The 72,089-nt window shown below is 42.5% G+C and overlaps 1 protein-coding gene across 1 annotated transcript; it reads left to right on the top strand.

Annotated features, from left to right (window-relative positions):
* The first annotated feature begins 32,263 nt into the window (after nucleotides 1-32,263).
* tent2 (terminal nucleotidyltransferase 2) lies at nucleotides 32,264-69,879 on the top strand. The gene is made up of 15 exons (XM_084323373.1): nucleotides 32,264-32,374; nucleotides 33,981-34,160; nucleotides 35,637-35,750; nucleotides 35,860-36,106; nucleotides 37,964-38,078; nucleotides 50,494-50,582; nucleotides 51,176-51,239; nucleotides 53,248-53,314; nucleotides 53,477-53,553; nucleotides 53,745-53,873; nucleotides 55,386-55,429; nucleotides 58,419-58,555; nucleotides 65,663-65,754; nucleotides 65,892-65,971; nucleotides 66,097-69,879. The coding sequence occupies exons 2-15, from the start codon at nucleotides 34,012-34,014 to the stop codon at nucleotides 66,181-66,183; spliced, it is 1,491 nt and encodes a 496-aa protein (XP_084179499.1). The 5' UTR covers nucleotides 32,264-32,374; nucleotides 33,981-34,011; the 3' UTR covers nucleotides 66,184-69,879.
* Nucleotides 69,880-72,089: the final 2,210 nt, after the last annotated feature.

The following is a 72,089-nucleotide window of genomic DNA, read 5'->3' as shown; positions in this document are numbered from 1 at the left end:
ATGAAGAGAGAGGAGAGGATGGTGTTGGTGTTGTTTGTTTTACCCACCTATTCTCTATGAGAGAAGAGGACAAGAGAAGATGATATGCTTCAACTACAGCAGAGTGCAAGATGAGAACACACACAAACACATACATACATGCACACTTACGCATGTACACACACAGAAATACACACACACAAACACACATACATGATACATGCACACTTACGCATGTACACACACAGACATACACACACACACACATACATGCACACATACGCTCGCATGTACGCACAGAAATACACACACACACATAGACACATACATGCACACATACGCATGTACATGCACAGAAATACACACACACAAACACACATACGTAGTCGTACATGCACACATATGCATGTACACGCACAGAAATACATACAAACACACACATACAGCGGCTAGGTGGTGTAGTGGGCAAGGCACTCGCCACCAACGCAGGAGACGCTGGGTTCGTGCCCAGCTCTCGGCGTTGCTACCAGCTTGGCTGGTCGTTCATACTAACACAATTGGCAGTGTTAGGGGTGGGAAAGCTGGTGGGTGGGTCCTGGTCGCGTGAATACTTTCCCTAAGCCAGTTGTACTTCCGCGTTCGGTTTGCGCGATCTGATTGGCCACTGACATTTCTCTCAGCGCCCTCTCAGCGCGTTACTCCTAACAATCGCGCCTAGCTTTCAGTTCCACAGCCCAAGTCCTTCAGTCCGACATCACATCAATATAAATAACGTATTGCTTTCATCTCTCTATATTAACGTAACTAGCTATTCATATCAATCGAAATAACGTATTGTATTGTTTTCATCTCTCTATATTAACGTGATTCCATCAACACAACATAAATGTTCAAAACACGACTTCATTATTGCTTATCTCTGCTAACGCGACTTCATTATTGCTTATCTCTGCTCTGTTCAAAACACGACTTCATTATTGCTTATCTCTGCTCTGTTTACGTTGGGTGGACGAGCAGTGAATTTTAATATTGAGCACGGCATAAGAAGTAGGTAATATGCTCTTGCGTGTGACGCGACTTTTGGGCTTCATTATTCAGCCACAGGCAGGAGTTTTTAGATCACAGGCTGGTCATGCATAATCTCGCCCACCAGACTCTTCTACCGAATTGACTAGGTCGCGCAAGTCAATCAATAGATTACACTTTCTGTAGGCCTAACACTCACCTACTCATTCTGTTGTGACACAACATGACATGTTAGGGTTGTCACCTTCCGTGATCATGGTTGAACCAATGTGTAAAAAATCAGTTTTAGATTAGGCTGTAAAAATCTGTTCTATAGGCTATATTTAGTCTAGTTTATTAGACAAAGCAATTAAAAAATACTTTGATGAGTCTACATCAATAGCTTAGTCATACATTGTCAAGGTTGACAGAATAAAGTCTATATCAATTTATTGCCATCATGGACCAATAACAGAACAGATTGACAGGTGGTGACAAAGCACAAGACTGGGCATTTACAGGCGGTAGCAGTATATTGATGCACGGCGTATATTGATGCACGGCGGTAGCGCATTAGTTAGTATATTGATATGCTAGTTAGTTAGTATATTGATGCACGGCGGTAGCGAGTTAGTTGATAGTTAGTAGTATATTGATGCAGGTAGGTAGCTGGTATAGCAATGCACGGCGGTAGCAGTATATTGATGCACGGCGTATATTGATGCACGGCGGTAGCGCATTAGTTAGTATATTGATGTGCTAGTTAGTTAGTATATTGATGGACGGCGGTAGCGAGTTAGTTGATAGTTAGTAGTATATTGATGCAGGTAGGTAGCTGATGCAGGTAGGTAGCTGATGTGACGGACTTGTGGAACTGAAAGTTCTGAAAGTTAGGCCGCGATTGGGCGCTGAGAGAAACGTCAGTGGCCAATCAGATCGCGCAAACCGAACGCGGAAGTACAACTGGCTTAGGGAAAATATTCGCGCGTCCTGGTAGTTGTAAACAGCGACTCCTACAGTTCGGTCGGGGCGCCTGCTCAGCGAGGAAAGGATCTAAGGGGGGTAGTGTGATCCTTCCACACGTTACACCCTCTCAGTGAGAGTCCGCGCTGCCAGGTGAAAATAAGCGGTTGATTGGCTACACATGTGTCGGAGGAAGCATGTGATAGAATAGAATAGAAATAGAATAGAAATACTTCTATTATCCCGTGGGAAATTTGACACTGCAAATCGCTCAACATTTAAACATTTAGACAGAACAGGTCACGAATTAGAATAATAAAACAAATCAAATCAAGTTGCCTAGGATAAGAGTAGAGTAAAATAGAATAAAAATGGAATAAAATATACAGTAAATAAATACAGTAAAAGTATACTGAGGTCTACAGTAGGTGTAGTATTGCACAGTGCTGTTTCGAACTAAGTCCAGGAAGATGGTAACTGCCACTCTGTGCTCAGTGATGCAGTGAGGCACAGTGGACTTCCTGTGCCGTTCAGTGCTGCATTTGGGTAGTGTGAGCACTGAACATGCTCCTCCTGTCAGCCAAGTCTGTGTATAGCCTCCACTCTCCCAGACCGACTGTAGGGGGTAGGTGCGCAGCGACCAGGAAGGGGATTGGGAATTGGCATAACGACTAACATTGGGATGGGAGAAAAACGGAGGAAAAAGGAGGGGGGAAAAGATCAAAAAATTAAATAAAAACACACATACATGCACACACACACACACACACACACACACACACACACACACACACACACACACACACACACACACACATATATATACATGCACACACACAAATACACACACACACACACATAATTATTGGGATCAATTCTTTAAAGAATAAAAGAAAAAAACATAACTGGATGTTTTTGTATAGTTAGGATAGCATAGTGACATTGAGTATAACTGTATATTCTGTATAGTAGTGTACATAGGACCCATTACCTTTTGTATTTTATCTTAGTACTTTTATCATGTCTATTTAATTTCTATTCTATTTTATTCTATTATTATTTGTATTTTTTGCACAATCGAAGCGGGCATGGCCACCTTCATTTCACTATATGTCTTGTGTATGTATGTGATGAATAAACCTCTTGAATCTTGAATTCACTTTCAATTCGATGAATTCAGGAAGAGGATTTTATGTCAAATACAAATAGTTTTTTTTGGCATGAAAAGGTTTTACTCTTTCTACTTTACTATTCAACCTATTGACAAATATATGAAAATGAATACGATCAAAAAAGAGAGAGGTTAGACTTGTGCTTCGTGATCAATACGTCATGACCAGAAGATACCAAGGCACACTGCCTTGCAAAAGTAAAACAAAAACGCCTTTAATAAATGGGCTTAGCACCAATTTCTGCAAAGCAGTGTGCCTTGGTATTTTCTGGTCATGACTTATTGATCACAAAGTACAAGTCTGACCTCTCTCTCTTCTCCGGTCTTATGATGCCCTTGGATCCAATACCTGCATGTGTGAAGTAGCGCTCCTCAGCCACTCCGTTGGCGTTTGCATTCTCTATACATGAACATGAACGCTCCATCGGCAGCAAGTAAAAGGCTATTTCTATTTAAATTCTGAATGGATTTAATTGAAAGTGAATTGAACCCAACCGTGACACGCACACACATACATTATTTGAATCTGCATGGAAAAACCACACATGCTTAGGGTTGGACTGTTGCAGAGGATCAACCTGCTTTTCAGGACATGGATATAGAAAGCGCTTTACAATTTGTTCCTCACATTTTACCCATTCAGGGCAGAGGCAACCATGCAAGGTGCCGACCTGCTCATCCGGAGCAATTAGGGGTTAAGTGTCTCACTCAAGGACACTTTGACACACTGCCCGGGAGGAGCGGGAATGGAACCGGGAACCTCTGGATTACCAGAAGCCTGCTCTACCACTCGAGCCACTGTCGCCCCATGATACATGTGATACAGGTATAAGGACAGTATGGTAGTAGTCATGGATATAGCAAAGGACTATGTGCAGGTAAGTACAGACAGGTGTGCATAGGTATGTATGTGGATATATATATATTAGGGATGTCCGATATTAAAAAAAAATGTGATATCGGAAAATATCGGCATCGGTTTAAAAAAAGAAAAAAACAATAACAATATTTGTTATATATATATCCAGTGAAATTATTAGTTACCTGAAATTATTCAGTTTTTTGGGGGGGGGGGAAACCCTGCATATATCGGTATCGGTTGATATCGGTTGATATCGGTATCGGAAATTAAGGGGAGACACTGCAGGTGAATAGGGTAAAGAAATTAACTAATAGATATCACAATGAAACTTCCCCAGTTGATTACTTATATTAAGACAAGACTTTTTTGTATTACAAGTTTTCTGAAATTGTATGTTTAAATATGCAAATGAGGCATGATCTACTTAAATATGCACTAATTTGCATATAATTCCAGGACAGAAATCTGAACATTGGATAAAGCCATTTTCAAAATTATAGTTTCATTTTGTTGACATATTAGAGCCAAATGTTATTACAGAGGGGATTTTGGATATCTCTTTTTATCACTCCATAAATCAGAAAATACTCCATTCAGTCCATTTTTATGGTAAAATTCCATATTTCGCCATGTTTTTAGGAATAAAATGTGATATAAATCAGGGTATGAATGCGATATCAACAAACCCTTCTGTAAATACCTTCAGAACATAGATATGAATAGAACTGGAAGTTTTGGTGTATGTGAGTGCTACTGAAGTGGAGATTTCTGGCTCAGAGTATGAGGAAAAACGCTTAAAACTAATTTTTGGGAAAACGCCTTCAAAGTTCTGTATTGTAAAATGCCATACTTTTTTTTTTAAACAGATATTTACAAACACAATACCTAATCAAACCATTAGTAATAGACAACCTAAACACATGCCTGATAACTGAATAATAATAATAATAATAATGATATTGAACTGAACAGAACTACACACAGGCTACAAACAGTGTAGTATATTGTAGTACCCCCTAATAGGCAAAAAATATTTGAATAGATATCACTATGAAACTTTCCCAATTTGTTATGTACATATAAACTAAGAAAAAATATATTGAAAGTTTTCTGAAATGTATGTTTATATATGCAAATGAGGCACTTCCCCATTAAATATGTGCACATTTATGGATGCAATAAGGCAAAATGATGTAAAATAAACAACTAAATGTGTGTTATTGACGTTTTATTGTCACTAGTTTCATAGAAGACATGTTTAGGAAGCAAAATATAACAAAATCTCAAAATCAACAAAAAAAGTATATTTGACTATTCACCTGCAGTGTCTCGCCTTAAGAGTTGGACAATATCGGAATATCGGTATCGGTAAAAAAGCCAATATCGAATATCGGAATATCGGTATCGGTAAAAAAGCCAATATCGACCATTCAGGGCAGAGGCAACCATGCAAGGTGCCGACCTGCTCATCCGGAGCAATTAGGGGTTAAGTGTCTCACTCAAGGACACTTTGACACACTGCCCGGGAGGAGCGGGAATGGAACCGGGAACCTCTGGATTACCAGAAGCCTGCTCTACCACTCGAGCCACTGTCGCCCCATGATACATGTGATACAGGTATAAGGACAGTATGGTAGTAGTCATGGATATAGCAAAGGACTATGTGCAGGTAAGTACAGACAGGTGTGCATAGGTATGTATGTGGATATATATATATTAGGGATGTCCGATATTAAAAAAAAATGTGATATCGGAAAATATCGGCATCGGTTTAAAAAAAGAAAAAAACAATAACAATATTTGTTATATATATATCCAGTGAAATTATTAGTTACCTGAAATTATTCAGTTTTTTGGGGGGGGGGGGAAACCCTGCATATATCGGTATCGGTTGATATCGGTTGATATCGGTATCGGAAATTAAGGGGAGACACTGCAGGTGAATAGGGTAAAGAAATTAACTAATAGATATCACAATGAAACTTCCCCAGTTGATTACTTATATTAAGACAAGACTTTTTTGTATTACAAGTTTTCTGAAATTGTATGTTTAAATATGCAAATGAGGCATGATCTACTTAAATATGCACTAATTTGCATATAATTCCAGGACAGAAATCTGAACATTGGATAAAGCCATTTTCAAAATTATAGTTTCATTTTGTTGACATATTAGAGCCAAATGTTATTACAGAGGGGATTTTGGATATCTCTTTTTATCACTCCATAAATCAGAAAATACTCCATTCAGTCCATTTTTATGGTAAAATTCCATATTTCGCCATGTTTTTAGGAATAAAATGTGATATAAATCAGGGTATGAATGCGATATCAACAAACCCTTCTGTAAATACCTTCAGAACATAGATATGAATAGAACTGGAAGTTTTGGTGTATGTGAGTGCTACTGAAGTGGAGATTTCTGGCTCAGAGTATGAGGAAAAACGCTTAAAACTAATTTTTGGGAAAACGCCTTCAAAGTTCTGTATTGTAAAATGCCATACTTTTTTTTTTAAACAGATATTTACAAACACAATACCTAATCAAACCATTAGTAATAGACAACCTAAACACATGCCTGATAACTGAATAATAATAATAATAATAATGATATTGAACTGAACAGAACTACACACAGGCTACAAACAGTGTAGTATATTGTAGTACCCCCTAATAGGCAAAAAATATTTGAATAGATATCACTATGAAACTTTCCCAATTTGTTATGTACATATAAACTAAGAAAAAATATATTGAAAGTTTTCTGAAATGTATGTTTATATATGCAAATGAGGCACTTCCCCATTAAATATGTGCACATTTATGGATGCAATAAGGCAAAATGATGTAAAATAAACAACTAAATGTGTGTTATTGACGTTTTATTGTCACTAGTTTCATAGAAGACATGTTTAGGAAGCAAAATATAACAAAATCTCAAAATCAACAAAAAAAGTATATTTGACTATTCACCTGCAGTGTCTCGCCTTAAGAGTTGGACAATATCGGAATATCGGTATCGGTAAAAAAGCCAATATCGAGCATCCCTAATTTATATATATATATATATATACCTGTGTATATATATATGGTATATACAGCATTATTGTACATGCTATCATACAGAGCTATGTAGATCTTTGATTTTAGATTTTGACATTTACCGGGGCCAGTTTCTTATTGCAGCCACCCGTTGGTGCTCTTTGAGAGCGGTTTTGAAGGAGGGTAGGGATTCACATTCCTACTTGCATCTATCAGCAAGTTATTAATATGTCTGATACCGCTGATATAAAGATCATTAGCCTATACGGCAGTGTTTCCCCTACCATTGCCTTGGCGGGGCCCCCCGCCCCCCCTGAATTTTTTTATTAAAAAAAAATATATATATATATAAAGAAAAAATGTAATGGGGGGTCCGGGAGGGGGGGGGGTACGAGCTAGAGCATATGTGTGTAGGGTACTAGATAACAGGTATTAGGACATTTAACTAAATGGTGATTTAATTGGATATGCACTGTTAATTAATGCTTGTATATCTTATCGTGTGTTGTCATGTTTGTTTATATGTTTGTTTAAAAAATAATAAAAAAATAAAATACAGAAAAAAAAAATTTATCTATTTTTTTTATTTTTTTTTTAAGTTAGCTTTAATCACAGTAACATTGGCGAGCTAGCAAAATTATATAAAAACGAACTGGATAGTATAAGTTGATATATGAACTGGATCGTTCATATAAGCCATTCTCCCTTTCTTTTCTGTGTGTGTGTTTGTGTGTGCGCGCGTGGCCGTCCCAACTCTGGTCTTTGGACAGTTTTTACTGAGGATGGCCAGATAATGTTGATATTTAAACTTTACTGCGCGCATCTATGACGACACTGTTGACACCACGTATCCGTGAGACGCGCGCCCCGCGACAACACTAGTAGTTTTGGGGGGCCTACCACCCCCCCTGAAAAAGATCCTAGGGGAAACACTGCCTCCTAGACGGTGATGGCCCAGCTGCCCAGGCCTCTTGTGCATGCAGCCCAGGGTGGATATACAGGTCGACTGGACAACCCCGCGATCTCAACTCAAGCACTTGTGTCTGATCTCCATTGACAAAAAGGTGATTTCAGACGTATTTGGAATCAAAGGTATTAATAAACTATTCAGTTGTCACTTGTGGGTGTTAGTGCAAAAACATAGCCTACAGTACGTTACTTGGTAACAACCTCTCTGACAGCCGTACCAATCAGATCACACACTCAGAGACCACATGGGATGGGGTGAGAGAAAGAAATATGAATTTGAAGAGAAAGAAAGATGGGGCCCTTTAGGCCATTGGAGGGGAGGGGGGCGGGGCGGGTACTATGCATTCCTGAACTTTTAAGAGATTGACAGGGGTTATAATATATAACCCCATGTCTATGATGAGATTAAACTTTTTGTGTGTGGGGAGAAACGTGAAGCATGAGATCTCCTGATGTCTGGCCGGGGTCTCTGATAATTCCCACCATCACTCATTACCCGTACAGTGCAGCACTACTAGCTCACGGGCAGAGAATAAGGGTGTACATAAACAAAAGAAGTCATTGTGCGTGACGCCTCGATATGAATGTCGAAATCCAAGTGCATCTTTCTGTAAAATTAATAATCAACGTTAATAGAAATGCATGTGTGTTGTATTTTATTAAAAGGTACACACAATCCTGTCACCTGTAGCATCAGGTCTGAAAGGTAAATATTCCATTAGTGCTCATCACATTGCACTTTCAAAAAGTTTTATGAATAATCTAAATGTACGATTTCACAAGGCGTTTCGCTAAGGCATCTTAGCGTATACACAATCGGAAATTGAATGATTATTGGACTGAATCGCTATACCCCCCCCCCATGCACAGAGATACTCTATCTACTCCATCTCTCCCTGACTAGCTCTCCACGCTGACATGCTAATTACCAGAGTGCCTTGCTTTCCTGCAGTATACAGCAATGTGCTGCCTGGTCCATGTGATCCTGCTCTCCTCCGCATAGAACTTGAATCGATAGAACAGCCACTCCCATCACAAATCTATTAATTCTTGAATGATCACCTGGCTGGCGACACCTGGCTGGCGACACCTGCAACAGCTGCCGTGGAATGTTTGATGATCGCTGTAACAGCTTTGATGCGTGAGACTCACGAGAGTCGACTTGTTGATGCCTATCTCAAACCCTCGGAAGAAAGCAACCGTTGTGATTGGAGGATGGAGAAGAGAGGGCGGGGGCTTAAGATTGTCCATTGGGCTGAACATTCCAGATGTTTGAGGCTCATGTGCCGTCCTAGGAGTATGGCTCAAAGCCCCAACCTTCTCACAAAGGTCATTCAGCATTCAGCTACTTCTTACAATGTGATTTGTTTTTTTGTTTCTATGACATCACTGACCCATCAGTCAGTGTTCCGTTCTGTGGTACTGTTGTCCACTCATTAAACATTGGCCATTTCCATGACAACATTATCCAAATTCTATTGGAGGCCATGTTGCATACTAGGGGTGTAACGGTACACAAAAACCACGGTACGATACGTACCTCGGTTTTGAAGTCAAGGTTCGGTACGGGTTTTCGGTACAGTGGGGGAAAGTTTGGCTTTCCATGTTCCACTCAGGGGTGATGTAGTGTGCAGTAACTAATTGTACTTGTAGGGCTGTCAACGAATATTCTATATTGAAATTAATAATTGACTTGTAAAAAAAGAAAAATAATAATAATTATATTAGATTGTGAAAAAAAACAGCCCCCGGTGGGCGGTCGTTAGTGGTTAACATACCGTTGTATTCGTTCGGTACACTACACAGCCATTCGGTACGGTACGGTACACACTGAAACGGTTCGGTTCGGTACGGATACATGTACCTTTACACCCCTATTGCATACTGAAGGATATTATTAGCATGATATACTAGGATGCACCCTTTTCCATGAACTTCTCACTACATGACTGTGTATCTCTCTCTCTCTGTCTGTTTATCTCTCTCTCTGTCTGTATCTCTGGCTTCAACTGTCTAATGCTGTGGAAGTGGAAGCATTTGAACCGCAGTCCATTAAAAAAGACTGGCCTTTGCAAGAGTCAGTTTGAATGCACATGCGAGGCATACACAAATGCACACACACACACACACACACACACACACACACACACACACACACACACACACACACACACACACACACACACACACACACACACACACACATTGTGTGTTAAATTAGGATGAGCTGAATTACCAAGCTTTGGCTCCAGGTGACCTTTTCCCTATGTCTGAGAATGGATGGATGGATGGATGGATGGATGGATGGATGGATGGATGGATGGATGGATGGATGGATGGATGGATGGATGGATGGATGGATGGATGGATGGATGGATGGATGGATGGATGGATGGATGGATGGATGGATGGATGGGTGGATGGATGGATGGATGGACGGACAGATACAGATGAATGGATGAATGGATGGATGGATGGATGGATGGATGGATGGATGGATGGATGGATGGATGGATGGATGGACAGATACAGATGAATGGATGGATGGATGGATGGATGGATGGATGGATGGATGGATGGATGGATGGATGGATGGACAGATACAGATGAATGGATGGATGGATGGATGGATGGATGGATGGATGGATGGACAGATGAATGGATGAATGGATGGATGGATGGATGGATGGATGGATGGATGGATGGATGGATGGATGGACAGATACAGATGAATGGATGGATAGATGGATGGATGGATGGACAGATGATAGATATAGATGGATGTATTCAGATGGATGGATAGATGGATGGATGATAGATTAATGGATGGATGATAGATTGATTGAATTGATTGATTGAAAACTTTATTAACAGATTGCAGAATGGGTACAATACAGTACAGCTCAATACACACAATTGTTAAGGGGATGCAGACCAGAGAAAGACTTTCGTCTTGTTTACATCAGGGTCCCCCATTTTCAATTCATCAGGACATATATGACATACATGACATACAGATAGCCAGTACTGCTACATCTATACATTTATGACATACCAGATTTGCAAATACAGTACTGTTTGTGATACAAAAAGAGTCAAGAAAAGGGAGTATATACATTTGACGTAGAAACTGTACATTGGAGGAGGTTGGGTGGGGGGGGTTGGGTACATTGGGATATTGACAACCATACTGGGTAATTTACATTAGAGGTGGTTGGGGGGGGGGGGACACTGTATAAACAAACAAAACTGTACATTGGGGGGGGACACACACACTGTACAAACAAGCACAATTGTACGTTGGAATATTGACAAAACCATACTAGGTAAATTACTGTACATTGGAGGGGGTTGGGTTAGGACATTTACAGGGGCCAGTTTCGAATTGCAGTCTCCCGTAGGTGTCCCTTGAGAGTGGTTTTGAAAGTGGGTAGTGATTCACATTCCTTTACAGTTTTGGGTAGGGCGTTCCACATTGATGTGGCATAGTTGCGAAACGTGTTTAGTCCCTTGTTTGAGCCGAATCTGGGTTTAACATGATTTGTGGAGCTCCCTCTGGTGTTGTGATCGTGGTATTCACTGACCTTTGGGAAGTATTTTGACATGTACATGGGTACCTTGGTCGTGTAGTGTATCTTGTAGACCAGGCCCATTGCAAGTTGCTGTACTCTGTCGTCTACTCTAAGCCATCCTAGGTTTTCAAAGTGGGCAGGGGTGAGGTGGGTTCTAGGAGTAAGGTCAAGCAATAGTCTGACCAGTTTGTTTTGAGATGTTTGTAATTTTGTTTTTAGCGCCTTTGAGGTGCTTTGGTACCATGAGGTGCAAGCATAGTCGTAGTACCCTTGAATGAGTGCTCCTGCCAGAGTCTTCAGGGTATTCTTGTTTACCAGAGAGGCGATCCGGTACAAGAATCGAGTTCGTTGGTTGACTTTTTTTATTACATTGGATGCCATTTTGTCACAGGAGAGATTAGCCTCTAGGATGGAACCCAGGTAGGTAATTTCATCTTTCCTTGTGACAATATTGTCACCCACTGTAACTGAGAAGCCGTCGGTCTTGCTGAGTTTGTTATTTGAACCGAAGAGAATGGACTCTGTTTTGCCCATGTGTAATGATAGTTTGTTATCAGCGAGCCATATGCAGATTTTGCCTAGTTCCAAGCTGAGGGTTTTTTCAACCTGTAACTTGTTCTTGTCAGAGACCAGCAGGGCTGAGTCGTCCGCAAACAGGAACAAGTTGCAGTCACAAGCTGACGACATGTCATTTGCATAAATTAGGAACAGTAGCGGTCCTAGTATGCTTCCTTGTGGAACACCACAGCTCACTGTGAGGGGGGGGGATAGGGTACCGTTTACCTCCACCATCTGTTCCCTCCCCTCAAGGTAGGATTTCATCCAGCTCACTGATAGACTATCAAAACCAATTGCTTTTAGCTTGTCCATCAGAATGGAGTGATTGACAGTGTCGAAGGCCTTTTGTAGGTCCCCCGGCGCAGTCATGAGCAGTCGCATTACTGAGAGCTCTCGCCAAAGAACCAAAACAACAAGGTTTTGTGCACATTTTCTCCTCCTGCTAATATGGATTACGGACTCATACCTCAATTCATCAATGAAGAAACATCAAACAGAAGTGGAGAGAAGTGAAAAAGGATTAAACGAGACCCACAGTGACTTCTACCTTCTCAATGGCTCGGAAAAGAAACATCTAGACGTCGGAACGGCGGCTATACACACGTTACTAACAGCGAGCCCGGTACGTAAAAACTTACCCCCGACTGGCAGATTGGACCGTAGGACCATGATCATCCTGGTTCTGCTACTTTCGGGAGACATTCATTTAAACCCAGGCCCGGTTTTGACCAGAACTCAGGCTAGAAGACTTGGTCTGGCAACGCAAGAAGCGATGGAGGTTCCCATCGCGACCAACAGCAACAACAACTCAACCCGTGGCTACATCCACAGCGCGGACGGCGACTCTCCCCCAATGACGCCGCAGCAGACGAGCACACGTGAGGCAGAGACGAGAGGAGGTGAACCGAGGGTCGAAACCATGACGACCAACTCGACGCAGGATTTAAACATCTCGACGCCCGATAGCCGGCCAGCCAGCAGAGCTAACAGCGAAAACATCCATCTCTGGAACGAGTCCTTTGTTGTACCAGCACGGCGCGGGACCCGACCCCCCCCCCCTCCCCCCTTCCCACCCACGACAACAAAGCCCCCCCGCCCCACTCAGAGGAACAGATCACAAATGAACAATACTTCGAACCTGCCAACATCAATGAAATAACCAACTCCAATGGAATGAACATTTTTCACCTTAACATAAACAGCCTAAAAAATGTATTGGATGAAATCAAACAATTATTCATAAATGGTAAGGCAAATATACTGTGCTTCTCAGAAACTAAGCTTGACGATTCTGTAAAAGATCCAGAGATAGAGATTGAGAACTACTCAATAATCAGGAATGATAGGAACAAACATGGAGGTGGTGTCTGTATGTACATACACAAAGACACCAAATTCATCAACAGAAATGACCTGAATCATGCATCAATTGAAACTGTATGGGTGGAAATCCTATTCGAAAGGGCAAAATCCCTACTGGTTGGCTCAATCTACAGACCGCCAGATCATAGTGGCTTTTATGATACACTTGACGGGTGTTTAGCTGGAGTTGAGGATGTAGACAAAATTCTTATTGGAGACTGGAACACGGATATGCAACGAAAAGATGCACCCGTCTTCAAGTCATTCAGTAGGCTTTGTGATCTGCACGGCCTCAGCCAGCTAATCACCCAACCCACACGTGTATGTGAATCAACTCAGACTACCATTGACCTCATCCTGACCTCCGACAAGTCCAAGATCTCCAATAAAGGGGTTATAGCATGCGGGTTAAGTGATCATTATATGATATTCTGTACTCGCAAAAAGCTAAAACAAAAGGCTGGCTGCCACAAAACAGTCACATCTAGAGACCTCAAAACCTACTCTAGCGAGGCCTTTAACCTTGAACTGGAGAGTCTGGACTGGTCAGATGAACTCAATGGTACACTGGTTGAAGAAACATGGCTTGGTTTCAAACACACATTTTCAACAATACTAAACGACATGGCCCCCCTAAGAACCACCAGGGTAAAAAATTGCACTGAGCCGTGGATGCACTCCGAAATACTGGCCGCTATGAAAACCAGAGACAAAAAATGCTCTGAGTTTCGTAAAAGTCAGTCAAAGCTTACCAAAAGCACGAGCACTGAACTCCAAGCCCACGTGACTGAACTCAAACTAGAAAGAAACAGACTAAGAAACGACGTAAACTCCATGATCAAAACTGCAAAAAAGAATTTCATCAATGACAAAACTGAGGAAAACAAAAACAAACCACGTGAACTTTGGAAATTACTCAATAATCAACTAGGATGCAGTAAAAAACTTAAAACCAGATTCTCAAACATAAACATAAAAACGGACAACACGCTCATCACAGACAAGCTGGATGTAGCCAATTACTTAAACATTTTCTTCACAAACATAGCCACAACACTGGTAAACAAACTACCCTCCCACTCAGGGCTTTATGGGGTATAACACATAGTAGCTTACTACAAAAACCTAGGGGTCCGCAAGGACGACTTCAAGCTGGAAATGGTAACAACAGATGAGGTACTCAAAAAACTGAGCGCCCTCCAACCTAACAAGGCCACTGGCCATGACAACATCCCCTCCAAATTCCTCAGAGACTCAGATGAATTGATGGATGGATGATTGATGGATGGATGATAGATATATGGATGGATGGATGGATGGACGGATAGATACAGATGGATGGATAGATGGATGGATGGACGGAGGGATGATAGATATAGATGGATGGATGGATGGATATATACAGATGGATGGATAGATGGATAGATACAGATGGATGGATAGATACAGATGGATAGATGGATGGATAGATACAGATGGATAGATGGATGGATAGATACAGATGGATGGATAGATGGATGGATGGATGGATAGATACAGATGGATGGATAGATGGATGGATAGATACAGATGGACTAAAGGATGGATGATTTTGGAGAGATGTTTTTCAATGAGGCAGCACACCTTACATCTACTGTACGTCACAAACCCTCAGCTGTACATGTTAACATGTATTGATCACAGTGTGCTGCTCTGAGTCTGCGTGTCATAGTGCCTAAGTGCCTGAAGGGCCATTGCACACAAAAACACAGATACACACATGTATTTGCGCACGCACACGCACCCACACACACATTAGCATATCCAGTAGCAGTCCACTGACATCAGATGTTGCCTGTAGGGGATTTGACAATGGGTTTGATAAGCAGATGAGTGTTGTAGGCCAACAATTTACACGCATGTGTAGTTTTATAAGACAAAAGGCTGCGTGTTTGTTACATCATTATCTCCCCCTCTTGTTCCATTTCCTGTGCAGCTGCTTCTGTCTCTGATGATGTGTTGACAGTGAAACAGAGGATAGTGGATTAAAAAAAAAAGTCTAAGATAGTGGATTAAAAAAAAAAGTCTAAGTCCAGAGAACTCACTTTGCCTCTCAAACATCATGTCCCCCCCCCCAACAACCCCTCCACACACACCTCCTCCCCATCTTCCACCCCACCCTCATCTCTCTGTATGCATTGGGAGTAGCCCCTCTCTCTCCTGTCCTCCCCCTTACTCCTCCTCGCTCCTCCCTCTCTAACAACCCCCCACCCCCAACAACCACCCTGCATTCCTCCCACCCCCGCCCCCCTCTTTCTGTAAGAGATGGGAGTTGCCCTTCTCTCCAGAGCTTTTCATTCATTTAACAGAGTGGAACTTAAAGACGAGCGGTTCTTATTTAAGGCATAGAGAGGTCATTAATGAGAGAGCTCTGCTGCTCATGCTATGGCAACACCTTGGAGAACATGAACTCTAAACACTCACACACACACACACACACACACACAGACACACACACACACACAGCTCAGACCTGACTGTCTCTGTGTAGGGTTTAATTTGCAAAGGGGAAGTGAGGGCGCACTGGAGAGTGTTGAAAGGCACCTCCAGTTCTTGTCCAACATTAATGTTCTCTCCCCTCTGCCATTACTATTACAGCTGTAAGTGCCTTGGTAGTGAGCCAGGGTGGCCAGTAGTGAAATATGACTCCATCTACAGTATCTATGCCATTAGTGCGAGACACAGCAAGACAACAGATCTTTCTGCTGCACTTTAGAGGGAATTCAACTCTGACTTTCGGAAACGCACACGGAACTCGCGTACCGGAACACATGCCCACTCCGTGCACACGTTGGGGTGTAAATTAGTCTGTGCATTCTGTGATTTACGTGTTCGAAATCACAATTACCACCATTCTTTTCACCGTGGATTCGATGAATCACTGGGCCAGTTGCATAACAGTAACTTAGTCACCAGCAGCAGCAGCCGGCAGTCCAGAGGCATGAGAGGAGGCGTGAGTGGAGGAGCCAGATGAGGAGCTGCCCACACAGTAGGAGTGTACGAGTGGGCGCCTGTGATGCATCCGCATGCCTCGGGAAAGAACCAGTACTGATACTTGTGGGGGATATCTGGACGATATCAGACTAAAACAGGATATCGGCTGATAACCCCCCCCCCCCCCCTACTAAGATCATGTATAGCATGTTAGATCCATCTAATGGAGAGAAATAGATCATCTCAATCATTTGTGTCCAATGGCCCCAAACCTAGCCCCAAAGTAATGGTCTAGCCTAGCGCCCCAAAGTAATGGTCTAACCTAGCGCCCCAAAGTAATGGTGAAACCTAGCCCCAAAGTAATGGTCTAACCTAGCCCCAAAGTAATGGTCTAGCCTAGCGCCCGAAAGTAATGGTCTAACCTAGCGCCCCAAAGTAATGGTCTAGCCTAGCCCCAAAGTAATGGTCTAGCCTAGCCCCAAAGTAATGGTCTAACCTAGCCCCAAAGTAATGATCTAACCTAGCCCCAAAGTAATGGTGAAACCTAGCCCCAAAGTAATGGTCTAACCTAGCCCCAAAGTAATGGTCTAACCTAGCGCCCGAAAGTAATGGTCTAACCTAGCGCCCCAAAGTAATGGTCTAACCTAGCGCCCCAAAGTAATGGTGAAACCTAGCCCCAAAGTAATGGTCTAACCTAGCCCCAAAGTAATGGTCTAACCTAGCGCCCCAAAGTAATGGTGAAACCTAGCCCCAAAGTAATGGTCTAACCTAGCCCCAAAGTAATGGTCTAACCTAGCCCCAAAGTAATGATCTAACCTAGCCCCAAAGTAATGGTGAAACCTAGCCCCAAAGTAATGGTCTAACCTAGCCCCAAAGTAATGGTCTAACTTAGCCCCAAAGTAATGGTCTAACCTAGCCCCAAAGTGATGGTCTAACCTAGCCCCAAAGTAATGGTCTAACCTAAATATAGCATGCATTAGTAGGGTGTTACATCAGTAAATGTATGAGGTGTCCTAAATGAAAGAAAATAATGACATAATGAAGTCTTCAGTCCAAAGGCCATTATCAGTGGGGAGAAGCATGTTGACAAATTCAATGTTACTGCAAAGTAAAGTCACTTGAGATAATGTTCTGGTCTATAATGTTAATATATTTATGATACATTTAATAAATTATACATTTCATATGATACATTTTATGATACTTCATATGGAAACAAAGATCCAATTGAATCAGGTTGAAATAGAAATAGAACACCTTTATTTCAATCTACTACGTTCTGAGCCCCCTGCTGTATTCACTGTACACACATGACTGTGTGGCCAGGTTCAGCTCCAACTCCATAGTGAAGTTTGCGGACGACACATGGTGGTGGGACTGATCTCTAACAATGACGAGAAGGCCTATCGGGAGGAGGTTGATGAACTGGCACGCTGGTGCCGGGATAACAGCCTACTCCTGAACATTGGTAAAACCAAAGAGCTGATCGTGTATTTTAGGAGAATACAGCAGGTGACACACGCCACTGCGGATAAATGGAGCTATCGTGGACAGGGTGAGCAGTACCTGGGAGTCCACATCACAGAGGACCTGACATGGTCAACACACATAGATTCTGTGGTGAAAAAGGCGAAACAGCGCCTCTATCACCTGAGACAGTTAAGGAAGTTCAGATGCAAATCCAGAGCCTGCAGAATAATTAAAGACCCCCACCACCCCAACAACAGCCTGTTCAAGCTGCTGCGGTCAGGCAAGCGCCTACGTACACACGATACGAGCATAGAGAGACTCCGGCTCAGCTTCTTCCCCCAGGCCATCTGAACACTGAACTCTCCACTCACAAGTACACATGAACACACACACACACACACACACACACACACACACACACACACACACACACACACACACACACACACACACACACACACACACACACACGCTGCAACCACTTTATACAATCACTTTAAACTAAATGGAAAAGTCACTTTAAAGGAATGAAGAATATAAAAGTCACTTTAAGGAAAGAACAGATGTGGTTCTTGTATAGTATAGTTTAGATATAGTAAGTAAACCATAACGACAGAGTTAAAATTGTATATTGTATAATAGTGTACATAGGAACCAGTGCCTTCTCAGGTTGTCTTGACATGTCTATTTTTAGCATGCACATCTTATGTCTTACCTGTTTTTCACTGTATGCCCTGGTATGTATGTGACAAATAAACCTCTTGATTCTTGATTCTAGCAACACATCACCGTCACTCATCCACATTAGCATCAGTGACAGATAGAGCTGCCGCGATTACCGCATTACCGCGGTATCGCTGTTACATCACGGCCACCGCAGAGTAGGCTGAATACCGCATCACCGCTGTTTTTTATAATAATAATAATGAAGTACCCTCCTCTCGTTGGGCTTTCGGCTCTGCAGATATACCCTACTCATCTATCGAGGTTCCAAGCGACCCTATTGGGTACCAGAAAAGTCACGTGAAACATTGCAGACCACTGATTGGTCAGAAGAGAGACGCGTCACACGTTGGGAGCGTCCTGCAGTTTTTTACATCCTGAATGTCAGCCATTGATCAGAGCTCATCACAATACGGCTAATAACGTTAGCTTTAGCTCCCCGCCGGAGTGGACTACCATCGCTCATCAGGAGTACTAAACGAGACATAATGATTTTACTGTCTGCAACGAATGTTATAATAAAAGCCCTTCGTTCTATACACTTGTCTGATTGAAAACTTTATTAACAGACCGCAGAATGGGACAACTCAGCACGCTCTGAGCAAAGAAAGGAACTGAGATGGTCCGGTAAATACGCTGATGTTATTGAACGTATAACTATATAATGGTAATGCCACAAAACGAATGCCTTTATTATAAAGTAGTAACTTTATAGTAATAATAATAAGAAAGGGTCGGGGGGGTAACCACCCCTGCCCGCGACACCGAGTGAACGGCGCACGACCAGAGGGGAAACTTCGAATCCGTGTTTCACTTTCAATAACTAATGCGTGCTTGCCGAATCCCAAACAATATTCATGCTGCAAAGTCATCCTCTAAAGATCGACATTTAGACTAGAGGCAGGCTATATGCTATAAAAAGTAGACTACTACTAAAAATAAAATGCATTCAAACTTTTTTTTTTTTTTTTTTTTGTGCATGCAGTAATAACCGCGGCGGTAGGAAATATTTTGCAAATCCGTGCGGTAAGGAAAACATCAATACCGCGGCAGCTCTAGTGACAGATAGGGATGGGTACCTTTCACATTTGAACCGATACGGTAATTTTTTTTCTTTTTTTTTCGGTATCTCACTTGAATCGATACTCGGTAGTACCGACGTGTTTCGGTTCGGTACCTCAAGAGTACCGAATTCGGTACCCATCCCTAGTGACAGAATGGATCATATTTGGGCAGTCAGGGAAAGAGCAAGAGTAAAACTCAGTGCAAGTCAAGCCCACTGAAAGACATTGGCATTTGCTGGCATCATTGCAGCTTCCATCTTTACAGTACAGGTGGGTGATGTCTCGAACTTCCTTAGGTGCCGGGGGTTTCTGGAACATCACATGTTCAATGGTCCCATCTTCTCTGAGCCTCCACCCTCTACCAACTGGGTTCCAGAGAAGAGGCTTGGCCAGATGGCTGTGACGCCACACTGCTGTTTGGTACAAGGCTTTCAACACATGTTGCTGGAAGGCATCTTCTGTTGGGGGTAGATTTGCAGCTGATGAATCTGTGGTAGATGCTAGTGTACCTCAGCTCATCCAGGTTGGTGCAAGGACGTCCATTCTCCATTTTCTTTTGGCCATACAGTCGGAGGGCATACTTTCTTGCCACAGGAAAAGCCTCCTCTAGGCTTTCAGACAGTCTAAAGTTGGCCATTTCTTTTAACTCACTCAGATGGGTCTTCAGTCTTGTGAATGCAGTTGTCTTCCCAATTCTGTACAAGCTGCTTGTGGTATTGCAACCTGTGAGGGCGTGGCATGCAGGTAAACACTCACAAAGTGCTGCTCCAAGCTTCTGATCGATGGATCTTTCCTTTGGGCCATGTTCAGAGTGCATGAACACTGTTGAGGATCCAAGCATCCCTTTGCTTGAATAGTACACAAGCAAAACCAGTACATCTGTATCATCACATTTGACAATGAGACGAGAATGTGACTGTGCAAGGTGTATTGCATGTAACACCAATCTTGTGTCAGCCTCCTCCTGGTCACTATAAAGATCTGCCAAGCAGTCAACGCCTGACTTGCTAATCGTCTTAACCTCCTCACCATTTTCAAAGCCACCTTCCAAGATGACTGTGTTCTCTGAAGAGATTCTCTGTGGCCCTTTCAGACATACAATAATCTGGGTGAGTGTGTCCAGAAAGGCATCAACTGCGTTTTTTATAGTGTTTGACAGATATGACCATCAACACTCAATCAAAGACCTTAAAAGACAAAGAAGAGGCACCATCCAAACCAGCAGACCAACACATACTGTATGATCACAGGACAATCTAGTGTTCCTAACTACAGGAAATACCTGAGGATCAGTGGGAACAAGGCTGCTCTATGTAGCTTTGTCGTCAGCAACTACATAACCAATACAGGGCCACAGAGAATCTCTTCAGAGAACACAGTATGCCCTCCTCCTGTATGGCCAAAAGAAAATGGAGAATGGACGTCCTTGCACCAACCTGGATGAGCAGAGGTACACACTAGCATCTACCACAGATTAATCAGCTGCAAATCTACCCCCAACAGAAGATGCCTTCCAGCAACATGTGTTGAGAGCCTTGTACCAAACAGCAGTGTGGCGTCACAGCCATCTGGCCAAGCCTCTTCTCTGGAACCCAGTTGGTGGAGGCTCAGAGAAGATGGGACCATTGAACCTGTGATGTTCCAGAAAGCACCGGCACCTAAGTAAGTTTGAGACATCATCCACCTGTACTGTAAAGATGGAAACTGCAATGATGTCAGCAAATGCCAATGTCTTTCAGTGGGCTTGGCTTGCACTGAGTTTTGCTCTTGCTCTTTCCCTGACTGCCCAAATATGATCCATTTAGTCACTGATGATAATGTGGATGAGTGACGGTGATGTGTTGCTAGAATCAAGAATCAAGAGGTTTATTTGTCACATACATACCAGGGCATACAGTGACATTTGGGTGGTCATGCCCACATAGATTGTGCAATAATACAATAATAAAATAGACATAGAAAAAAAACAGGTAAGGCATAAGATGTGCATGATAAAAATAGACATGCTAAATTCCTGAGAAGGCACTGGTTCCTATGTACACTACTATACAATATACAATTTTAACTCTGTCATTATGTATTACTTACTATATCTAAACTATACTATACAAGAACCACATCTGTTCTTTCCTTTTGTGTGTGTGTGTGTGTGTGTGTGTGTGTGTGTGTGTGTGTGTGTGTGTGTGTGTGTGTGTGTGTGTGTGTGTGTGTGTGTGTGTGTGTGTGTGTGTGTGTGTGTGTGTGTGTGTGTGTGTGTGTGTGTGTGTGTGTGTGTGTGTGTGTGTGTGTGTGTGCTCATGTGTACTTGTGAGTGGAGAGTTCAGTGTTCTGATGGCCTGGGGGAAGAAGCTGAGCCGGAGTCTCTCTGTGCTCATAGCGTTTGTACGTAGGCACTTGCCTGACGGCAGCAGCTTGAACAGGCTGTTGTTGGGGTGGTTGGGGTCTTTCATTATTCTGCAGGCTCGGGATTTGTACCTCCTGTTATATAAGTCCTGCAGGGGTGGTAGTAGGGCTGGGCGATATGACCAAAAACGTTATCGCGATAAAATTATAAAATTATTTTCATATAATTCGATATCGATAATTATCGTCGATATAATGTATGTCAAGTTTAATTAACTTATTATGCTGCTGCGAATGTCTCGAGTCGAGTTGATGTCGTCATCAGTCCGCGCACGTTAGAAGTTAGCCGACAAGCGGAGTATCTCATGGCAATGTAATAAATATGACACTAAAATACTCTCTTCCGCCACAATATATTGAAACGACGTCCACTGTATACCCACACTACTATGAACGTGGCATCAGAATTCACGCTGCACACATACTCTGCACGTAAATATATAAAACATCGGCGTGCAAGCTAGTTAGCCTAGCCAGCCTGTTGTCTTATTATGCTGCTGCGAATGTCTCGAGTCGAGTTGATGTCGTCATCAGTCCGCGCACGTTAGAAGTTAGCCGACAAGCGGAGTATCTCATGGCAATGTAATAAATATGACACTAAAATACTCTCTTCCGCCACAATATATTGAAACGACGTCCACTGTATACCACACACTACTATGAACGTGGCCTCAGAATTCACGCCGCACACATACTCGGCACGTAAATATATAAAACATTGCCGTGCAAGCTAGTTAGCCTAGCCAGCCTTGTTGTTGAGTGAGTCCTACCTCTCTACCCAGAGGTGCAGCGCTGGGTCTCCTTCCTGGTCTCCTTCGCTCTCGGCCATCTCCTTCACCGATTGGTTGTTAGTGCGTGCTCATATCCAAGCTTGGAAAATCGATATATCGAAACTTTGCGACCACGTTTCATGTTTATTTCGAGGAAATAATTTATCGCGATAGTTATCGTTATCGTTTTATCGCCCAGCCCTAGGTGGTAGTGCAATACCCGTAGTACGCTCTGCTGAGTGCACCACTCTCTGGAGGCCCTTCCTGTACTGTGCTGTGCTGTTTCCAAACCAGGCAGTGATGTTTCCAGTCAGAATGCTCTCTACAGCCCCGGAATAGAAGGAGTGGAGTATCTTCCCCGATACTCTGAACTTCCTTAACTGTCTCAGGTGATAGAGGCACTGTTTCGCCTTTTTCACCACAGAATATATGTGTGTTGACCATGTCAGGTCCTCTGTGATGTGGACTCCCAGGTACTTGAAACTGCTCACCCTGTCCACAATAGCCCCATTTATCCGCAGTGACGTGTGTGTCACCTGCTGTATTCTCCTAAAATCCACGATCAGCTCTTTGGTTTTACCAATGTTCAGGAGTAGGCTGTTATCCTGGCACCAGCGTGCGCGTGCCAGTTCATCAACCTCCTCCCGATAGGCCTTCTCGTCATTATTAGAGATCAGCCCCACCACCACTGTGTTGTCCGCAAACTTCACTATGGAGTTAGAGCTGAACCTGGCCACACAGTCATGTGTGTACAGTGAATATAGCAGGGGGCTCAGAATGCAGTAGATTGAAATAAAGGTGTTCTATTTCAATTTCAACCTGATTCAATTGGATCTTTGTTTCCATATGAAGTATCATAAAATGTATCATATGAAATGTATAATTTATTAAATGTATCATAAATATATTAACATTATAGACCAGAACATTACCTCAAGTGACTTTACTTTGCAGTAACATTGAATTTGTCAACATGCCTCTCACCACTGATAATGGGATTTGGACTGAAGACTTCATTATATCAATGTTTAATTTTCTTTCATTTAGGACACCTCATACATTTACTGATGTAACTCCCTGACCATGCATGCTATATTTACACATGTGGTATTGCTGGATTCAGCACAACCACACCTTTCCGAAAAAGCCCTCATATGTGTTTCTTTGACAATCCATGGCAGTGCTACTACAAAGTAAATGAGAACATTCTGCAAAGATATACATTTTTTACATTTCCGCTTATTTTAAGTATGTGTACATAGGTATATATTTCCTACATGCATAAAGATATTCACATCCAGGTTTTTCTATTATGTTAAGCAACTGTCTGACTGCTAGCATGTCAAATTTGAAAGCTCTTGTAGCTTGTATTATTAATCTACATGAGTTTATATGCCTCAACTCCCATACGACCAGGCTATATTTTGGTTATTTTTTCCTTTGGGAGTGTATAACAATATCTATCAATTTAACAAGTTTTGCAATAAAATATTTTTATACAAGAATCCATTTCATATATGGGAGACCTTAGAGATGAGGACAAACATTCTTGTGTTTTGTTCTACCTCCGGTAGGGGTATCTCAAAAACTAAAGCCCTTTTTGACAGTTTGTCACATCACTAATTCTGTCCCCACTTCTTCTCTCCAACTCCATGACTCCGCCTCTCACTCCGCTCCAATCACAGATGTCGTCTACCCAGCCTCTTCTTGGTCTTCCACTTCCTCTCTTTCCATCCACCTTCCCCATCACCACCTTCTTGAACATCTCCCAGCTGGATCCTCTTTTTCAACCTCTCCATCAGCTGTCCTCCTTGCATACCCGCTCTTCTCAGTACCTCCTCATTCTTGATCTTATCCTTCCATGTTATCTTCAGCATCTTCCTCAGTTTAGGATTTAGATATCAGTGGTAATAATAATAATAATAATAATAATAATAATAATAATAATAATAATAATAATAATAATAATAATAATAATAATAATAATAATAATAATAATAATAATAATAATAATAATAATAATAATAATAATAATAATAATAATAATAATAATAATAATAATAATAATAATAATAATAATAATAATAATAATAATAATAATAATAATAATGGATTGATACTCTGTATTATTGGTGATACTTCAAGTTTAGGATTTAGAAGAAGTATCAGTGGTAAGTAATACTACTACTAATAATAATAAATAATGATAATATTAATAATAAGCGGTGTTGGCAGTTTGGCACATTCCCTACTCGTGCCTATACTTGCCTCCAGTGTGTCATAAATAGTTAATGCAGGAGTTTGGCATGGCACAGGCAGTTCTCACCACGCCTGTGCCATATTGTTAACCTCCCGCTGTGCAATTAATCACAATGAGCTGCGGGAGGGAGACAGCTGTTAGCGGATGGCAGGCTCGCAGGGGAAACGGAGCGCTGCAGCGCGGCTGAGGAGGCGACATGCAAATAAATGAACGGTCCTCTTCTCCCGGTTCCACACTGATACGAGGAGCCCGGCTGTATGGGGAACATCCGAGGCGAGGTATTGGTCAGCGACGTGAAACCGCGGAGACAGACAGGCCGATTGCTGTCGAATAGCTGCTGTTTGTGACCAGCCGCCAGCAAAGACCCCGACCTACTACTGCCTCTAACTGCCTCTACGTTGCCATAAATGTCATGATGTCATGTATGTTGTGTGTATGTCATACATTTAAATGTCACTATGAATTGAAAATGGGGGACCCTGATGTAAACAAGACAAACGTCTTTCTCTGGTCTGCATGATCCCCTTAACAATTGTGTGTATTGAGCCGTACTGTATTGTACCCATTCTGCAATCTGTTAAATAAAGTTGTCATTCATTCATTCATTCATTCATTCATTCATTCATTCATTCATTCATTCATTCATTCATTCACGTTACCCAACCCTATACCTCCCCAAACCTAAAAGTTTGATGTATAGGGGGGGGCTACTTACTTATGCACCTGCATTTGGCCAATAGCCCACAACCTGTAGGCTACTGTGTCTGTATCTCTGGTGACAGATATAGTGTTTACCATATAGGCTATACTTGAGAAGTTAATACCCTACTGAAGCAGCCTATATGATGAAGGAAGGAAAACCAAACTAAAGCCTATATACATATTATGATCATAGTCTCACTTACCCCATTGTTCTGATTGATACGAAAAGCGGCAAATCACAGCTGATCCTTTTCCTGTTTGAGATGGGTAATAAATAAAAAATCTATCAAACGAGCCCCTGTCCGCCCGCCGTTGGAAGGACGTCTTCTCGTCTATAATAGACTCTATATGACAGCAGCTTCCCACGTCTCAGCGCCGTTGCTACTGGAGGAATTCGACGGCACCTGCTCCATTCCCACTATAGCGTCACTTAAATGAAACGCAGTGAATCTTGCATTTTGCACATGACAGGAGGGTGTATATATGCACGCGTTCTCTTCAAACCGGGCAGCCTTCTTCGTTGATTCACAGTGAGGGAGTATAGCGCAGTGGGCAATCCAGTAGAATCCTATTGCGATTCGCCTGGCAGTCACCCTGCTGTTCTCGTGTGAATTACAGATCCGCTCTTGATGATGAGGATGATATATAACTCCCGCTGCCGTACTGAAAAAGACTACTCTCATTTACCAAGTGGACAGGATAACGCTGCTGTATCACACTATGTCCACCCGAGTCTCTCTCTCTCTCTCTTCCGTTCTCTTGCTATCTCTCAGGGCCTATGAGCTACACACATGGGCGACACTGACACGTCTCTCTCTCTCTCTCTCTCTCTCTCTCTCTCTCTCTCTCTCTCTCTCTCTCTCTCTCTCTCTCTCTCTCTCTCTCTCTTCAGCAATTTATCCACTGTGGCCAGAACAGTGCTTTAATAAATCACTCTTAATAGTTGTTGTTGAATAGATGCCCAAATGTTCTAATGTTTGATTATGACATCATACTGTGACATCACAACAGCACATGTTGAATAGATGCACAAATGTTCTAGAATGTTTGATTATGACATCATACTGTGTGACATCACAACAGAACATGTTGAATAGATACACAAATGTTCTAGAATGTTTGATTATGACATCATACTGTGCCATCACAACAGAACATGTTTAATAGATAACGAAAGTCTCTCTATAATAACTCCATGTTCAGCTCATTATCATATCAGTAGGCGATACTGAACTGTCTACGTCACGACATCGTCCTCCGCAGTGACGTCACCTGGTGCCCAAGGGACTGATGTAATTTGATGCTTATAGTTTTTCAAGAAGTTTAGGAAATCCACACACAACTAAATAATCTATTTCATGCATTCGCCACGCCTTGGAGCCTTATTTAGACCGAAGTCTAGACCAGGCTGATTGTCCAGTGAACGGACCTCGGTTATATTATACATCTTAATTAAAAAGGGGTCAATTGGCCTGTTATTTCTAAACGTCAGGCATTTAGATTATAATCATCATTCACATTGCTGATGATCATACTATATTATATATTATAGCCTGTGGACATTTCTGAGAAGAACGTATTGACAAAGGTTCGTAACTGCACATAAATAAATAACTGCACTCTTCAGACCACGGTTCATCATTGCTCGTTAATCTTGATTCATATAACATTAGTTCTTCTGAAAATGTGTCAACGATTTATTTGAGCCTGTAATGAAGTAACGCGGCGGCGGGGGACAACCACGTGACAACCCTATAGATAGACCACTGCAACACTTCCGGTATTTTGAGCTCTTGGGAGAGAGCGGATATAATCAACATTCATTCATTGCTCTCTTTCCCCCTCCCCCTTCCCGCTCACGATCTCCAGTAACGCGGAAGTGCAGCAATAGGGGGTATCTGCAGAGCCGCAGAGCCAGGCTGGACGGGTTGGAGGCGGTCTGGACAAGTATTAGTGGTCTGGACGCGTTTTCCTTAATGCCAAGCAAGCAGTGCAAAAATGCTTCCGCATTCGTCACCGCACGCCAGTGCGGTAAAGCGCCCTTCTTTTCAGACAAATGCTACCGTGCGTGCACCGGCGGCGGCGTGCTCGCTCAGGTGCGTGCGTGCGCCGGCGTGCTCGCGCGAGGTGCCCGCGCATGCGCATGAGATCCCGCCTTGGGTCGACACGAGCGGAGCTCAATATATATAAGTCACCGCCCCTTATTCAGTATCTAGCAATAGCTCAATTGGCAAGGCCACATGGCTGTGGATCCTATGGCTTGTTTGCTGGCGAGTTCGAATCCCATCGAAAATATTTTTTAACGTGATTTTTTTTTAACGTGTATTCTTTCGCCGGTTAAGGTTAGGCATGGTTATGGTTAAGGTTAAGGTTAGGCATTGTTTCGGAGTTGGTTAAGGTTAGAACGGTTAAGTTTAGGCGCTGTTAAGGAGCTGGTTAAGGTTAGAGTTTGTCAAAGAGAATGGCAATATAATTTCTATGGTTAAGGTTAGGCATGGTTAAGGTTAAGGTTAAGGTTAGGCATTGTTTCGGAGTTGGTTAAGGTTAGAACGGTTAAGTTTAGGCGTTGTTAAGGAGCTGGTTAAGGTTAGAGTTTGTCAAAGAGAATGGCAATAGACAGCCTATTTCCGCGCGACCTGGGCGCTGGGCGGCGGAAAATGAAAGGCGCATTACTGCACGCCACTACGGTAAATTTTTGCACTGCTTGCTTGGCATAAAGCTACACGCGGTCTGGACAAGTATTTGCACTACTGCGCACCATTTTCAACTTCACTTTCGTCTCGTTTACATAGGTACATAGACAGTAATGTTACATCTAGACATTTATGACATGTAATAATAGAGTAAACTTGTAAATAGACAGTAATGTTACATCTAGACATACCAGATCTAGTAATAATAGAGTAAACTTAACTTTCGTCTCAGTAACAATGTTCATAAAGTGTTGAGTGCTACAGTGTAGGTTAGTTTATTAGGACAAGTGCATGACAGTAAGGTTAGTTAGGGTTAGATTTTTTTTATTTAGATAATGGTTGAAGTAGTGAGTCTTTAGTCGACGGCGAAAGATTAGACGGGATTCGGCTGTCCTAACTGGGGTGGGTAGTTCATTCCACCATTGTGGGGCAAGGACTAAGAATAGGCGACTTCTCTTTGATGACCCGACTTCTCTTTGATGACCCTCCCGGAGCTTGGATAGGAGTAGGAATAAACTGTACATATACAGCACTGTTTGAACCTGGCACACAACATACTTCACATGTCATTTTTCTTTTTGTGGAGACGAAGATGATGAGTACCGGTCTTCTCCTCAGACATATAAAATCAGTTTTTCAATACAAGTACGACTCAAGACACAGAACATTAGTATGCAAAATAAAAAATGAAACAGATTTTGAGTGTGAATGAAAATTTTATTTCAACAAGATTGCAGAATGGGTACAATATAGTACGGCTCAATACACACAATTGTAAAGGGGATGCAGACCAGAGAAAGAAGTTTTGTCTTGTTTTCTCATACTAAAAACGTGACTGTTAGCACAGAGACGGCTGCAGTTACACACAGGGCCATTTTCGTTTCGTTTTCAGGGTCAGTTTCGCTTTTCAGAACGCAACGTAATGGCAGGCAAGTTAGGCCCAGTCCACACGAGCGCTGGATTTAATATAACCATGATTGTATGTGCGCAGTTGCACTGTTCGGCCACACACAACCGGGGATTTGCTACACTGCAACCCCGGTCTTTGAAAACCGGAGTCCAGGGTGAAGTTTTGCGGTTTTGTGTGGGCATAGCAACCAAGGTTGGAGGGAGGGAGCAGAATTAATTATTCGATATCAGTATAATAACTGGACTTTGAGAAGTCTTTATTCATGCAGACAGACACGCAGTTAGTTGGGTCGCTGATGCGTTTGAGTCTCTGCACTCCCTCCCCCCAAGGGCAGCATCGCTCATCGGTGAACCATCACATCTAAATGCCATATGAACACAACCAAAAGTAGCTCTCATCTGTGTACCTAAAAACAGTTCTGTAGTCTTCATCGCCAAAGCCAGAGGTATGCTCTATGTATTTCGAGTCCAATAATAGAATCTCCTGTATGCGTGGCTTCAAGACCTATAATGGGTATGTAAAAATAAGCACAGCATGTCAGTCAGGTTTCTGTGGGAATGTGGATTCTGCCATTCTCCCAGAACGGCTTAAGTTTAAGTTTATAAGACACGCATTACTAATTTCACTTACACATAGCACAAAGTGGTTTTCGGTCCAGGCTGGAAAGACTATTGCATGTTTCATTTTCATGTCAGCCTAATATTTATGAAACATGAGTTTGCCATTCGAGTAGGGATGTGCCATTATGCTTATTCAATTTACTAACTGAATAATTATATATATTTCATCAATTAATTACACTTACCGGAAATGAAGCTAACAGGTTGATACTTCGGTCCTTCCAGGTAGGAACAACATACATGTCTTCTATATAAATGTCCATGTCCTGATGAGGAAAAAACAAACATGATTATTAATAGTCTGCCTTCAGTACCAAAAGTTACTTTTAAATGTGTAATTAAAAAAGAGGTCATACACGTTTCAGAGCCAGTTCACCAATGAGCTTCAGGCATGCATTTCCAATCTGCAAGAAATCACAATTAAGACATTATAGTGAACATGATTGAAACTCTCCCTTCGGTAATAAATGTTAATCTGTTAGACCATGTGACTACTCACAGTTGAATCCATATAGCTGTTCAACCCAAGGCTCCAAAACGCATCCCGTGTCAAACAAGTTTGTCCTTCCTTCACAATTATTTCTTCCGAAGGCCTCTTTCGGTCCAGGACATAACTGAGCTGAAGATAATAACCATTGTTGTGATACAGATGAGTAGTTTTACATAGAAAGTAATTATTTGTAGAAATTTGCCTACCAGTTGTTGTTGGATAGGGTTTCGGGACTTCGCCCAGGGTTGGTCTGGTGAGTAGTCATTGTCCACTGGAATCTCAAGTTCTACAGGGATGGACATACACAAAAATATAAGAGAAATAGTAACAATGTTTAATAAAACTAATAGTGTAGAGGTAAGAATTACTGTAGGTAGGCATAGGTTTTTATAGGCCTGCTTCTGCTGCAGAAGCCAGGTTCTATGGTGTAATAGTTAGCACTCTTGACTTGGAGCAATTAAGAGTTCACTATTTAAGGTGGTGGGTGGCAGTTTAATATGATTATTGGACAAATCATGCATGGTTTCAGTCAAGGCGGCTAAACTTGAATTTAAGACATTTTAAGACTTTCTAATGACCCATGCATGCAATTCCACTTACTTGTCATTGCTGGGGGCAGACCTGAACCAGCTTCAGGGAGCACACCTTGAGCTGCTTCCAGTGATAGATCAAGGACTGCTTCCTGTGACACTGTAAGCAGATGACAAACACAGCTTACCAAGGAACAGTGAAGTTCACTATTTAAGGCGGTGGGTGGCAGTTTAATAAGATTATTGGACAAATCATGCGTGGTTTCAGTCAATAGGCGGCTAAACTTGAATTTAAGACATTTTAAGACTTTCTAAGGACCCAGGCATGCAATTCCACTTACTTGTCATTGCTGGGGGCAGACCTGAACCCGCTTCAGGGAGCACACCTTGAGCTGCTTCCAGTGATAGATCAAGGACTGCTTCCTGTGACACTGTAAGCAGATGACAAACACAGCTTAGTAAGGAACAGTGAACTTGATGAATGAAGACATTTATACATTATTTCCTAGATCAATTAAAAACAGGATTAATGCATTAAATATCTTTAATGCAAGTGCAAGTAGAAAATTTACCCAATACAGCCTGGTGGTAGCTGTTTATTGCCACCGCTGTCGTCCCAAATAACTTTTTGATGTTGTCCATTCGCTTCTTGTTTTTGTTGTTGTTGAAGTGTTCTAGGATGCTTCTCATCAGGAACAGATGGGTCGATGGTAGTTGCTGCGCTAAAAAGTAATTGTTCTTTCTCATTTGTGCAAACAGTTGTTCTGCAACTTGACTGTTTACATGTCCTGCAGTTTGAGGGACTATTATTATTATTATTACTAGATCTGGTATGTCTAGATGTAACATTACTGTCTATTTACAAGTTTACTCTATTATTACATGTCATAAATGTCTAGATGTAACATTACTGTCTATGTACCTATGTAAACGAGACGAAAGTGAAGTTGAAAATGGTGCGCAGTAGTGCAAATACTTGTCCAGACCACTAATACTTGTCCAGACCGCCTCCAACCCGTCCAGCCTGGCTCTGCGGCTCTGCAGATACCCCCTACTCGCAGTGGTCTAACGCCCCCGGGCTAAAGTGATAGTTGATGGGATTCTCCTTTAAAAAAAATGCGTACATCCAACCGGAAGTAGGTAGACGTTAATCAGGAAGAAGCTACTCATCAAAAGTCTCTATTCAGGAAGTGTATTCATATTATTTTGCTGGCGAAATATAATTATATGGGCAAAACACAGGACAGCCTTGCCGTTTTGTTTACATGCGACATGCAGTTTTGGTAAGTGTCCTTGTGCCTTTGCTCTGCTGAATTGTTTTCGTGGTCACATGTGCTGTTCTTGAAAATCGACACTGAATGGCCATTTGTGTAAAGTGAACTGAAAACAAAACCATTCCTGACGACGCCTGCTCACTCACTGTATAGTAGTGATGTTAGCTAGTTCATATTAGCGTTTAAGTTACATTTTCCAGTTTTGCACACAATACAGGTTTAGGTTTTCCAACTAACGTTAGTCACCAGATAATATTGTCACCCATTTAGCTAACGTTAGCCCTGTAATGCTAACAGAATAGCATAATGGTCCTGTAATCGGGGCTATAATTTCAGGAGCTGCTTGGAACGTTAACGTTAGCTATCCAACGTTAGCCAAATGTTGTTATTGGTATTTCTCAATCCATGAAATATACTTTCCTCTTAACGTTACGTGGTATACATTGATACATAAAAGAGTGTAACGTAAAATGTATGCTGTAAATTATTTAATGGGGAAAATGGGGGACCCTGATGTAAACAAGACGAACGTCTTTCTCTGGTCTGCATCCCTTAACAATTGTGTGTATTGAGTCGTACTGTATTGTACCTATTCTGCAATCTGTTAATAACATGATCAAACAAACGTTATTATCACCCCAACAGATGTTTGCCAGTGAGTGTAGCCTTGCGAGCTAAATAGTGTATGTGTGTAAATAATAGGCACACACAGCCATTACGTTAAAGGCGCAGTTCACCCCCAAAAAACAACATATTTCCCCCCTAACTGGAGTGCTATCTATCCATCCAGATCGTCTTGTTGTTACTAGCTTTGTTTTTGGAGATATCTGCCGTTGAGACGTTTGCCATCACTCCAATACAATGGAGCTGAATGGCACTCTGCTTGTGGCGCTCAAAACACCCCAACAAATACATTTGAAAAATTCAAAAGCAATGTCTCTTTTTAGAAAGCATGACCTGTTAGTCAAGAAGATAATCCAGTTTCACATAGGAACTATTAATGAATGTGGGTCTACTTTGGTAGAAAATAGTTCCTACCTGAAACTGCTCAAAACAAGGTCTGTGGGTTATCTTGAGTAACACGGTAGATATTTCTAAAACTGGCGAATCACAACAAAACGATGACTGAACTGCCCCTTTAATCTCCCACACAATTAGAAAAAATGACCTTCTTACTGTCTTTTTACTATTATCTACCCTACTCCTATGCTACTATACCTATATTACTACCTATCATGCTAATATGCACTCTGAGTGTAACACTCAAGCTTGATACAATTTGACAAACAATGCTGACCCTTAGCTGCCAGAGATGTACCTATCTTGCTGACTTGTTCACAATTTGTAAGTCTTTGGATAAAAGCGTCAGCTAAATTACTAAATGTAAATCCTAATGAGACCATCCCACTCGGGTCCCATTATTAATCCAAGTTGTCTACTTTAGAAACCTGTGCTTAGCCGTGTAACACTGCTTGACATAACTGTTGATAACTATCACGGATGAGGGGCCATTGGCCGCTGATCTAACTAAATACAATTAACACGTTTATTTAGATCGGTGTGACTGAGGTTTTCGTTTTTCCCCTCTGATGACTCTTGCTTTGACTATGTCCAGGTGGCGGTGCCTTTAATGCTGGTCCACAGACATGTCCTGCCCCCGCAATGCTAACCTGGAGGAACGTCCCCCTAACGTGCCTATCGGGGACCACAAATATGGCAACCATAAACTACCCCCTCAATCTCACCAGCAACACCAGCCGAGACTGGCTGATGCTCAACACAATTTAAACAGCAAGTAGGTCATGTTAACACCGTTCTGTGAGGCCAATAGTACTCTGAACTTTATTTTGTAAGACGTTTGCTACAGCGGTCTTTACTTCCTTTAGATATTTGTTTTTGATGCAGATTCCAAAGAAGAAGATGTATCAGGAGTGTTTACATACACTATTTAAAAAAAAATTGCACTAACTGACTGTTCCTAAAAAGGGCCACATAAACTCCACCTAATACATAATGTTGTGAAGACCGAGCAGGCTACTTCCTTAGACCATAATTAGGCCTGCCACGATAACACATTTTGCTGGGCGATTAATTGCCCCCGAAAATATCGCGATAAACGATATTATTGCGACCGGTTAGAGCATTTTTTTGAGAAATTTATTTCCCAAAACTTTTATTTTGAAGCCCACCGCTCCGTCTTTTCCGGTGTTTAAGACTTTTATTTTGAAGCCCACCGACCGGACCGGAAGTATTGTTGTGATTATCCTAGCCGACAACTTGTCTCGTCCGGTTGTGTTTTTTAGTTTTAACGTTAGCTACTAACGTTAGATGCAGCTACTACAGGCAATCAACGATGAGGAGGAAGCGTCAAAGCAGTATTATAATTGAATAGCTGTGGTGCGTAGGCACTGCAGCACGACTCGAAAATGACCGGTTATAATAAATTAATTCATGTTTAACTTGTCCCCGTCTCCAGTCCTTTGACTAGCCCCACCCGTTCATTGTAAACAATGATGCATGTAATTGTATTAACGTTATTCTGTGTTATTCTAACGTTACACTACAAATAACGCTACTTGGTTAAAAGGAGCAACACTATTGAGAAATGTAGTTAAGCTATGTGGTGTTGCCCCACGGAGCTCCTGTGCTGTGCTGTAGTAAAGCCAGCGGCCCGCCTCCCAACACGGACAGTGACTGACAAGGGGCACTGGTTCCGCCTCATTAAAACAAACGCGCAAATAGCAATTCATCGCGTCCGTCAAAATCATTGCATTCATTTAAATTATCGCGGCAATTAATCGATTTATTGCTTATCGCGGCAGGCCTAACCATAATACAAGAATAAGTGCAGAGAATAAACTCAGGCTGTAAAGCAAATATCATTCAGAAGCACATATGCATATATAATGTGCTTTCTTAGTGAACCCTTAGAGCCTTATGGATTATAGGTACGGCAGGGTTAACGCCAGGTTACTTACCAGGTCATAGCTCTGTGGTTTAACATTCTACCTCCACACTTAACGTTAGTTGCAACTGTTGTAGGCGGCTGCTCTAATTGTCTGTGGATGCATGCATGCATTTTTAACATCCTGTGGGGTCCTATGTCCCACTCTCCACTAGAATAGAAAACTTGGAATAGTGTTCACTTCACTTGTGAGGACCTTTTTCTGGACTATACTGTTAGGGCAAGTGTTTAGAATTTGGTTAGGAATAGGCATTTAGTGGTTAGGGAGTGACAATAATATAACAATGTGTGTGTGTGTGTGTGTAGCTTCCATGGTCTCCCCCTGCTGAGCCTGCTACCTACCCCCAACATGATGCCATCATATAATTGGAAGCCCACACCCTCCCCCCCTGCACCCACTATGATGACCAATGGACTGAAGTAAGACATCATACTATCCTTTTAAAAATACAGCATACTACCTTTTGGTCAGTCGGTGTAGAAATTCACTTTCCTCGTCAGCCCTTCTCACCCTTTGTGTTGTTCCCAGGAGGCGTAGTGATGACTACAGCCCATCTGGCCAGAAGCGCCAGCGCCTCGACTCTTTTGACTTCCAAATGAGGAGCGCCCTCATCCAGACCCCTCCTCGTCTGCACCATCGTGAGGACGAGGCAGCGGGAACCTCGGGGAAGGTTGGGCCCAGCTCACATCGCCCCTATCTTCACGCCCATCGTTCTCCCCGGGTGCCCCCTGACACAGGAAGCAGCAGCACGCTGCAGGACTACGCCAAGGACAATGTGTGTCCAGATGAGCAGCACTGTGTGTGTGTGTGTGTGTGCGCGTGTGTGTGTGTGTCAGTTGTTTCAACCTGCTTTGCGTACCAGATGGCTAGAGTTTGCCCTTGTCACATAATTTATACTGTAGCAATACAATGGGTGCCAGGAAGTTTAGATGATTTGAGAGTAAATGTATAACGTAATAATTTCTTTTGATTGACAACTTATGTGACACCATCTGAATTGACTTGATGCAATAAACACCACCCATACTCCAAGCAGGTTAAAACAAACGCCTTACCTAAGTGACCTACCAACCGTTTACCGGATCACAACTAGAATTTATGCAAATTCTACCAACCATTGCATTATTAAAAAATCGTATCTATACAGAAAAGAGTGTGTGTGTGTGTGTGTGTGTGTGTGTGTGTGTGTGTGTGCTGATGAGCGAGAGAGAGGTGGGTGCAGGTAGGCAGGTCTGTGTGTGTTTGTAGTCTGACTAGTAATGTGTGTGCCGTGCAGGATAATACCATTATAAACAAGGTGTGCGATTATCAAAAATGACGCAGGCAGCAGGACTAATTCCCCCATGAGGCGACGCATTCTAACCTCAGGTAGTCTCTCTGTAACTCTGACTCTTTCACTTGACTGTTGCCGGGGACAATGCTAACGCAGCATGTCGGTTGGTTAGTTTAAAACTCTTATTTGGCCGGTTATCGCAAACTAGTCTAGCATAGCCAGACCTACAGTATCTCCACGCTGCGCTTTTAGCACAAATAGATGCTGCCTCTCTAAACACCAAATTGCTTCCCTAGCTCTATCTGACAAAGCCCTCTGTCGATATAGAATCGTGGTTGCACCGCGCTGTGTGTCTCTTATCAATACTCGATACATTGTAATGTTGCGACGGTGTAACATTACTTTGGAGGGCAAATGATTCAGGAAGCTTTTATTACTCTCTTTTCAAAGTAACTGTTGTGTTACTCAAGTCAGTAGGCCAGTGTAGGGCTCAAATATTGATATCCCTTACAGCCAGTCAGAATCAAATATTCACCCTGGCCATTGTATAAAAGAAATAATAGTAGATATTGGCAAAGCATTGTGAGGGTGGTGGTATTTCCTGGTTTAATAACCTCATGTATTACAGATATGTAAATAAACTACATGGGTAAGGCTCTAGACTCGGAAGTTCACCGGTTCGAGCCCCCGTCAAGCCCCTGTTACGATGATGGGGACACTGTACAGTTAACTTGGGAGTGCCGTCCTTTGGAAAGAGGAAAGGCGGAGGGATCGCTGTCTTTGTTAATTGCAGCTGGTGGAATCCTGGTCACTGTAAAATAACCCATCTTTTCCTCAGACAATTAACTTTTGGCTCTAGAGACCAGGTCCAACAGTAGGGGGTTCCCCGATGTTCCTGGCCATCAGGTCTCTGACATAAAGGCCACCTAATCACCCCTCCCCCTTAATTGGCTGATATCAACCCGGTCTCCTGAGCCTTTCAGCCATTGTGTAGTGTGATGTGTGCCTGGTGCCAGTGAATGGCAGCCATTGAGCCTGCGTAGCCCAAGGTTGGGTGCTACACAGGGATGGTGAAGGAGGCAATTTCCACCCTACCATGTAAAGCGCTTTTGAGTGTCTAGAAAAGCGTTATATAAATGTAATCATTCATAATATTTTAATATTTCCCATATATTTAGTTCATATACTGTATGTGTGAGACCATTTTATTTCAGCTCAGAGAAATGTACAATTTCATACTAAATACTATTTGACCCACATCTGATGTGTGTCTCTGTGAGTGTGCCTGTCTGTGAGTGTGCCTGTCTGCCCCCGGCCTGCTTGGGTCAGTGTGCTCATCACATGTGTTTGTCTCCTCAGTTGAGTGGCCAGATTGTGGAGCTGTTTGAAGCGTGCCAGCAGCAAGAATCTGACCTGTCCAGGAAGGAGATGTTTAGGACGCGGCTGCAGAGAGACATACAGAATATATTTCCAGGTTTGTAAGACACACACACACGCATACACACACAAACACAAAATGTCCTCACTAGAAAGGCAGGCCTGTGGACCGACTTCTAAATGTCCTCACTGTGACTTCTAAGGAACAGGTGCTTAAAGGGGACCTGCATTACTATTCCTAGCACTATTTGGGCAACTTTACACACAATTCCTGTGAGTCTATTGAACACATCTGTACGTTTTTTTTTTTTTTTTTTTTTTTTTTTTAAATGCATTGTTTTATATTTCTTATCAAGTACTCAAAAGCATCATTTTCCAGCCTCAGGATTTCAGGCTATTTTTGGATGGGCTCCGCCCATACTAGTAGAATGCTTTGAGTGACAGCCACCCACCAAATAGCTCTGGCCAAGTTCAAGTTCAAGTTCTTTAATAGTTGTCATACAGAAGTACAGAATACTTTCATACAAAATGCTTCTTACTGTTACCATGCATTAAAGCATTCCGTCTCCAGACGGATTTCCGTCAATTTGATTGGGGAGATCCGTCCATTTGATTCGCAGTCTGACGGAAGTATTTGCATGATTTGTAGATGCATACAGATTGAAACAAAATTGAGCCAATCAGAGGCGCCAAATATGGAAAAGGGCTTTTTTTTCCTATCGCGCCAAGCAGTCATCATCACTCAGCGACTCGAGAGACGGGTCGCCTTTTTTGCAGCCTCACGCGTCAAACTGCTTGTTTACCAACGTCACAGCCACCACGCTGCTTGCACTCGCTGCTATATACCGATTAGCTAACGTTAGCTTAATAGCGTCTGTTAAATGGAAGGAGTAAGCCGGCCACTAAAAAGAGAACCCACCGCGGGGTTCTCAGATGAAAACGATCAGCGGGACCACCTAACAAAAAGTTTCGAGAGGAGAGGACGTTTGAAGAGACTGGCTAGGCAGCGCTACTGGGGGCTGTAGTGGTGAGTTAACTTGTTCCGTGTGCCGCAACGATGTCAAAAAGAAAAACAGAAACAACACGTTTGTCATTGTCGTGTTACTTCACAGTACAATATGCGAGTCCCCTGCTGTGGTTGTGAGTATACGTTTATTAGCTTAACTCCGTAGCAACATCACACAGGTGTATCGGTAGACAGTCTCCTCCCCACCGTATATATTCTCTCTGTCAGGATCTATGGGTAACATTACTGTATATTTGCATATCGTATATGTCACAAATGTAACAGTACTATATACCTGTAGTATGTCCCTATGCCATAAATGTCATGTCAATGTCATGCATGTCATAAATGTCACTGAATTGAAAATGGGGGACCCTGATGATGTAAACAAGACAAACGTCTTTCTCAGGTCTGCATCCCCTTAACAATTGTGTGTATTGAGCCATACTGTATTGTACCCATTCTGCAATCGGTTAAATATTGATTGATTGTTATAACGGATTGCAGAATGGGTACAATACAGTACAGCTCAATACACACAATTGTCAAGGGGTTGCAGACCAGAGAAAGACTTTCCTCTTTACATCAGGGTCCCCCATTTTCAATTCATCATAACATATATGACATACATGACATACAGATAGATAATACTGCTACATCTATACATTTATGACGTACCAGATTTACACAGTATTGTTTGTGATACAATAAGAGTCTAAAAAAGAGAGCATATACATTTGACGAAGAAACTGTACATTGGAGGAGGTTGGGTGGAGGGGGGGGGGACTGTACATTGGAGGTGGTTGGGGAGGGAAGGGTTGGGTAGGCGGGGTGGGGGGGTAACTGTACATTGGATTATCGACGAAACCGAAACAAGTAGGCTCCCTTAAAACGCCAACGCTATTAAAAAGAAATACAGTGGAGGTTAAAATAAGAATATGACTTGGCCTGAAAAAAATTTCAGTCAGGAGATTTTTTTTTGCTTTAATCCCTGTGTTACGCTCCAGAGACTGTGCTAGACAAGATAGTATCAAATAACATAATAACATAATATAGCATGAATTTAGAAGAAGAAAATGAGGTCACAGTGTTCGGTATAGACATATGTACAATGTTCTGAGTTACCATATAATATACAATACACAATACTATGCAGTGTACTAATGTACAGTACTATCTAGTGCAAAGCAGAAATGGGATGAGGTACAATTTTAGGTACAATTTACAGTAAGGTGTACGAGTTGTAGTGCAATCCTTCATCCATAAATATAAAGTGTGGGGAGTGGGTGCTACAGTGTGTTTGTTTAAAGTGGGTGTGTGCTATAAGTGTGTGCAGTGGGTGCTACAGTGTGTTTGTTTAAAGTGAGTGTGTGCGTGTGGATGTGTGTGCTATGTGCGTTTGGTGGTTGTTGTTGTGTAGTGTTCATTCATTGTTCGTTTAGCAGCCTGATGGCCTGGGGATAGAAGCTTCTTCTGAGTCTTTCTGTGCTCGCCTTGAGACTCCTGTATCGCTTGCCTGACCGCAGCAGTTCAAAGAGGCAGTTGTTCGGGTGACTGGAGTCTTTAATGATTCTCTTAGCCTTGCCCTTGCAACGCTTGTAGTAAATGTTCTGGAGGGTGGGGAGCAGGGGCGTTTTTAGGGTTAGAAAACATTGGGGGCTTCAGCCCAGGGGGGTGGAGGGGGGGGGTCACCCCCCCCCCCCCCTTTTTTTTTTTTTTTTTAAGCACAGAAATACGCAATTTTAGATTAATTAGAGATGAATACTGAATAACTAGAATCATTAGAGGTTCTCAAAGTGAGGTCCAGGTCCATGAGAGGGATATGGGCAGTCCCTAGAAAATTCAAAGTTAACAGGACCAAATCATCAGTTTCTTATTTATTTATTTATTTAGCCAGATAAAACATTGATCTGGTCCAAGAAGCCCCAACAGGAGTACAAATATACATATATACACATATATATACATATAATATATATACATATACTGTACATACATACACATATACACCAATAACAAAATAAAAACACAGTTAATTGTAGATACACAATCAGGTTTAAGCACTATAAAAATGCAGCAGGTGAGTTCACCTGTCTTCAACCAAAATGGAAGGAGAGTGAAGTACTGTACACAGAGAACATGAAAATATACAATACATTCACCAAACACTACACAAGACAACCAATGATGCAGACTGATGAAAATATACATTTTCTCCCATTTTCCCAAATCAGTCAACATGGAGAATCACAACAAAAAATTATCTTGCCAGGTCCAGCTAGGCAAAGAGATAATGTCTAGTATTTTCTGTTTACATTTAAAAAAAAAAATTGTGTTACTGTAATTTTAACCTGTACTGGATACAGTATTTTATGTTTGTCTGATATTTGCTAAGCTTACAGTGTTATGCACATAGTAGCATGAAAACTGGGACATGTATTGTTGTGATTCTCCATGTTGAAATGTTGACTGATTTGGTTATATGGAGAGAAAATGTTATTTTTTTCATCAGTCTGCATCATTGATTTGGGTATATGTAGATAAATAAATTATATTTTCATCAGTCTACAGCATTGGTCTTGTGTAGTGTTTGGTGAATTTATTGTATATTTGCACATTATCTGCGTACTTCACTTACAGTACTCTAATCACTGAGAAGTAGAATTGCTAAATGTGTTTTAGGTTAAGCACAGCAGTGTGTGTAACTGGTTCAAACAGAATTAAGTCATTATGTAACGTGTGTTTCATATGGTAACAAAATTAGTGTATGGTTTTGACAAGTGTTTAATTTAGCAAAGGATCTGAGGTGTTCTGATAATTGTGTGTGTGGTTGTGCTAATTGTGTGTTTTGAAACACCGGGCCCCGTTTTCAAAATCATGCTTAGGCAATCGAAAAAAAACTATTGTGTGTTTCATTATATACATATGTTTCAGTCTTCTCATTAAAAAAAGATTCGATTTTTGGGTCTTTTCCTGCCTTTGGTCCGCTTTGCATTCACATCACAAATGAACCGCAGCAGGGTTCACTTGCAAGAGTGAATGAGCTTTCACACCACCCCAAACCAACCGGACTATCCGAGGTTCGATTAAAGCTTATTATAGGACACTGGACATGGGTATGGATGGCTCCAGGTGCTGCTGCGTTAAAGTGCACATCTTCAATATCTGTACTATTTAAAAGCACAGTGCAGGACACACTCAAAGGTTATCGCACTGCACACCTGAGATGGCAGTGGACATGTATGACAGGACAAAGGCCATATGTAATGGCCTTTGGATTGAGGAACATACTACCAGCCAAAGGAGGAAGCAGAAAAGGATGGACGAGTATGTAGTTGAGTCATCTTGTGGCACAAGCTCAGACCTCAGCTCAGGAGATCAGCTGAGACAGAGACTGTTCTATCCAGTCGTCGACAGAATGCTGCAAGAGCTTGAGAGCAGGTTCTCATGAGTTGGATAACAATTTATGAGAGGCATACAGGCATGTTATCCAGCCTCAGACCAGTTTCTCTCAGTGGAATTGCTGCAACCCCTCGCCACACATTACAATATCCAACTATTGCCAGAGGAGATCACAGTTGCAAAGTGTTTCCTGGTCAGGACAGGCAGAGATGCAGTCCCTACTATCCAAAGTGTCTTTTCCCTCCTGGATGATAATAATAATAATAATGCATTTGATTTATAAGGCGCCTTTCAGGACACTAAAAAAAAAGTCCACAAATCGGTGAATGAAAGAATTATAGGATCAAATGAAAACTACTTACTAAAAATGTTTAAAAGTACTAAAAACCAAAAAAAAAAACCAAACACTAACAAACATTCAGCACAGACAATGGGGATGCTGACATAAAAAAAAAAAAAAAAAAAGTAAAAAAAAAAAAAAAATGTAAACAATTTTTTTTTTTTTTTTTTTTTTTAGATCCGGGGCTAGGAGAAAAACATCCGGGGCTAAAGCCCCGGAAGCCCAGGGCTAACGACGCCACTGGTGGGGAGCCCCCCTCCAATTGTGCGTTCGGCTGAACGTGTCACTCTTTGTAGTCTGCTTTGGTCTTGTGCAGTGCTATTCCCAAACCAGGAGGTGATGTTGCCGGTCAAGATGCTCTCTATTGTACATGAGTAGAAGTTCTTAAGGATCTTCTGGCTGACTTGGAACTTCCTTAGGCGCCTGAGGAAGTAGAGGCGTTGTCGTGCCTTCTTCACAACACTGTTAATGTGTGTGGTCCATGTCAAGTCCTCGGATATGTAGGCTCCGAGGTACTTAAAGCTGTTGACTCTCTCAACCGGTGCCCCGTCGATGCTGAGGGGGCTGTAGTCCTTGACCCCCGACCTCCTGAAGTCCACAATCATCTCCTTTGTTTTGCTGACGTTCAGGGAGAGGCTGTTTTCCTGGCACCATCCCGCCAGGACCTTGACCTCTTCCAGGTAGGCCCTCTCGTCGTTGGCAGAGATCAGGCCCACCACCACTGTGTCGTCAGCAAATTTGACGATTGTATTGCTACTCCGCTGAGCCACACAGTCGTGTGTGTACAGGGAGTAGAGGAGGGGACTCAGAACACAGCCCTGGGGGGCCCCTATGTTGAGGGTGATGGATGAGGAGGTGCAGTTGCCTGCTCTCACCACCTGGGGTCTGCCAGTCAGGAAGTCCAAGACCCACTGGCAGAGGTCATAGCCCAAGCCCAGGTCCCTGAGCTTGGCTATGAGTATGGAGGGGACTATGGTATTGAATGCCGAGCTGTAGTCGATGAATAGCATTCTCACATAGTTCCCCTGCCTCTTGTCCAGGTGTGATGCTGCTGTGTGCAGCACATGGGATATGGCGTCCTCCGTGGACCTGTTGGGGCGGTATGCAAATTGCAGGGGGTCCATGTTGATGGGGAGGGAGGAGCAGATGTAGCCCTTTACTAGCTTCTCAAAGCACTTCATGGCTATGGCCATACTACTCTACTAACGCCAAAGTGAACCTAATACACAAACAAATATGGCTCAAGCATACGTTTTTGATACAATACAATCCACAAAGGGATGACACCGAAGCAGGTAGCCATGCCATACGATTTTGGGAAAACAAATGCCCGGAAGAATAAGATTGCTCTCCCAATCCGTCTAACACACACACAGCACTTTGTAGCGGTGGTCAGCCCAATATAATCAAAGTGTAAATGTTACAGTGGTGCATTGGGCGCCAGACAGGCTAAAACCTGTCAATAAATTAAATAAGCAAAATTAAAGCTTACTGTTGTTACCGGCTAGCTCCAGGTAACCTCCACTACAAAAAACAGCATGTGACAAGGTTTGAAATATTTAAATAAGAGGCAGGCAAACGGTATTCGGTGAAATAATATATACTGTATTCAAAATAATCAAGTGCAAAACAGATACATAGAATACAAGTGAAAAATGGTAATAAGTCAAACAAAAACAGTCCAGATTGTGTGTGTGCTCAGTGATTGTGTGTTTGTGGGGGTAGCAGGCTGGGGTAGGCTGAAGTGGTAGCTGAGGACAGCTTGGAGATTGGTAGGGGGAAGCTGGGAGAACAGGGACACTGGAGATCTTGAGTGAAGGTGGTCAAGTCCGGGATAGTTGGTGGTTTGAAGAGACGGTTCATGGAAGGGGTTAACTTGCCAGCACTGGTGTCCTCTCTTTACAGGTGATACTCTCTTTGATCGGCCATGTTGTAGGCCACAGGATACATGAGGAGTCTGTCACCGTTTCCTTCAAATCGACTTGTTCTTTGCCTTCTTAACTCACATTTTCTTCTCAGTATTTCCCTTGCTCTGACTTCAATCCTCTCTCCTGCTCTGCGTCCTTGTTCTGCTCCACTTGCTCTGCTTCACTCTTCTGCTCTGCTGCCCATGCTGCAATCAACTCAGCTGAGTCCTATATGTCAATTAGATTGCCTGCCTTAAAGGGGCAGTGCCAATAGGCTACTCTGCTACACACTTCCCCCCTTGAGAAGATCACCCTTGGAGGTGTGATCCCTGTGTGCATCAACCCAGGAAACCGAAGAACTCTTCATCAGAGTCATCCTGTAGGATGTCCAAGAGGGTTTGCCTTTCTTGGAGTTCCAACTCCTCAGCACTGGGATAAAAGGGTTTGAGGTTGTAGACGTGGACTGTCCTTACATCTTCACCAGTGTCTTCCAAGCAGACTTGGTAGTTCAAGGGTCCAAGTTGAGTAACACGATAAGGACCTTTCCATCTTTGAGCCAGCTTGGCTGTGAACTGGTCTTGTGAACTGGACTGTGGAAAGTTTCTCACCCATACTCTGTCCTTTGACTTAAAACAAACATCCGTCTTGTTTTGTTGTAGTTCCTCAATTGCCTTTGACGTGCTTTCTTGCTACTTTCCTCTACCGTAGCTTGGAGCTGTTTCAACTGATGGATGACATCATAAGCAGGGGCATCTGGGGAAAGAGTCTTGCATTTCAGAAGTTTATCCATTGGGCTTTCCTTCCAAGCTGCAACTCTGCAGGTGTCACTCCAGTGGTCTCATGCACTGCAGAATTAAGAGCAAATCTGAATTCTGGCAAGTATTGATCCCACTTGTTGTGGTGGCCCTCCACATGAGGATATCATACATTTCAATGTACGATTTACCCGCTCTGTCATGTTAGTCTGAGGATGATAGGCTGTGGTTAACTTAGGAGTCACAGTCCATTGTTTACAGAGCTCTTTGAAAAGAGAAGATACAAACTGTGATCCCCTGTCCGAGAGTATGTAATCTGGTACACCCCATCTTGTAAAGAATTATCTTCTGAGGACACGGGCAATTTTCTGGGCTGTTGCTGCTCGTAAATGAAATAATTAGACCCATCGTGTGTAGTAATCCACAAATACCAAGAGGTATTCATTCTGTTGTGGTCTGCGTGGCATAGGACCCATTAACACTTTGATCGCCGGGGTTAAATTCATAATTTATCATCCCTCGCCAGCCCTATTTAACATGGAGAAGTTCCCCTTCTTTGCAGGGCTATAACTTTTTAAATTGTATTGCTAAATTGACATTACTATGGCCCATTCAACGTCCTATATCTATTGTTCAGGGTGTAGCAACGTTATACTTTTTCATTCACATATTCATACTAAAATACGGTCTAAAGTATACGGTCTAAAGTATAAGTATGTTTTTATCGTTTTCTGCAGCTTTCTCCAGAACTTGATTTATAGCCCCAAATGCATTATATTGGTGATGAAATACAGTTTGATAGCAATCGGCGCGAGAAAAAAAATTTCAACTGGACGTGCTTCTAGGAGTTACTAAGTATGATCTGATGTTGACCGGATAGGCGGGGGGTCGTTTATAATTCCGTGGGCAACGTTATATCATTCATCTAGTGTGGGTGATATGATCATTAGAGCAGTTAGTAAAGAACACGTTGAAAAATAACACTGGATCTTACCGTATCTTCCTCGCGCCGTTGGACGATGAGCGTGGAACTGAAATATTCCTATTATGGGATGTAGAAATATCCGATCCATTTCCAGGTTGTATAATAGTATATACGTCCAAATCATGTTGTTTATCGAGTTATTTGCAACCGATGGACATCCAGTGTGTCAAGATGGAGTCCTGCTAACGATAGCGAGTGCCCGGACGAAATATGGGTGAGCACCACTTCATCCGCATCACTTCCTGTTTGGCCGATCGGCCACCAGATGGCGCTCTTGAACCGTTGGAGAGTTGAGAGGGGCTCACCAGTACATATAATGTCTCCGGGGGAGAAATATGATTTCACAGATTTTTGAAATATTGATATCAAAGACGCTGTCCAGCGTCTTCGGCAGGGGTGGGAATCATCAGTTTCATCACGATACGATATCGATTCTTTGGACAACGATACGATATTTGCCGATATCACAAAGTCTGCCACGATACGATTCAATTCAGGTGCCTGCGATCGATATGAGGTGATATTATGTGCCCATTTAACACAATCAGTCACATTTAGATCAACTAAAAAAAGGCTACGGAAATATCAATTGATGTATTTATTTTTGAGCTCTTCCAGACATTTAAATGAAAAACAATCTATTGTTTTTAATACAAATAGACCTCCTGTTCACTTTTGTTTTTATATATTGAGCTTTAACACACACACAGACACACACAGACACACACACACACTCCAAGTCCCCTCTTCACTCTCCTGTTCTCTCTCACGGTTAGCTGCTTAGCTTTTAAGCAGCCAACGCGACGTTCATTTAGATATTTAACCCGACGTTGGCATAAAGGAATGGCGACGATGCAACGCCTGTTATATGCATTTGACCCGTTGCGGGGAAAAAACTGCACAGACTTATATCGGCTCGCAAAATAGACGCTCTGTAGTGCTTTACAGCAGACGCAAACGCTGTAATGTCTACACGGAGTTTCACAATACTGGGCGCCGGCGGATATGACTCGCGGGGATTTTCAAAATAAGAGTATTGCAATATGAATCGATCTTTTTACGTTGCGTCGATCCTATTTGATTATTGATAATAGATCGATATATCGATCTGGATCGATGTATTGTCCCACCCCTAGTCTTCGGCAGAATAAGCATGGCGGGGAAAGACGCTGCCCAGCGTCTTCTGCGATTAAAGTGTTAAGTCCACACCTGATCTCATTGGGGCCTTTAACTGTGTGCTGTTGCATCTTACCAGCAGGTTTCCTGTTGTCTGCTTTCAGACTCTGGCATTTGATACAGCGTTTGACGAACTGGCCCACATCTGTCCACATTCTAGGCCAAAAAGCTACTCATGAAGTCGTTTGTAGGTCTTGAATATCCCAACATGGTCACTTAGAGGGTTTCCATGATAGTTTGAGTATCTGTTGAACCAGGCTCTCTGGAATGTAGATGCGATAATGAAACTGCTTGTCCGACATTTGTGATTTATGGTAGAGTTTGTCCTCCAGGACAACATAACTTGGTTCCACAGTATCATCCCCTTCTGCTAGAGCTTTGAAGATTCTTTCGATCTTGGGGTCTTTGTGCTGTTCTTCCCAAATGAGCTCAAGTGATACAGGGAGACTTACAGCATCCTTTTTGCTTGAGTACAGGCGGTATCCTACACAGGTGGGAATCCTGGAGAGAGCATCTGGGACAACGTTCAATTTGCCTTTTCGATATTCCACAGTGAAATACATTTTTTGAAGGTGCAGCGCCCACCTTATCAGGCGGCTTGTAGTTTTTGTGGAACTAAGGACCCACTGTAAGGCAGCGTGATCTGTGACAACTGTGAAGAGCTTAGGTTCCAGATAATGTTGCTATTTTTCAAGAGCCCAAATCACTGCCAAACATTCTTTTTCTGTTGCCGAGTAGTTCCCCTCTGCTCGGTTCAAGGTTCAGGGACTCTCGCCGTGCCTGGCTGAAATGGATAGACAATGGAGGGATTGGACTTGAAACCATATTCTCTGTCAGCCACATTGATCTGTATCACTCTTCTGCTCTGCTGCTCATGCTACAATCAACTCAGCTGAGTCCTATATGGAAATTAAACTGCCTGCCTTAAAGGGGCAGTGCCAATAGGCTACTTTGCTACAACTTGTACTAACGACGTTAGTTAGGAACATAATCATTCATTCACAATACACACAAGTAGGTCTACATATATACAACGAAGCACAGAGCTAAGAACGTTAGCTAAGCTAGCTTGCTCTCTCAGTCCGTCTAACAAACACACACACACGCGCGCACACACACACACACAGTGCTTGCACTAACGTTAGACTGTCTTGGCGCACACACACGGAAGAGTACCGTAATACACAAACGGATGAATGAACGAGGTCCTACTGCTAATTAACTAATTACGACGTACTGTATGTACTTACTGATTCGATGCTTTCTTTCGGTCTCAAAGACTTACAGGCTAGTTCCCTTCTTCTTTAGCAACAGCCAGGAAATCACGGAAGCATAAAGTCCCTCGTCTTTGCAAAAATCCTCAGGAAAAATGTGCAAAGACGTATTAGCAGCTTTGCAGCCAGGAACAGCACATGACCTGTGTGTTTTGCTCATATTATTTACGTTAGGCTAAGTCACTGCACTTCTTTGGTCTGCTCTAGGTAGATTGTGGGCGGGCATTGGCTCCAACCACAGAGCCAATCGGATCACTATCCGCTCCATCCTCGCCTCGTTACGTCACGATGCGAGTCAAATCAGAATGACCTAATTAACTGGAGCAGGAAATGGTCTGACCTGAATGAGAGCAATCCGCCAATATGGTATTTAGAGACACAGACACATTGACACATTGGGGTAGGGAAGAAGGATATCAGTCAGGTAGGGGGGGGCAGGCTAATGGAGGGCTTTGAAGGTGAGGAGTAGTGTTTTGAAGTTGATGCGTTCCTTGATCGGGAGCCAGTGGAGAGAGTGGAGGACAGGGGTGATGTGTTCACGGGACCGGGTGTTAGTGAGGAGGCGGGCGGCTGAGTTCTGGACCATCTGCAGTTTATGGATTTGATTTGATTTTATTACGGATCCCCATTAGCTGGTGCCATAGCAACCAGCTAGTCTTCCTGGGGTCCACACAAAAAAACATACAAAAACAATTATTATTGCAAAACAAAATTATTAAAAGTCAGTACTCAACACACAATGCACAATGAAACTAACAATTAAGATGGCTAAAATTACATGCAAGCAAAGAAACAGAGAAAACAAAAAAACAAAACAAAATACTTTACAGTGTTAAATACAATTTTAAGATTGTTTTTAAAAGTGAATCTTTTTAAGAATTGCTTTCAGAATGCTCATCAATGTTACTAAAACACGTGTAGCTTGTACAGAATGCTCATCAATGTTACTAAAACACGTGGAGGGAGTGGGAGGTGATGCCAGTGAGGAGGGAGTTGCAATAGTCAAGCGGGAGGAGATGAAGGCGTGTATGAGGGATTCAGCAGCAGGGGGGAGAGGCAGTGACAAATTTTGGCAATGTTGCAGAGGTGAAAGTATGATGTTTTAACAATGGAGCGGACATGGGGGTCAAATGAGAGGGTGGGGTCGAGGATGACACTGAGGTTGCGGACTAGGGGGGAAGGGGTGATGGTGGAGTCATTGATGGTAAGTGTGATGGGTCCGGATCTACTGAGGGTGGTTTTAGTGCCGATAATGAAGAGTTCCTGGGTACGCGACAACCTGGTCCCCAAGTGTGAATCGAACCCAGGACCTTCTAGCTGTGAGGCGACCGATGTGCCGCAGGACACCACCACCTACACTGAAAATGTGTTCCTAATATATAGAAATTGTGTCCATTTCCCAGTAAGGTACTGTAGCAGCAATGGCAAAATCTCTAGTTTCAGTTGATACCTCTATTTTCACTCTAGCAAGACCCTCCAAAAGACTGTTACCTTTGTTTCCGGCAGCAAAGGTGGGGCACTTCTCCTGGGAGCATTCATCTGGCAGGTGTTTTAAGTACTGGTGGGCTGTCACTTCTCATAAGTATAGATTCACAGGGTCACACACACACATACAAACTACTTAGGTTTCCTCCATATCGGTCCTGACTGATTATCTTCCCTCTAAGTGGCTCGCCTCTACCTGACTGGCTCTTCTATGAATGGTCTGGGCTGCAGGACGAGTGATGCTGACCTGTGTCTGGTTCTGATGGGAAATGTGAGTACCTCCTCATTCTGCACCTCCTCTACATCCTGATCTGCGTCCTCAAGTGTGACAAAAAACGAGTTCCCTGTTGCTAAGCGATAAACATCACCACTGGCTTCCTTCCAACCAGGGGGTTGTGGGAGGGTATAATGTTGAAGCCACTTAAACTCAGTTTATCCACGCTTTTACATTTGTAAAATAGCATTTACCTTCCATTTTTTATGCTGATTTATTATACATTTCTGTAAAACTTAAATGAATGGCCCAGGCTTTTATTTACTTCAATCATTGAATACAACCAGCCTATATTTGGCACAGGCTTTTAATTAATTTTGTACAAAACTCTTGCTCAGCAAAGATGGAAAATGCTATCAAATTGTTTATTTAAACCAATAAGTATGAATATTACCTGTTTAAAAACGAAGCTATCGAATACCATATTGATTACCGGCCATTTGATCTTGCTGTGATAGGCAGCATGTTCTCACTCGAGAAAGGATTATGATTACAAGAGACTATGAATGCAGTTCAGGCTATTGATATGCTACGTGGTTATTATAACAACATCTGTCTTTCTCTTCCCTGTCCTCGTCTTGTTCTCTCAGATGGATTGGCGTCCTGATCCCATTCACATACTCACTCTCCTGCATAGGTTCTTCTGCTCACTGGGTGTGTATTAATAACCTGCCATAAGGTTAAAGGGACAGTTCAGATCTTATGGACGTTAAGTGTTATGCAATGCTTGCTAGTAGTGTAGTTGATACAATGCCATTAGCTTAGGCAGAACTCTGACCTACAGGGTTATGTGAGTCAAGCTAATGGCGTTGCATCACTACTAGCAAGTGTTCCATACCATTTAATGTAAAAAAAATCCAAGCTATCCCTTTAACCCATTTCCGATTCTCCACTTCCATCTCTACCTAGGACCTCTTCCTATGGAAGGAATAAATATGACAGAAAGGAATTGTTTTCAGTGTTGACATAGGCTATACCACAATATCTGCATGTGTATGTCTAATCGTATCTTTAACACATTGAGTGCCACGCCCCTTCCGGGAAGTGACCACTTCAGTGCCACCCATTAACCCCATGTAAACGTAGTTGTAGTTTGTAGAACTAAACCTATATTTTATAGTATCTCTATGGGTCTAATAACGCCCTCGAGTCTCATTGAGCTACTTCTGGTCAACGTGCAAAAAACAGATTATTTTTTCATCTGCACATTTCCGTTTGATACCGTTTTGAATATGAACATAGTCCGGCCGCTTCTGAGCAATTCCAGGGAAAAGACACGAAAACAGCGTTTTTGTGTAATTCAATAAACAAGTTGTCATTTTTCGCCTGATTATCGAATCTTTCTGAAATCAACGCTAGATCATCACTATTATCCTTTGTGGTGCATGCACGCAATGTGGTTTAGACCGGCGCCCCCCCCCCCCTCATGCAGCCCAACGGCAGAACAGCCAGACACATAAACACATATAGCTTCAATCACAGTAGAAATAAATATCAGATCAACGCAAGCTTTCATATAGAGTGTCCTTACCTGGTCTCTGAAGTAATAAAAAAAAAGAATCCAATAATCTCATCGCCATTCCAGTTATCCACAGCGATCGTGCCTCCGATGTTATTGGGCATTGCTCTTCAACGGGCGAGCGGGGTCAGTTGTCCAAGCCATCCCTATAAGCGTGTGTTTTGCCGGAGTGTTTAGGACCTGCCCCCACGCCGCAGCTCGGTATAGAAAATAAACGAACCAGTTTCTAACCGGGTGCATTACTGGCCGAAGGCGTTAGAGGGCGGTATAATACTGTCTGCCAGCTTAGACACACTCAGAACAGTATGCACAAGGTGCCCCGCTGAATTATGAATGGATATAGATAATAAAATAAATACCGTGACAGAAACGTAGATCTACGTTTCCGGCACTCAACGATCGGACTACAGAAACGTAGTTCTACGTGAACGGCACTGAAAGTGTTATGGAACACGCCAACATTATGTGAAATGCGCTTACCATCTCCAGCGTCAGACAAGAAGATGGATACCTCTTTGTGCGTTCAGTAGAAAGCTATCCACTGCAAGCTGGCCTAGCTTAGCACAAATTAATGGAGGTGAATACAGATCAGATAGCCTAACTTAAAACCCCAGGAGAGGTGTTTTTGGCCAACAGCTAGGCTAGCTGGTCCGTATCCGCTTTCATCAATTTGTGCTAAGTTAGGCTAGCATGCAGCTGGATAGCTTTCTACTGAACGCACAAAGAGGTATCTATCTCCTTGTCTGACGCTGGAGATGGTAAGCGCATTTCACATAATGTTGGTGTGTTCCTTTTAAATAATCCAATTGACGGTCATCACATTGCATTACTGTATGTATGGTAATGTAAAGTGTAACGGACCAAAACTTGGTAAAAATGGTAATCCCTAAAATACCCATAATTTATTTTCTGTTTTATTGACCATGGTTTGATGAAAAATACTTAACCTTGTCAAATATTCACTAACCAGTGTGGCGTTGAGGAGGGTAAGGCTGCAATAATTAAAATCCACTCTTGGTTCCTATGCAGTGCACGGTATGTCCATCCCCCAGTGTCTACTAGAGGGCGCCATTGACTCTGTACAACCAGAGATTAGGCGGATGGCATCCGGTATCTCACAACTACATGTGTTTTGGTTCACAGCGTACCTAGAGAGACCTCAGCTGATCAGAGCCAAGGTCCCGATCCTCAAATTCAAAGAGAAAGGCAGGTAGGAAGAAAACGCCACCGTCACAGCAGACACTGTTTCCAGCCTCATCACAGTCAGACGTGGTGGTTAATGAATCCCTCTGTCTCCCTCTCCCTCGCTCTGTCTCTATCCTCCTCTCTCCCTGTCTCTCTTGCTCCGTCTATCTCTCTCTCTCACTCTCAGTGATCTGGAGTTAGACCTGAATATCAACAACACCGTGGGCATCAGAAACACGTTTCTCCTGAGGAGTTATGCATATGGTGAGTCGACGACTCTACGCTTTACATTGTGTACCACCCACCGTGCTGTGGCCCTCTGTCCCCGCAAGAGTCCATGTACAGTACATATACTTCTCCTAACGCAGTGTGCTGTTGCCATCTGTCCACCCACAGAGTCCATGTACAGTACATATACTTCTCCTAACGCAGTGTGCGTCTGTGTCCTTATTCAGCTGATCTCAGGGTGAGGCCCGTCATCCTCGTCATTAAGAAGTGGGCGCGGCATCACAACATCAATGATGCCAGCAAAGGAACACTGAGCAGCTACACGCTGGCACTGTTGGTGCTGCACTACCTCCAGAGTAAGTACACACTGGTACCTGTTTTAAAGATGTTTAAAACCAGTAGATGTCTAGTTAGATGGCAGCGGCGTGAGCAGACTTCTCTTCAGAGATACTTTAAGCACCACCTCATCCTGTTGACTGTTGGGTTGAGGTCTGTGTGAGTTCTGTTTCCATGGTTTCCAGCCTATTGATGAATGGGAAATGGAAATACATACCGACTCTCAGGGTTTTCCCCAGGACTTTCAAACAAGATGGTGCTGAGTCTCGGCTAGGGGGAGGTGAGGAGTGGGGCTGTGCCCCTGTCCAGGAGGGGGGAAGATTGCAATAAAGAAACACACACACACTGGCACTTATATGCACATGTTTTGCCGGTAGCTAGTTTTTGGAAATCTATAACAACTAAACTTTCAAACATATGTACAACAAATCCGCTTCAATGCCCTCGACCTGGCATACCGTGCGGCAAAGGGAACTGCTCCCGCCTACCTCCGGTCAATGGTCTCTAACTACACACCCTCAAGACCCCTACGCTCTGCATCTTCTGGCCATCTCAGACCCACTCCTATCCGAGCTCCGGGAGGGTCATCAAGAAGAAGCCGCCTTTTCTCAGTCCTTGCCCCACAATGGTGGAATGAACTACCCACCCCAGTTAGGACAGCCAAAACCAGTCCAATCTTTCGCAGACTCACTTCTTCAACCATTATCTAAAATAAAAAAATCTAACCCTAACTAACCTTACTATCATGCACTTGTCCTAATAAACTAATCTACACTGTAGCACTCAACACTTTGATGAACATTGTTACTCAGCTGATAGAGTTGTGCCCTTCCTGATGACTTGTCATACAGAACTTGTAAGTCGCTTTGGATAAAAGCGTCAGCTAAATGACTAAATGTAAATGTAATTCCACTGACGGCAACAACACTACTCCTAAATGATATATCACTACTACCGACATCCATACAGCAGAAAATAATCATTCTGGCGGGCTTTACAGCGGCAAAGAAACGAATAGCCATGAGGTGGAAACGATCTGAGAAAGTCACAATGATTAACTGGTCTTTGACATTATTGGATATAATTTATATAGCGATCTCTACTGCACGTGTGATTGGGGTTGGACAAGCCAGCATTGAACTATGGGTCTCGGCGGCCGAAAAAGTTAAAGCCATGATCTAGCGGTGAAGCGGGGTTGCGATGTTGGTCGTGAAAGCTTGGGGACAGCTTAGAAACACACACAAACAGAGGACCGAGCAATCGCATATTGGACAATGATGTGTCTGTTTCTAAGCTGGCCCCAAACTTTCATGGCCCCCTATACCATTGTTTATGGAAAGCCCTGGACACTTCATCCTCTCAATGACGTTAAAACGAGATATGCAAAGTTGATTCAGATGATGAACGTGCGTGTAAACTAAGTGTAAACACACCCACAGACGCTCACACACACACACCACAGAGAAGTATTTCCTTTCTCATCGGTGTATAATTCTCTTCAATCTAACCTGTTGTGTTTCTCACCCTCACAGCTCTGAGTGACCCTGTCTTGCCCTCGCTTCAGAAGGACTATCCAGTAAGTTACAGTTGCCAACTTCCAAATTCACAGCAATACTCAACAACATGGCACCCATAAGAACCACCAGGGTTAAAAATCGCGCTGAGCCTGGGGAGCTCCAGTAGCTCACCACGTACCGCGAGTGCTATTTCAGCGCCGTGGACAACCGTGCTCGTCACGGATCTGGGGCTGAGCGAGTTCGAATCCCGGGCTGCAGCCGTGCCTTTCCCAGAGTGTCTTCCCCCCCATCTGAACCCTTTCAGCCTGCTTCTGTCGGTCGAACTTGACCAAGTATAAATGCGATAAACGTATAAAAGAGCCAGGGAAATGGCCAAAGTAAAAAAAAAAAAAAAAAAAAAATCGCGCTGAGCCATGGATGCACACTGAAATACTGGCCGCTATGAAAACCAGAGACAAAAAATGCTCTGAACTTCATAAAAGTCAGACAAAGCTTTCCAAAAGCTCAAACAGTGAACTCCAAGCCCACATGGTTGAACTAAAAATTCAAAGAAACGGACTAAGAAATGACGTAAACACCATGATCAGAACCGCAAAAAGAAATTTCATCAATGACAAAACTGAGGAAAACAAAAACAAACCCTGCGAACTTTGGAAATTACTCAATAATCAACTAGGCTGCAGTAAAAAACTTAAAACCAGATTCTCAAACATAAACATAAAGACGGACAACACGCTCATCACAGACAAGCTGGATGTAGCCAATTACTTAAACATCTTCTTCACAAACATAGCCACAACACTGGTAAACAAACTACCCTCCCACTCAGGGCATTATGGGGTAGAACACATAGTAGAATACTACAAAAACCTAGGGGTCCACAAAGATGACTTCAAACTTGAAATGGTAACAACTGATGAGGTACTCAAAAAATTGAGCGCCCTCCAACCTAACAAGGCCACTGGCCATGACAACATCCCCTCCAAATTCCTCAGAGACGCAGCAGCCGCCATCACCCCAGTCATCACACACATAATAAACCTCTCTATAAAACAGGGACACGTCCCCAAGGACTTCAAAATTGCGAGAGTGACCCCTCTGCACAAAAAGGGCAGCAATTTAGACCCAGGCAACTACCGCCCTGTTTCTATTCTTACCTCCATCTCGAAAGTCATGGAGAAAATAGTCTACGAACAGGTCGAAAAGTACCTGGCGGAAAAAAATCTAATCTACGAATTCCAATCTGACTTCAGAACGTCCCACTCCACTGACACATGCCTCCTCTATTTGAACGACCACATCAAACAAGAGGTGGACGCGGGCAAATACTGCGGCATGGTCATGCTGGACCTACAAAAGGCCTTCGACACTGTCAATCACTCCATTCTGATGGACAAGCTAAAAGCAATTGGTTTTGATAGCTTATCAGTGAGCTGGATGCAATCCTACCTGGAGGGGAGAGAACAGATGGTAGAGGTAAACGGTACTCTATCCCCCCCCCTCACAGTGAGCTGTGGTGTTCCACAAGGAAGCATACTAGGACCGCTACTCTTCCTAATTTATGCAAATGACATGTCGTCAGCCTGTGACTGCAACTTGTTCCTGTTTGCGGACGACTCAGCCCTGCTGGTCTCTGACAAGAACAAGTTGCAGGTTGAAAAAACCCTCAGCACGGAACTAGGCAAAATCTGCATATGGCTCGCTGATAACAAACTATCATTACACATGGGCAAAACAGAGTCCATTCTCTTCGGTTCAAATAACAAACTCAGCAAGACCGACGGCTTCTCAGTTACAGTGGGTGACAATATTGTCACAAGGAAAGATGAAATTACCTACCTGGGTTCCATCCTAGAGGCAAATCTTTCCTGTGACAAAATGGCATCCAATGTAATAAAAAAAGTCAACCAACGAACTAGATTCTTGTACCGGATCTCCTCTCTGGTAAACAAGAATACCCTGAAGACTCTGGCAGGAGCACTCATTCAAGGGTACTACGACTATGCGTGCACCTCATGGTACCAAAGCACCTCAAAGGCGCTTAAAACAAAATTACAAACATCACAAAACAAACTGGTCAGACTACTACTTGACCAAAACCCACCTCACCCCTGCCCACTTTGACAACCTAGGATGGCTTAGAGTAGACGACAGAGTACAGCAACTTGCAATGGGCCTGGTCTACAAGATACACTATACGACCGGGGTACCCATGTACATGTCAAAATACTTCCCAAAGGTCAGTGAATACCACAACCACTACACCAGAGGAAGCTCAACAAATCATGTAAAACCCAGATTCGGCTCAAACAAGGGACTAAACACGTTTCGTAATTATGCCACAACAATGTGGAACGCCCTACCCAAAGCTGTAAAGAAATGTGAATCACTACCCACATTCAAAACCGCTCTTAAAGAGCACCTACGGGAGGCTGCAATTCGAAACTGGCCACCGTAAATGCCCAAAACCCCCACCACCTCCTAATAGACAGTCTCCTCCCCACCGCATGTATATATTCCCTCCCCGCCGTATGTATATTTCTCTCCCACCCACCCACCCCCTCCTAATGTACAGTCTCCTCCCCATCATATATACTCTGTCAGGATCTAGGGGTAACAGTACTGTATATTTGAATACCGTTTATGTCACAAATGTATCAGTACTAAATACCTATATGTCCCTATGCCATAAATGTCATGTATGTTGTGTATGTCATAAATGTCTATATGAATTGAAAATGGGGGACCCTGATGGTAACAAGACAAACGTCTTTCTCAGGTCTGCATCCCCTTAACAATTGTATGTATTGAGCCGTACTGTATTGTACCCATTCTGCAATCTGTTAAATAAAGTTTTCATTCATTCATTCATTCAACTTGCCTCCCGCCTAATCCTCCTCTGTCATCGCTCAGGATTAGATTATGTTCTCAAATTCTGATGATGTGACGGCTCTCAGCGGATCCGACGCTTTGCGGTGGGGCATCGCCGTCTGTCTGACCCGGTCCTCACTGTTGGTCATCCTGTCCCGTGTGTTTACTGTTTTTTAGGAGTGTTTCGATCCCTCCATGGGAATCGACATGGTGCCAGATGGACCGAGACACATTCCACCCTACATCTCGCGCAACAAGTCCTCTCTGGGGGACCTGTTCCTGGGCTTCCTCAAGCACTACGCCACGGTCTTCAGGTAAGAGTGGCCAGGTCGGTCAGTTGTGTCTGTTCATCTACGATGATTTTTCTCAAAGGGGAACGTCCACCAGATGTGTATCCGTTGTGGTGGATACAGGTTGTACTTTTTGGTACTGATGATAGATACATTACCCCCCGCTCTGCCAATCGCAAGGAAGATGCATTCCTAAAGTTTGTTTAAGGGAAGTCAATTATATTATATTAGCAATGAGACGTTATGTTAGCGATGGTGTTTCTGCGTACACAATTTGAACCAACGGATAGCCAAAGATGGTCGATACAAAGATGGTGAACTCTGCTCCTACTTACTGGCAGTTACATCATCACAGTCTGGAGGCGGAAAGTGCAGACCATATTCTGCTCTCAAATATATTGGTGTTAATGGGAGAAAAATGGGACTTTCTGTACTGTTCTGTTTACAACACATTTTGTGATCATTCGTTTTAGAGAAAAACAACTTTGAGGTGTGTACCAGATCAGTGTGGGTCGGCTTACCGTGTCAAATGGAGTGGAATATTAAGTAATTATCTTTAGAAATACAAATTGTGTCATGTTTTTGCAAACAGAATTTAGGGTAGTGAATATACATTTTTTATTATTTATTAGTAAATATGTACCACCCACTTGTGCACACAGGACCACGTCTTTTGCAGTGATGCGTTGCTCATTTCAACACTGGTTGCACGCGCATAAATGTTCCCTCGCGTGCGCACAGGATGTAATAATAAACTTCATTTGTATAGCCCCTTTCATACAGAAACTGCAGCTGAAAGTGCTTCACAACAGAAAAAAAGACGGGTATAAAATGAGCACATAACCCTAACCACACCAAGTTCTAACTCACATGAAGCATTAAAGATGAGTTTCTTTCATAATCATCCGTTTCTGAATTATTCACAAATCGATTCAATGGTCAGAACTAGTCTATTTGCCCCCAATTAGTCAAGCAATTGTAGCAAGAAAGCAGGTTGTACCTAACTGGTAATAGTTACACTCTGGTCCTAACAGGGGAAATACAGCCGATATCAAACCCAACTTGGTGGCCACCTCCTCTAATGTTGATTTAAGTGAGACAACAGGGCTGATGATCAAAACTATCTCCTGTTTTACATACAACTTCTGAGCTGCCGGTCAGGGAGAGCACCCCTCAAAAGCACAAAAGCATTCCTCTGATAAACTGACTGAGGAAGCAATGCATGGTAATGAGGTTGGAGAACCTGAAAAGGGCGTGATTTTTAAGCCATTGTTTCTGTCCTTAGCAGATAGGTGTGAGCGCTTCTGCTCACAAAAACTTGGTTGCACACCGTGCAACCCCGTCCCATGAGCAACGCACCTCTGGTCTTTTGGACAGCAGTACCCTGCGTTCCACTTTCTGTCTAAGGCGGCGGTTACACCTTTCGTATCATCTTCGTATTGTTTTCATATGCGTATCGCCGCGACGTCGTGCGCCTCGAGTCACACTTTCGTTTTTTTTTTCGTTTTTGTCACCCGAGCACACTGATGTAGTACACTGCCAAAGCAGTAGGTGGCAGTAGGTGGCAAACATGAAGGCAATTTCAACAAATCAGAACGAATGTGCCAATACACTTCCTGGAAGCTCCAGCAAAGAAAATGTCAATAAGGCAGGCGCCTATGCCGCGCCACCATCTTGCCTATTTACTCAATGCAGCAATTATTTTTCAGCAAAGCCTAATAAAAGTGCAATAAACAAAACGGATACATTCACTGTGTGTTCTGCCTGTCATTTGTTGATGAAACAAAACTAACATCAACACAAGTGACCACCAAGAGCGGATAGTTTAGTCTAAAAAACGATCGGTAGCATTGTTAGCTGCATGCTAACGTCAATGGAGTATGCCATTATAACAATATAGCATTGTGGCTAGAAGCTAACGTTAGCTCACGCTACTTAGCCAGCACCAAAACTGATGATATCGCGAGCTATCAGTAGTTAGATAACATTAGAGACAACGCTGTGTGTATTAAACAAAGGTGAATAGATGACTGGGCCATTTTGTTTAATGCTTGTTAAGTTGAAAGAGGAGCTCTGATCTAACATAACAGGGTCTGAATCCTGATAGCTCACGTTAGCCAGCTGCTCATGCAATCGGTAATGCTAGCAGAATGAATGGATGTAAACTTTATTTAACATATTGCATATGGGTACAATACAATACGGCTCAATACAAACAATTGTTAAGGGAATGCAGACTGTTGTAGCTTGGACTGGGGTCCTTATAACAATAACTTGACAACACATGGTAGCTGAAGCTATTTGGGACACGGAGCTACTGTATGTCCCAAACACACACACTGTTGTCACCGGAAGGGCACGCAGATGGTATCTACTGCGCATGGGCTTTTCGCAACAACGGCTAGCGTGCTGACTACACGCTGTTGTAGATTCGTTTGTTTTGCGTATCTCCAAACGCAAACAAAATTTTGCGTTTCAGCCGTATCTACAAAAAAACGCCAAAAAACGCATTTCTGTGTAATAGGGACATCAAACGTCGTCAAAAACGTATAAAAAAAACGCCAGGAATACACTAGTCTAACCATGGCCTAAATCTAACCACTTCCTAACTCTTAACCTGTTAATCTGTAGACCGTTTTCGCCTAAGTAAATGGAAGATTGCTCCACTTCTGCAAGGTCAATTTGCATGTTCTTGGTATCTAGGAACATCTAGGGACCTGGGGGTATGTATTTTCAGTGTCAGAAATATTGTGTCTGTTACTAGTAATTATTCAATTGTAATTAATAAATTAATTATGATTAATTATGATTTTGATGATGATGATCAAAAATTGATACGGGTAGGAGAAAATGCTCACTGAGCTCATTCACCACCTTATTGAGATCATGTGTACAAAAAATCTATGCAAATGAAGATGATTAAACAGAAGGATTTGTAGATACAGTAATTAATGATAATCGACTTTAATTATAAATTCATATTTGACCTTGAACTTGACCTTATTATGGCCAAAATGCTCCTCTTTCCAATGGCAGGGTTGAATCTGGATTTAGTCATTTCTTGCGGTTTTTACGATAATTAGCATTTTCCGATAAATTTGTATTTCCGATAAATTGTATAAAACATCGGTAAAAATGAAAATATACACTTTGACTACTGTTTATGATAGGGTTATGGTCTTTTTTGGCTACAAAAAAAATATTTAAAAACATTGACCTCTTAACACTTTAAGTGCCGGAAACGTGTTTAGGCGTCTTTCCTAGCCATGCTCAAGTTGCCTAGGATGCCGTAACTCGTCTTTGATATCAATATTTCAAAAATCTGTGATCGGAATCATATTTCCCCTCTGCAGCCTTCACACACAGTTCTGATCTCCTCTCAATCCTCTAGCGGTTCAAGAGCGCCATCTGGTGGCCGATCGGCAGATCGCCCAACAGGAAGTCATGTGGATGAAGTGGTGATCACCCATATTACTTCCGGGCACTCGCTATAGGTCCCGGGACTCGAGCTCGACACAATACATAGCGATCCGTTGCCAATAACTCGATAAACAACATGATTTGGACGTATATACTATTATACAACCTGGAAATGGACCGGGTATTTCGACATCCCATAATGGAAAACTGTCTACCCCACGCTGATCGCCCAACGGCCCGAGGAGACTGGGGTGAGTTTTAGCGTGTAATATTACCGTGTTCGATACTAACTGATCTGATGAACATATGACCCACATTAGATGAATGGTATAACGCTGCCCACGGAATTATAAACGCCCCCTCGCCCATCCGGTCAACATCAGATGACGTGCAGTAACTTCCAGAAGTACGTCCAGTTGGAATTTTTTATATCGCGCCGATTGCTATCAAACTGTATTTCATCATCAATATAATGCATTTGGGGCTATAAATCACGTTCTGGAGAAAGCTGCAGAAAGAGATGAAAACATACTTATACTTTAGACCATATTTTAGTATGAATATGTGAATGAAAAAGTTTAACGTTGCTACACCATGAACAATACATATAGGACCTTGAATGGGCCCTAATAATGGCAATCTAGCAATAGAATTTAAAAAGTTATAGCCCTGCAAAGAAGGGGAACTTCTCCATGTTAAATAGAGCTGGCAACGGATGGTATATCATAAATTTAGCCTTAGGCAATCAAAGTGTTAACATCCAAGGGCCCACATGTGGACGATTCTTTGCCGACTTTTAATACAATATATAGATAGAATTAAAGCCCTATTTGTTGCCTGTCGATTGCCCTTTCAGGTGACAAAATCCGGTCAGCGGTTCTCGAGTTACATGCCGATATGTGAGGCGTGCCCCAAAGTATGCAAAAGTACACATTACCACCCCCGACTCCCGGGGCTCTAGCTCCGTCAATCATTTGGCGATCTCGAAAATCTTTGCACAGGGTTGTAGCCAATGAGTGTGGCTTTCCAATGATACCCCATGATATGATAATTGGGGATCTAATACGGTCTCTATTGATCGATTTATGATAAAGAAAAGCCGGGTCCCCCTATAGGGCGACCTTAAGGCTTAACAGGTTATTAACACATTCCCCGCCAAAAACGCTTTAAAGGGGCTATGTACTGCTATTCCTAGCACTATTTGGGCAACTTTACACAATTCCTGTTAGTCTATTGAAGACATTTGTAAGGTTTTTAAAAAAAAAAATGCATTGTTTTATATTTCTAATCAAGTACTCAACCATCATTTTTCAGCCTCAAGAAATCAGGCTGTTATGGCCTGGCTCCGCCCATAAGCACTTTGAGTGACAGTCAGTCCACAGTCTGCACTGGTAGAGGGAGAGGGAGAGAGGGAGAGGGAGAGAGGGAGAGAGGGAGAGAGAGAGAGAGGGAGAGAGAGAGAGAGAGACCCCCTCTCTCCCTCTCGGCTCTCGGTGATGAGAGTTCGCGGCAGCTTGTGTTTTTTTTCTTTCTTTCTTTCCACTCGCTGTCTAGTCTAGGTAGAATGGGGGCGGGCATTAGCTCCAACCACAGAGCCAATCGCATCACCCAGCGGCCGTATGACGTATATCGGCCGTTCAAATCAAAATGGCCTGATTTACTGGAGGAGGAAAGGGGCTGAGCTGAAACAGAGCAATCCGCCAATATGGTATTTAGACACTAAAACACATTGATACGAACTCCTATTACTATAATACAATGCTAGAGACTGAAAAATGACATTTATAGTACATAGCCCCTTTAAAGCGATATTGCCCGCCATGCTTTGACTGCCAGACCTCGCTGTACAGCGTTATTGAGATCAATATTTAATTTTTTCGCCATGGCATTCATAATTCATATATACACCCGCGACGCTCCAGCTGCACCCTAAAGGTGAAGGCAACGACGGCTCAATACCGCCGCCTGGTGGAAGGTCGGGCGAGTTACACTGGCAAACAGGATATGGGGGCTGTGCGTCGATTAAATTCATCCGGCCGTCAGATATTGTTGCATGACTCCCGACAGACCATAATGGATCGCTTTATAAACTTAATAATCGATATGATTTCGGCGTTTATTGCGACATACAAACCGGAAATGGACCTAGGCGATCGATGAAAACGATAAAAACATACTTATATTCTAGACAGTATTTTTGTATGAATGAAAAAGTATAACGTTCCCACATCCTGAACGATAGATAATCAATGTTGAATGGGCCATAGTAATGTCGATATAGCTATAATATTTAAAAAGTTATAGCCCTGCAAAGAAGGTGAGCCACTCCATAGACTTATAGCGCTGGCAGAGAGGGTACAATGATGGGTACAATGCCCGGCGGGCAAAGTGTTAAAAGGAACACGCCAACCTTTTGGGAAATTCGCTTATTTGCCATCTACCCTGGAGTTAGACAAGCAGATACATACCCTTTTCTTCTATGTGCATGCATTAGGCTTAGGGAACAGCCACACTGTTAGCCTAGCTTAGCGTCATTCACTGGAAGTAGGTGTGCCAGTGTAGCATAGTTCCCAACAGTCACGAAATACACTCCAAATACAACTCCAAAACGTTCCTGTAATCATGTTGTGACCGGTGTATTTTACCACATGGATAAATTAAAAAAAAATGACATTTTTGTTTTCTAAGCAGATATATACTCTGAACAATTTTTTTCAGAATCACTTCTGTCTGGGCGCAGTGATTTCATCACCTAAAATCCCTGTTGCTTTTTTGTCGCTTTTTCATTCTGCTGCGACGCGTTGAGTGTCTGAATCCTTTAAGTGAACCTGCGGCTACCCTTTCCTTGCCCTCATTCCTTGTCTCCTTCACTCCTCTTACCAGCTTCCTCCCTGACAATAAATCTTTCCTCTTCCTGGTTTCTCCCCTCTCTCTATCTTGTCTCCTCTCCCGCTCTCCGGCCCTGTCTCTCTGGTTTCATGTTGCTGTCTGAGGAGCAGTGGCAGCTGGTACCTTTGGCCTTAGGCAGCGCTGCCACGACGTGCTCCACACGGGGGGGCCTGTGGGCCGTATACATTAGGGATTTAGTCTCCAAATAATCAATTATTATTATTTTATCCCCCAAATCACTTTATGGACTTAATTATGGATTCACCTCGACCGCTGATCTGTCGTGTGAAATCCGATAACCGATATTAAACCCAGATTACAAGTAAGATCGGTTTTAAAAAGAAATTAAGAACAGCTATTATTCAGAAAGAAAGCAGTTTGGACTATATATGATGTGATATTCAAGTGATGGCTGACTATAATTGTGGTGCTTAACTATACATTAAAAAGTTAGAACTTCCTATATTCTTAAAAAATTATAATTTCAATCGTTTTTAATTGATAATTGTAAATGTACGTCATGTGATGGGTTATATTTTATTTTGTGTGGACCACAGGAATAAACATAAACCAGAATAGGTTCATTGTTAGAATCTTAAAAAATGTGCAGTGAAAATTCATGACCAAGTGGAATAGATTTTTAGATTTTGGTGAATGACCCATGTAGGATTTAGCGCGTTGACGATTTGCTTACCTCGGTTAAGATAATAGAGGGCAGCTGAAACAATAAATGAATAATGACCATTTTACTAGCTATAATGTGTTACTCATTATTGGGTTTAGGTTTTTCCTCTCATACGTGCTATTGTCTTTGTTCCGCAGCTGGGATACGCAGGTGATCTCCGTGCGAGAGGCCAAAGCTCAGCCCAAGTCTAACTGTCGAGAGTGGAGAGGCAAGTTCATCTGTGTGGAAGGTAAACCCGCTACATCGGAGACAACACGCCCCATTTTCAAATACTAGTGTCGACCGGAATAACGGTGACACAAACGGCCGTTCGGAGACGTGCCTGACGCGTGTACAGTGACTCAACAGTGATTCCTTGTGTTTCAGAGCCATTTGAGAGAAACAACGTCGCCAGGGCAGTTCACGAGAAAGTAAAATTTGATGGTATTAAAGCCAAGTTTGTTGAGGTATGTTAAAGGGGTCTATAACACATTACACAACCAGTGTCATCTGTGCCTTTTTTTTCATTTTTTTTGTTTCCAACCATGGCTCATCCGTCATCTTCCCGCCTGTCCTCTCTCCGTTTCTGCAGTCGTGTGAGATACTGCAGCGGAGGAAGAACCTGAACTCCATCCTCCCGTTAAAAAACATCATCAACAAGGAGACCTCGAGGAGATGAGGGCCTCTCTCGCCCAGAGGAGCCCACCGGAGCCTTCTACCTCAAGACAGGCGTGTTGCCAGAGATGATGATCGGATGAACACGTGCTAAGCGAGATGCTTAGCTACCTCCCTACCACACCAATGGGACAGGGGGAGGGTGACTCTGGGGACTAGAACCAACTGGTGTTTTTTCTTTTCGTTTTGATCTCTCTCTCTCTTCAGGGACTGGTCGCCTTGGGTGTCAGTCACACAAATCCTACTGTGGACCTTACAGAAATATTAAACCTTCTTCTCCAGAGTTTCTGCTCTGTTGTATGGAACTGAAACCAGATTGCTGCTAAGCTGCTGTCAGGAGTGCTCTGTGGGAGGATGCTACTGGCCTATGTTGCTGCAGGCACAGCCCAGTCCCCCCACACACGCATCAGTCCTGTCTGATAGTATTAGGGCTGTACCCCAATGTCATATTTTTTTTATCTTTTTTTGCTCTTCACCTATTCGAACAAAGCTCAGAATGTTTGCTGTGTTTTATATTACGTTGCCATATTTCGTTTAATTTTTAAACTGTTGCTTCACCTTATTTTGATTGGTTAGTAGGACTGGGTGTTACAGTTCCTGTAGATCAGTACTTTATTTGACTTGGTTGTCCTGATGTTGGGCGAAAGGTTAATCACCAGAGGATGCTATTTGTTGAATGAATGAATGAATGACATTTTATTTTCGTCTCATGTCCGACAACCCATCCCTTATGGGATTATAAAACACCAAAAGCAACAATTGAACATAACAATCACTTCCCATGGTTTCTAAGCTACATGCACACCATCAGAGCCCAAAATACATCACTATATGTTATCTTCGTGTGTTTATCCCAAGCTTTCTCTAAATATTCAGCAAGTGCAAAAAGAAAAAATCCATTTTAATCTATCTGCATCACTAAACCACATTAACTCAAGGTTTTTACACCTGTCAAATAACTTTTTACGCAACTCATAGTATAGCGGACAATAAAACAAAATGAAACTGATTCTCAATATCGATACCAGTAAATACAGATCCGCTCCTCTTCTGTGACCCCCCGTTAACATCCTGTCTCGAGGTGCAGGGGCAAAATGCCAGAGCGGAGCTGGGCACATAATGGCCTTTGTCTTTTTGATAATGGAGCACACACATTTTTTATTTCTATAATTCATTCTCTTTTTATTGTACTAAATGTTCTTAGTTTTGTATGTCTCTTGGCCTTGTGATTATCAATTGATCTATCTCAAACCTGCTCTCCTTTCTTGATCCTCTAATCGCAACTGTTGCTTCCGAGGGAAGCAACAGTTGTGATTGGAGGATCAAGAAAAGAGGGCAGTGTTTGAGATAGTTCAATCAGACATTCCTTTGTAATATCTGCCAGGTTTGCTGATGAGATGGGGGGACCGCGCTGCTACCGCAGTCTTGTTTCATTGCTGCTTCGTTGAGCACAGCTTCTCCAATAGTTTGTGAAAGCATGCAAATTAGGGATGCCCCGATCAAGTTTTTTGCCACCGATACCGATCGTCGTGAGCCATATCGGCCGATACCGATCCGATACCAATCGTTTTTGATTAAAAAAGAAATTAAAAATGATTTTATATAAAAAAAATTTTTTTATAAAATATATATATTATATAATTAGACTTGTACTTGTATTATCTGCGAGACATCGCCACCACGCAACAAGCTCCACTGTCTGTGTGTACTCCAGCTACGGCCAGGATTTTCCGGAGCTGCAGCTAGGCCCTATACTCGAGTAGCCTGCAGCTACGGCCAGGATTCTCCGGAGCTGCAGCTAGACCCGATCATATTCAACAACATGCCCTCAGCTCGAATACGCATCGAATGAGTGTTATAAAACATTGATATCAGGAGCTATCTGTGGCTACAGCTGGCCGGCTATATAACGTTGATACAGCGCCTCTGTGAACTATTTAGTTCTGTGGGACATTTCGTTTTGAACAGTGAGCTGGCGTCAGCTAACATGAGCTAGCTGAGGTATCATACAAGTCTCTACTATACTTGCTGGAGTGTTTGTTGATGTCAGGAGCTATCGGTAGCTGGCCGGCTAGATACCGTTCGGTTAGACAATGCCTCATGTATTGGACTGGAAGTGAATGGTTGACTGGGTCATTTTGTAACGGTAGCTAACGTTAGCTAAGGGAGACGCCGTCCTCCCGTCCCACTAGACTAGACTACTCGACCCGTGTTTACATGCGCGCGGGAGGGGCTGGAGGGAGGAGCAGACGCCGCACAGCTCCCAGTGTCTGAGACAGAACTCAGCGAGACGAGCGAGTGAGATCGGTTTTGACGATCGGCGAAAATAAAGCATTATCACCGATCGCATATTTATACTGATTATCGGCCGATAACGATCGGTGGCCGATCGATCGGGGCATCCCTAATGCAAATCTGAACACATTTTCACAAAAGCTTTCAAAGTCGGGCAGATTTGTAGCTAGTCTCTTTAATAATTGAATAGCTCTTTTAATAGTCTGAAAAGTTGCTGAATCTAGCAACAAATCTACTTGAACTCCTCACTCGTTGACGATGTCTTGAAGCCATGTTGACGATGTCTAGTTTTGTTGCTTTCTGCTTTGTCCTTTGTGAAGATTGTTTTTTTGTCCACAGACATTTCTATATTTGGCTAGACTGGCCTTTTATCTGCAACTGCAACGAAGGCTATTTAAAAATTTAGGTGACGAACAAAAAGCTTGGAAGCTTTGAATTATTTGGTACAGCCCTAGTTAGTGTCTTGAATATAAATATTATAATATTCATAAATCTGACTCAATTCAAAGTAACCGCAGCTGCATTAAGGAAGGTTTGACAAAATGGTCAAAGGTTACTGCTTAGTAGATTCGTAGTCGGCCTCAGCCAAGGTCATGCCCTCTGACCTTCCACCTTCCAAAGTTTAAGTTAAAAGTTATCTTTATTACACGCCATCAGAGCCATACTGTACAGACTCATTTATGAAGATGTCACATTATTGCTGCCACCAAGGTCTTGATATATATTTTTGCCACTACTTTTTGAGGCTTTAACTTGTCAGTGTCTATACAAATTTAGAAGCAATTTGACAATAACCAGATTTTAACCGTATTTAAGATGTTTCTTTTTCTAAGTCAAAAACTGAACACATCAGAATCACACATCAGAAATGTCTTCTTCCAGCTGCTATGAAGGCCCCTCCAGTGACATTATCACCCTATTTTATTATATCCCTGAACGACAGGGATCCTTTGTGTGGATGCAATAACTCAAATAGCTTTCATTCAAGTGTAAAATGTAGTTTATTTTTATTTATTTATGACTCCTACAGGATGTTTTGGTTGGTTCTTGGTTTTGGTGACTCAATGTTATTTCCTATTGCCACCATCAGACAAAACTAAATTTTCTAATTTGTGTATCTCGAATAGCTTTCATTTGAATATTTTCAAATGTGCTGTGCACATTCATGACCCCTATTGAAAGAAGCCTGTTGATTTTGGTGAACCCATGACCTTTCCTCTAGCACCACCATCAGGCCAAACTTTCATATCCTATTTGTGAACACGATAACTTGATAGATTTCCTTCCAATCTTTTTGAATTTGCAATGCACATTCATGGCCCCTAGTGGATTAACTCTATTGATCCACCATCGGGCCAAACTTTAAATATCTCAAATAGCTTTCATTAAAAAAAATGTATCTGTGTATCTCGAGTACCTTTTGTTTGAATCTTTTCAAATTCGCTGTGCACATGACCCATAGAGGAAGAATCCCATTGATTTTGGTGATCCCACAACCTTTCCACTAGTGCCACCATCAGACCAAACATTCAATATTCTCACTATTGTCAAACTAAAAGGTGGATTGAGAATTCCGGCCATTTGGGAACATGCCTGCTGTCGGTTATGCTTTATTTTTAAGCTCATCCAAGAAAAACGTTCATCTCAAAGAGCCTCATCTCAATGATTGACATTCAGGTGGACATCATTTGGAAGGAATGATTTCTTACTGCAATTTGTCTATATTATTTATTTTATTTGAGAGGAATGCTTAGAAAATGTAATTGTTTCTCAGGTCACTGGAGGGGGGGGGGGGCTAGAAGGATGAGGGGCTGTCACCCTGACGTTTTGTAATACTTCACGTGACTATAGGCCCGCACAGAATCTGCAGATGAAGAATTTACCTATCTCAAGCCCCGCCCCCTCCTTTCTTGATGCTCCAATCACAACTTTGAATTATGTTGATTTTCTTTTCTTTTTTTCCATTACTTTTGTTCCCACCCTTCAACACAGCACATCACTCCCTCACTCATTCATACATGACACTCACCACACTGTCTACTCACCAAACACACTTTTCAATAGATATTCAGTTAAAACCTTGTTTCATTGCATGGTTTCCCTTTTTGTCACTCACTTTGAGCCCGTTTGTGACAAACCACAGTTGTGATTTGGAGGATCAGTAAACGTGGGCTGGGTTTGAGATGGGCCGTGGAGTTCTCCCACAGAGGGAACAGGATTCTAAAACTACAAACAACATAGTAGAATTAACTACTAGATATTTTTTACAAACGGGTGATGCAGAGAATGAGGCCGGAGAAGCGCATTGTGTTTGGGCCTACTGTGTCTGTCACTTCATCAGAAACCACACGATGCAGTCAACTTACACACTTGTGTGTGATTACGTTTTTGGTAATATTTCATTTATATTGGCTCTTTTTGTACAATTTGTATCATAACTTATTTTAAATGTTTATTTAAAGGATTACATTTCTGAAGATGCGTGAATGTTTTCTTGTCATTCATTTTACTTCAGATATGAGAAGTATGAATGTTTTCTTATGTTCATTTTCCTATAGAGTTACATTTAGTCATTTAGCTGACGCTTTTATCCAAAGCGACTTACAAGTTCTGTACGACAAGTCATCAGGAAGGGCACAACTCTATCAGCTGAGTAACAATGTTCATCAAACAGTGTTGAGTGCTACAGTGTAGGTTAGTTTATTAGGACAAGTGCATGACAGTAAGGTTAGATTTTTTTTAATGAATGAATGTTTCCTTGTCATTCATTTTCCTTCAGATATGAGAAGTATGAATGTTTTCTTGTTACAGTTTATTCATTTTACCTTGGATATTGGCAGCACAACCAAATTACATGAAGTCTACAGTGATTTCGCTTTAACCATGCTATTAGACCTTGCAAATGCCTGTTTGTGATTTGGAATTTATTAAAAATAAAATTGCTAATGGCTATCCATGTCACACAACCAATGCGGTCCAATGTGTTCCTGAGGAAGGAGGGAAGGAAGGAAGAACTAGAACTTGTTTCCCACTTCAAATTCCTTGGGGTCATCTTGGACTCAAACCTGACCTTTAAGAAACACATAAAGAAAGTGAGGAACACCATCAACTTCAACATTTCCAACTTCAAACAAATACGGCCCTCCCTAACACTTGAAGCCGCAAAGACATACCTACACTCTATGGTCTTCTCCCACATTGAATATTGCCTTCTAAACTGGTCATTTACTGGGGCCACAGCCATGAAACCCATAGAAGAACTTTACAACAGACCATTGAAGGTATATGACAGGAAACAGTACTCATACCACCACTGTAAAATCCTGGATAAGCATTAAATTTTGAAAACCTCATACGTTATAAAAGTTCCTGCTTTGTATATAAATGCCTGCACAGATTAGCCCCTCCCCCTCTCAAGGAGTTTATCCACGAGAAAAGGAACACTGGATTAGCCACTAGGTCAAACACCAGAGGGGATTGTGAGGTCCATTTTAGAAAGACCACCTTCAGCAAAAATGTTCTATCGATAAAGGGAAGTGGAACATGGAACAGCCTTGCGGTCCGCGTGAATACTTTCGGCAAGCAACAAGCCCTTCCGCGTTGCTCTGATTGGCC

This window comes from Notolepis coatsorum (assembly GCF_963971535.1).
Source record: "Notolepis coatsorum genome assembly, chromosome: 10".
NCBI lineage: Eukaryota > Metazoa > Chordata > Actinopteri > Aulopiformes > Paralepididae > Notolepis > Notolepis coatsorum.
Note: the sequence above shows the minus strand (reverse complement) of the source record. Positions and strands in the feature narration are given on the sequence as shown.

Excerpts from the sequence above, each read along its gene's own strand:
- tent2 (XM_084323373.1), top strand. The coding sequence starts at position 34,012 with ATGTCCTGCCCCCGCAATGCTAACCTGGAGGAACGTCCCCCTAACGTG. Across the intron at positions 35,751-35,859 it reads ATGATGACCAATGGACTGAA|GAGGCGTAGTGATGACTACA; the intron begins GTAAGACATCAT and ends TGTTGTTCCCAG. Across the intron at positions 53,554-53,744 it reads CCTGAGGAGTTATGCATATG|CTGATCTCAGGGTGAGGCCC; the intron begins GTGAGTCGACGA and ends GTCCTTATTCAG.